We start from the raw sequence: 72,089 nt of genomic DNA, 5'->3' as shown, positions 1-72,089 counted from the left end.
GCAACATTATACACATTATTATACATACAGTAGTTTTGTGCATATTGTAGACATATGCACTCCAGGTTTCCTAAAGTAAAGAGGACATAAGCAGAATCATACAACCAGGACTGGTCCACCCATGAGGCAAGGTGAAGCAAGTGCCTGAGGTGGCAGGATTCAGTGGGGCAGGAAATCCCAATGTCAATCTTTCTCCCCCCCCCCCCCGTGTTCCTGATGTAAATCTCCCCTCACCTTGGCAAGGAGGGGGGCATCATTTGGGAGGTCTACTTCAGGTGCTAAACTGTCTTGGGATAGTCCTGCACACAACACATATAACTGCATTAGAAATATTTATGTTTAATACTTATGGAATAATGCTTCATTAATATACTACTAGGCAGGGCTTGACTTTTTTATATGTGCAAAACATATAATTTGACTACTTTTTGTCTCAGCCATTAAGGAGCACAGATATGAGAGAGGCCAGCAAATCCACCTGCACACCCCTCCCTACCAGCTTTAGTGAACTTAAGGCCTGTGAGTCTTGTCAGAATCGGGGAGAGGAAAAAGATACTACCTGTGGACTTGACCAAATGAAATCCCAACTAAACATCAGGAAAAGCTTTCTGAAAGTATGAGCTGTTCGACAGTGGAACAGTCTCCCTCAAGAAATTGTGGACTTTCCTTCCTTGGAGGTTATTAAGCAGAGGTTGGATGGCCATCTGTCATGCATGCTTTCCTGCATTGCAGGGGGTGGGACTAGATGACCCTTGGTGTCCCTTCTGACTCTACAGTTCTATGATTCCATGTGGCTTATTGACTTACTTACAGGCCGGGGATTACTAAGGAGTGCTGTCACATGCAAAGGGGTGTTTTTTTAAAAAAATGTTTAAAATTGTCTTAACTAATTTTATTCTTGCTTTTTCATATTGTTCTCACATGGCCCAGGACATTAAGATGAAGTGTATGTAAGTGGAGGAGGAGGGGGAGGGGGAGGAAGAGGAGGAGGCGGAGGAGCTTTTATTTTTATTTTATTTTTAAAAAAGCAAATAAGATTGTGAACGTGCATCTTAAACATGCAGATGCTTGATGCAAGATGCCCTACATGGGCAAAACTTGACCAGATGGGATGACCAAATTCTGTGTACTTATCAGTTTAAAACAGATTCCATCCATACTTATACATCTCCTTCAAATCTTGCTGCTCAGCACAGCAAGGTGGACAGGTCAGGGGTGGCATCCTTAGTATGTTTCTCCTACTACACCCTTGCAATGTTACAGCACCTGAAGAGGACAATGGTCAGTTCCAAACTTAGTGCAGCTGTTCTATGACATTCAAAAGACCAGAAAATCCCTCCTTTCTCCACTGCAAAACATGTGATTTCCCCCCCTCTCTCCCAGACTCCTGATTTGTTTGAGCTGACTGCCAGTGCCACTGATGCGTGTGCAATTGAGTGGCATATTTGTGATATGAACCATGCTAGGATGAGTCCAAATACATTTTTGCTTGTTCCCTGCTCCTCAATAAGATCTGATAATAGCTCTCCAGGGATGCAAAGTTAGTATACTACAGCATGATACTTGTCTAGGCTACAAAAGAAGAAGATATTATTAAGAGGCAGGTTGCATATGCCTTTCCTGCATTCCCACCCCCTTCTTCTCCCTCTCAGAAGCTGTCAGTTAGGTTGACAGGAAATAACCTGGAGCACTGCCCCCTGCTCGCCATCAAAACACACTGGCTTCAAATCAATGCGTATACAAGAACAGAGGGGAAGCTTGTCTACTTGGGTAAATGAGGCACTGCCCCACCAACCTCAGTGTGCCCCCTGCTAGTATGCCCCCACCTACAGCACCTGCCTCCTTACATACTAGTCCAAGGAGAGATACTTAATTGCTCTGGGAATTGTAGCTCTGTGTGGGGAATAGGCACTTGCTAACATCTCTCAGCATCCTTAACAAATTATACTTCCCGGGATTATTTAGGAAGAGCCGTGACTATTTAAAAAGTATCAGAATGCTTTAAATGTATGGTGTGAATGTGTCCATAGTGTCTGGACTTGTATAACTGCAGCTTGCATATGAGAGGCTCCTAGATTTAGGGTGGCCACTTGCAAGTTGCCCCAAAAGAAGGACAAAATAGAGTGCATGTTAGCATGTCATTTGCATATGGCATTTTATATTTATGGATTCAAAAGCTGCAAATCTGTACTTTAGATAGAAGTAAGATAGAATTATAATGCATAAATTTGCCTGAACACATTCCAAAGCTGGCAGCCAAGCACTGCAATCTGCAGTGGCTGAAAAATTCCATAAATGGTGAGATACACTGTGTGAAGAAACATTTCCTCTTTCAGTCCTATCTTCCCTCTCAGCTAATTAATCAGTTTAGCCATGTAGTCCAACAGAGAGACTTCACACATTTGGATGAAATGAATTAAGCTCTGAGTTGTGAAGAGCTAAATACATGCATGTGTGAAAAGTCATCAGAGGTGAACAGGATGGCTGTGTCCTATATCTCTACTATCAGAGGCAGTTTGCATCTGAATGCCAGATGCTGGGAAGCACAAGCTTGGAGAATACTATTGAACTCAGGTCCATGGTTTTGGGCTTCCCATAGACATCTGGTTGGCCACTGTGAGAACAAGATGCCAGTGGCCTGACTCAGCAGGTTATTTATGTTCTTAGCGTCCTGTGCTAAGCATGAGCAAAAACCAAATGAACACCTGAGGGGTGCCAAAGAAATCACAAGTCCACAGTCCACCCAACAGCCAATTTGACAAATTCAGTTGCTTGTCTAAACGTTTGCCAACTTCAGCAACCTATTTCTGAAGACATTATTTTATCTCTACCTCCAAGGTCTTGACTGAAAGCAAGGTGTGCGTCCTCTTCTTTTAGACACATCAATGCAGAAAATATCTTCATTTTGTTCTTCCAGAATTTTTTAACAGTAAAACAGTGGCCCACGGGGAGCTCAAGACTGGAACTTCTTCACCAAACCGATGGCAATTTTTTTTGTGTGTGTGTGTGCACGCACGCTTCATCTTACAGTCATGCTGAACTGCAGAGAAGTTTTGCTTCCAGGATTCAAGACCCTAGCCTGACCTCAGTTGAATTTAAATGGCAGTCTTAAGGAGATGAGAAGCTGGTGCATTCAGCAAATAGATCACTAGATGCCCGCAGTCTCCTTTTGAAACTTCCCTGTGAACTGCCTTAGTTTTAGCATCTTTCATGTGCCTTAATAAGCTGCATAGCTCAGCTCGGCCTTGAAATATCACCATCTGAAGGTTTGCACCTAACTCTCTGGGACAAAGGCAGATGTTATGCTCTCTTCACTCTGCAAGAACTCTGGCTTCCCCTTACCTGTTATACCGAAGTTCAGAGTTACAGCTGAACTCTACCCCAATATTAAAAATAGGCTTCCACAGCTGAAAGGAAAGCTCTCCAAGATTTTTTTTTTTTTAAGATTCCATTCAAAAGACAAAGCCCAACTGATGATCAAAAGGAGAATTTTTCAGAGTTATGTGGCAGCTTTTTAATTAAAAAGAGGTTTCACATACGCTGCTGCTACTGTGTGTGTTTTCCAACTAATCTGCAAAGTTTATGACAAAAAGTGGCTACATTTGAGGCTTTTTATTTTTTAGCTTAGAAAAATTGTGAATAAGAGGGGAGACATTGTATAGGTGTTTCATCCAGTGACACTGAGTAGAGGGATATTCAGGTCAGAATTCACACATCACATGGATGTAGTGAGGGACACCAACTGGATAACTTTTAAAGGGAATTAGACAAGTTCAGGAAGGATAAGGCTTATCACTGGCTACTAGCCACAATTCTGATAGAACAGTTATGCATCAGCTCTAGTTTTGGCTGGGAAATGAGACAAACTGAGGTGAATCGGGGTCTTGCCAACTCCCTCAAAGTCAGATGAGGGACCTTGCTATCTTCTGACAGGTCAGAGCAAATATTCATGTGGTCCAGCACCTTTTTCTAAGAAGGGCCCACCAGAAGCTTACGAAAACGGGGACTGGAAAATTATGGGTCAAGTAGTCCCATTTGACTCAATATATAATGTCATCCTCTGATGTATTAATCAGGGAAATCCCACTCATGTCACTCCCCCAACCCTACAAATGTCAACAACTTTCCCTGACAAGTAATTGATGCAGAAACCCTGGGGAAGTACAATGTTTGAAAATGTAGTATTAACCACTTCTAATTCAACTGCTTATGTAGTCTTTCCTTTGAAAGGAAAAGGGCATTTCAAACACACACAAGAGAGTGGGTAATGGCAGATGAAACATTTCCCCAAAGACTGAAGCCAGCTATGGTATGTAGATGAGGTAGCATTCAAGATGATGCCAATTGCCTGCAGAAACAAGTGTAGCCAATGTCTGGAAGGCAGGAAACCCAAGTTGGTCTTGTTCAACTAATGTTTTACTCCATTATCTGAGAGCTGACATCTTTTCAGTAATTGCTGCAGATGATCCCACCTCTGGTGTAATTAAAAAATGATTACTTAGAGAATGGAGTGAGCCAAGCTCATCCTTGTTCTCCATTTAGGCCAAAGCCAATGAAAAAAGTTGTCAAGGAAAATAAATGCCTTGCATTAGGAAGCAAAAAGCTGTGGTGAAGGGATGGGGGTTATATAAGAAGGCAGGTAATTTGACAGGCAAACACAGCCTTGGAATTAGTTCAATATGCTCAATATGGCCACGGCCATGTGAAGTAATATCAGACAGATGGGGATGACGGGCTCTGTACTTCCAATGCCTTTACATTAGTGAGCCAGTACTTAAAAAACAAACCTCAGATCACTGTTGGCTCCCTTCCCGGGGAGAGCAAGAGAGGAGAAGAGAAATAGCAGTTAATGCTCCAACAAAGCTATATAGTTTGCAAAAATGAAAACAAAGTCCCAGAGTATGGTATGAAGGCACGCAAAGACAATGTTGGGCTGCATTCAGGGAGTACTTTATTCAATTTTGCTAGCATGTTCTTACCCAATAATTTCCAAATTTCATTTATATATGTATATGTTTATAACGGGACGTGGGTGGCACTGTGGGTTAGACCACAGAGCCTAGGACTTGCCAATCATAAGGTCAGTGGTTCAAATCCCCACGACGAGGTGAGCTCCCATTGCTCGGTCCCCACTCCTGCCAACCTAGCATTTCAAAAGCATGTCAAAGTGCAAGTAGATAAATAGGTACCACTCCGGCAGGAAGGTAAGCAGCGTTTCCGTGCGCTGCTCTGGTTCACCAGAAGTGGCTTAGTCATGCTGGCCACATGAACTGGAAGCTGTACGCCGGCTCCCTCGGCCAGTAAAGCAAGATGAGCACCACAACGCCAGAGTCGGTCACGACTGGACCTAATGGTCAGGGGTCCCTTTACCTTTACTTTTTATGTTTATAACAACACAAATGTGGCCTAGTGGACATTTAGTGCCCATTTCCATATTAATTGTTTCCAGAAACAATCTGTTTGCAACACTGTTAACTCGGAAAATCATGGAAGTTTTGTGTTGTAATTTCATGTGATGAAATGTGTGGCCATATCTTGGCATGGAGTTATTTCCTGCCTTTTAAAATTTAGTGTGGCATAGTGGTATATTGATTTTTAAAAGCCACAGTTCTATAATGCAACAGGTACTGCAGTGTAAAAAATAATGTTAGAAATTGGGACAGATGCACTAGCATCCAGGCGAATAAAACTATTGCAATAAACCCCATGTTAGAATGCAGCCAAGGAAACATTTCTGAATACACCTATTTTAAAAATAATAATCAGTCTCTAGGGGTCCTAAGAAACTTTTAAATGGTATGATATTCTGGGATAAACACTGATGAATTTACTTCAAGCTCTTGTTCACATCAGGGGATCAGTCCATGGTTGGTGTGAGATGAGAACTGTCAGGAAGAGATGACAAAGGAGATAACTATACAGGAACCCAAGTCATACATCAGGGCCAGGAATCTAATGAGTTGTTTGCTTATTAATTAGGTTTCTATTCCATCCACCCTTCCAAAGGAGCCCTGGACAGCAAACAAGAAAACAGTAAAACAAGTTATTCACACACACACACACACACACACACACACACACACACCTGTTTAAAAACAATTTAAAGTGTTGAAAAGGCATTTCCATCGTTGTCCACACTGTACTGAGTCATTTAGAACGACAGGGAACCTACGCAAGGCTGTTGTTTGTGGACTACAGTTCTGCCTTCAATACAATTTTGCCAGACAGGTTATTTCTTAAAATGATCAATTTGGGTATACATCAGAAGATCTGTCTGTGGGTAAGGGATTTCCTGACTGACAGGCCGCAGACAGTGAGAATGGGACCTTACTATTCTTCTACCCTAGTATTAGGCACAGGAGCCCCTCAGGGATGTGTGCTAAGTCCCTTTCTCTATTCCCTGTACACATCTGATTGCACCCCACTGTATAAGTCCAACACAATCATCAAATTTGCGGATGATACAACAGTGGTGGGCTCATTAGTGAGAACGATGAGACTGCTTATAGAAAAGAAGTACAGGGGTTAATTCAATGGTGTAAAGAAAACAATCTTATGCTTAACACCAAAAAAACCAAAGAACTCATAGTTGATTTTAGGAGAAAGAAAAGTGTATTTTTACCATTGCACATAAATGGCGAGGAGGTGGAGAGGGACCTCTCATGGACTGCAAATATTAACATGGTTGTGAGGAAGGTGCAGGGGAGGTTGTATTTCCTGAGAATGCTCAGGGGACTGAATCTATCTCAGCACCTACTCCGGTCCTATTATCACAGTACCATCGAGAGTGTCTTAACTTACAGTATATTATCGTGGTATGGAAGTAGCTCTGAAATGGATAAAAAAGCTTTACTGAGAATAACTAAAATTGCCCAGAATGTTATTGGGCTCCAGCTACCAACTCTGGATGAGATCTTCACGTCTCGCACTTTGAAGAAGTCACACAATATCCTGAGAGATCCCACCCATCCTGCTCACAACTTCTTTGAACTGTTGCCTTCGGGCAGAAGATATAGGACAATGAAAACACAAACCACACGCCTTCTGAATAGTTTCTATCCAAGAGCTCTGATTGTACTAAATAATGATCTCAGGGCCAGTTGTAAGAAATAGCAAGCAGGGAGTAGGAAGGAATGAGATAGGGTTAGGTTATGTTATGCCTTTAATAGGTTATGTTATATTCTGGATTATGTATGATTTATAGATTATGTCTGAATGGGATGAGAGTGTTGGAGGTACGTGCAAATGTGTATGTGAATCCGGTCTTTGGGTGGGTGTTTGATTTTCGTTGTTGTGTATACTGTGTATATACGGACAATGACAAATAAATTTCTAATTCTAATTCTAATTCTAATTCTAAAACCCAGTTCCATACCCTCACAACTACAGTAATGATTTTAAGATGGCCCAGAATAGTATTATATTCCAGCTACCAAATATTCCAGCTGGGCTACAGGGATGCTTTCAACTTTCTCCTGAATATTAATAATGAGGGCAGGAGATATACCTTACCACAGGCTTCCTCAACCAGATGTTTTGAGACTACAATTCCCAGCATCCCTGACTACTGGACCTGCTAGCTAGGGATCATGGGAGTTGTATGCATTTGTATTGTAATGTTTCATGCATTACTGTATTTTAATATTTTGTTGAAAGCTGCCCAGAACATCTGGGGGGCCAAGGTTGAGGAAGCCTGCCTTACCACCTCAACTTATCAGTGGTGACTTCTTCCAGAGAAGAGCTATAGTTTGTTAAGAGCACCAAGAGGAGGTCTCAATCCTTCTCAAAGAGCTACAGTGACCCTGTGAGATTGCTAAATCACTCTGGAAATTTTAGCTCTGGGAGATGAATAGGAGGTACCTTAACAATTCATAGCACCCTTAACAAACTTAGGATCCCAGAATTCTCTGAGGGATACCATGACCGTTTACAGTATCATAGTGGTTTAAATGTATGAACAGAATGTGGCCCTTGTGTCCAACAGTTTGGAACCTCCATTGCTGGTCTGATCTAAAGAAGCTTCAGGAAGGAGTGATCGCATGATGCCTTACTTTGGGTTTTACTTGAAATTTGGGACAGTGTCAAGTACAGACTACTGGTGAGATGGTTTACAGAATGAAAGAAAGAACATTCACAAACAACCTTCAGCCACCACAAAAAGGAAAGTAAGCACAACAACAATAAAGGTGATAATGGGATACCTTGTTTTGTCCCACGGCTAAACCGACATATTTCTGAATCTGTATAATTTATCCTAATTGTACCATACATAATATCATAAACATTTTCCATTTTTTCCTGACAAATTTATGGCCAAATCATTTTTTTAATCACCCTGATTAAATACTTTTGGTTCCATGCAGTCAAATCCTTTAAATATATCTAATGATAAACGTGTTCTTGGTGACGTAGTCTCTTTACTATGGTATACTATGATTAATAATTTCCTAATTGAGTCTGTGATTTTATGCCCCAGGGCAAACCCAGCTTGATCCAGATGAATGTATTTCCCGATAAATGTTTTCAGTCTATTGACCATTACTGCTGTGAAAATTTTGTAATCTAATTGATCTTCTTTTTGTTAGCATCCGTCTGTCTCAGGAGACAATGGAGGAATGTGCCTTTGGGGGTGAAGTCAAACTGTTGGAAGGTTACAGCTCCCGCAGTGACTATAGAGACCGATACAGGAGTGACATGTGTTGTTGCAGTTGGGGCAGATGAAGGTATCTGGTTGTGCTGATGCAGAAGCACCAAGGAGTTTCTTCTCTCTGTGCTCCTACCAGTGGTCCTTCCTCTTCTGGTCAATGCTATGGATGCATGGCCTGGCTGTCTTCAGGCACTGCAGTCGTATGCAAGGGATACCCCACAGGGTGGGGGTTAATGTTACCAGTCTTCATGTCACATTTGCAAACATCTTTGAAGTACAGAAGTGCTCTGCCCACAGTTCCCGTGCCTGAAGCCAGCTCCCCACCCTCCCCAAACACACCATAGAACATGTCATTGGGGAGCCTGCCCCCTCCCATTCTGTGGATATAGTTATAGAAAATGACACAATTGTCATTCCTGGTTTCAGAATAGAGTAAAAACACATTGAAATGATACATTTGCAATTTAAAAACTATCACATAACCATTTAGATATGTGAGATTAGCAACCCCTCACCTTATTTTCCCCCAGTTCCAATATATTTCTGTGAAATACATGAAAATGGATATCTCCTGTTCAAACAGCCATCGATACATTTGGCTACAGGAATATGAATTTCAGAAAGCTAGTATCTTCTTCCTCTGACAAAATGTGCACATACCAACCTCAGGGTGGACAGCTGTTTGACATTCATATAGTTGGGATCTCTGCCAGTGAACAAACATGGACTCTTGTATGACAAGCCTGGTGACCATCTGCTCAAACGACTTCCTGCTGTTTCCTATTGGATCACACCTATTTGGCTATACCTTTGTCAGGAAACTGCATTGGTTGGTAATGTTCACAGATGACAGCTGGGTGTTTCATTTGTAAGTGATACAACAATCTACGGTGTAAGCCCAAACTATCGAGAATTTGAGGAAATATATGTGTCTCTATCTGTGTGTGTGTGCATACATTGCAACCTGATTAATATGGTTTAAACAAATACGCATTGCAGGGAGAGAATTAGCAATGGGCTGTATCTTAAAAATAGAATGCATGCTTTGCACACAAGAAGTCCCTGGTTAAACTCCTGGCATCACCACAAAAGTCTGGAAAACGTCCCTGTCTGAAATCCAGGAGATTCAATGGCAGTCAGACAGATCAATGATCTCACTTGGTATAAGGTAGCTCCCTAAGTTGTTATGATTAAATGACCAATTAATTGATTAAATTTAGATATGTGTAAAAACAATACATCTGAAGGAAGAGGTATTCTTTGCTTTTAGACAATTCACACATGTGTCATCCCTTCCTTTGTGTAAGAATAGAGAAAAATGCAGCTTTTACAATTCTGCCTGCCATCTGAAGCATTTATTTTGGAGATTTTTTTAATAGCACCATTAACTGGGGGAACCTTTTCACTGATTAATTTTAATCCATTAATCCAATGGATTAATCAATTTAACATTGCAGAAGATGATAGATAGATGATAGATAGTTGATAGATAGATACAGAATAGAATTTAGAGACAGCCCTACTGGGAAACTGAAGCATTAAAGATGTTAAGTATTTACTGAAACATACGCTGATGGTATTGCTCTATGTTTAATGCTCCTTACAATACATGCTGCTGAATTTATGGCTAGAGAAAACTTTGTAGTTATTTATAAGTCTAATCCATAGGTGAGGAACCTCCAGGCCAGGAGTGAAATGCAACCCTTCAGGTGTCCCTTATCTGACCCTCAGTATTCTATCCAGATTACATCCCTTCACATGCTGCACACCTCACTAGTCCTGCTCCACCCCTTCCTTGGATGTTTTTGCCTGACTGAAATGTGTCCTTGAGCTGTGATAATACCTCTTACATGCCTGGATGGAGAGATGTGTCTGTGCTTTTTTGGCTCTGGTCATGGCGCCCAGAAGGTTGCCCATGAGGGAATGTGACTTTCTGGCTGGAAAAAGCGATCCACATCCCTGGTCTACTCTAACTGCCCCCTTCCTTTGCTTTGTGACCATTTTTTTCCACAAGGGCTACTTCAATCTTGGGAGCATACCATTCTACTGTCTTGTTTCTGCAAAATAGAACCTCAATCTTGGCTGAAGAACTGTGGCAACTGCCTTGAAAATGGGATAGATACTTCTGTGTGCAAAGAAGTGTAAAAATAATAATAATGGGGGGCAGGGAGAGACTACAAGGAACTGCTCTGTTTGTTTCTTGTTAGTGGATCATCTCATTGGTTTCTTGATTGGACTCTGCCTTATCTATCTTCAATAAACTTCCTTACCTTCTTTCAATACAGTGGTACCTCAGGTTTAGAACTTAATTCGTTCTGGAGGTCTGTTCTTAACCTGAGGTACCACTTTACTTAATGGGGCCTCCCGCTGCTGCTGTGCCACCGCAAGATTTCTGTTCTCATCCTGAAGCAAAGTTCTTAACCCGAGATACTATTTCTGGGTTAGCAGAGTCTGTAACCTGAAGTGTCTGTAACCTGAAGCATCTGTAACCCAAGGTACCACTGTAAATCTATTTCATTGGCCTGGTATCATTGGCCAATCAGGCTCTCAGGCTTCATGGGATCCTGGAGGAAAGCAGGCCAAAAACATAAGAATGCAGGACGCTGTCGAACACTTAGAAATACTTGCTCAGCACTATGGACATTATGCTGGAGATGCCAGCAACTGACCTGGGACCTTCTTCATGTGAAGCAGATGTTTTACCACTAAGGAGATGAGTTGAGCTTGCCAGCCTAAAGAAGGCCCCCAAAGGCCTGAGCTCATTGCTGAGATGACCTAGGCAGGCTACTGGGAGCTGTGCAGGGTCCTGACTATCTAGAGATGACTAACCCGAACATTTGCTTGTACTTAACTTGATCTGTTTCTTGCTTTCACTTCCCCAGCAAGTTCAAAGCCCTGGCAAAACAGGATAAACCTTGCCATTCTAACCCAAATCCCTGCCCCAATGGCACTGCTGCAACTAGTTCTCATTGTTTCCTTATAGCCAGCATTGGAGTTATTCTGTTTCAGATAAGGACACCAGTTCTGTCCTGGGCATTAGTCACAGAGAAACAAATCCTCCATAAATATATTTTGTCCTTAAAAAAACAAAAAAAATCACTACTACCACTGGAGGCTGCTATTTTATGTTACTCCTTGGCATAACATTTCTGGCATAACACTCGTTTTTCAGCTGCAGTCGCTGGTGAGATTGTTAACAAATAAATAAATAAAATGAAGGCTTAAAAAAAATCAGAACAGGTCTCCTTGGTAGCACTACCATGTAGAATCGTTCCATAATCGCTCTGCAGTCACTGTTGAAAGTACATGTCTCACATTGTACGTAGCATAAACCTTACCCTGTAGGTATAACAAGACTTTGACAGCTGTTAGTTAGAGGGCAGCTGGAAAACATTTTTTCAAAGCAGGGAAAGTTGCCGTTGCATACCACAGCAAGCGACACTGTCAGGCTGAGTTGTTATGACAACGTTGCAGGTGTCATAAACTTTACCTGACCTAAGCAGTCAGAGGAAATCTTGGTGGACAGCAAGACAAAAGAGGTGTAATGTAGCCCTAAAGGACAGTGTGAGGGAATGGCGCACATGGACTCTAGAGTCAGGCAGCAGAAGGCTTGAACTGGACTCCAGCAGGTGAAGATACAAATTTGCCACTCTGAGGCCACTGATTGGAGAAATGAGCTGCAGTCAGTTTCAGCCAAATGCCGCAGGCTACTTTTGAAATGAGTGAGGCAAGTTAAGTGCAGTCAGAGCCAGCCCAAGGCATTTTGCTACTTGAGGAGAAGTACAAGATGGTGCCTTCTTCCCAATCCACATACAGAAGCTGGCTGGCTGGCTTAGTCTCACTTCAACACTGGTGATAGGAAAAACATCTTCTACCACACCTGAGGCATTATGCCAGATTAGGGGCCCCAGGAGAGGTGTCAGGTAACATTGGGAAATGGATGTCAACCCTAAGAGGAACAACTTGGGTATATTGCTGCTGCCTCCCATCATCTGCCACAAGAGGCAGTTGCCTCAATTTGCCTAATGTTAGGGCCAGCTTTGATTGCGAATATTTTTCAAATAACTTTTGAGCAGCTAATCACTTGAATGATTGCTCAGTATTGTTTTTATATGTTTTCTGCTCTAATGTTTTGCAAGAACACAGCATATAAACACATTTATAAATAAGGATAAACAAATTCATCTATCATAGAATCATAGAACTGTAGAGTTGGAAGGGCCCAAAGGGTCATATAGTTGATCACTTCTATCTTGGCAGTTATCTTTCCATAAGAGCTGACATCGATGCCAAAATCCAGCATTGTCTGAGCTCTGTGAGTGCAGCTTTGTCCCGACTGAAGTGCAGAGTGTTTGAGGACCAGGACAATTGCAGGGAAACAAAAATACTTGTTTACAAAGCTATCATACTACCAACCTTACTACAAAGCTATCATACTACCAACCTGTGAAACATGGACCATTTATAAACACCATCTCCAGCTCCTTTAAATATTCCATCAATAGTGTCTCCAAAATTTTTTACACATCACTTGGGAAGACAGGCGAAATAATGCCAGTGTACTGGAAGAAGCAAAAATCACCAGTGTCAAAATGATTCTTCAACATCAACTTTGTTGGACTGGTCATGTTGTGCGGATGCCTGATGATCGTCTTCCAAAGCAGCTACTCTATTCTGAACTTTAAAATGGAAATGCTGGTGGTCAACAAAAGAGGTTTAAAGACTGTCTCAAGGCAAATCTAAAAAAAGTAGTATAAACCCCGACATCTGGTAAACACTGATCTGCAAGCACTCCAATTGGAGAACAGCCTTTACCAAAGGTGTCATGAGCTTTGAAGATGCTCGAACTCAGGACAAAAGGGAGAAACATGCTAAGAGGAAGGTGCACTTGACAAACCCTCACTGTGATCAACTCCTGCCTGGAAACCTAGGTCCCCACCATGGAAGGACATATGGATCCAGAACTGGACTCCACAGTTACAGACTCACTGTTAAGACCGTGTTCATGAAGACAATCTTTCTCAGCTATGAGTGATTGCCACAGAAAAAGATAGTCCAACCACCTGCAATGCAGGAATCTCAGCTAAAGCATCTATGACAGATGACCATCCAACCTCTGCTTAAAAACCTCCAAGGAAGGAGACCCTACAACCTTATGAGGGTGTCTGTTCCACTGTACAACAGCTCTTAATGTCTGAAAGTTCTTCCTGATGTTTAGTTAGAATCTCCTTTCTTGTAACTTGTAGCTTGTTCCATCTTCCATGTGACAGCCCTTTAGATATTTAAAGATGGCGATCCTATCTCTTCACAATCTTCTCTTTTCCAGGCTAAACATACCCAGCTCCCTCAACTGTTCCTAATAAGGCTTGGTTTCCAGACTCTTGATAATCTTGGTTACCCTCCTCTGCACATGTTCAAGCTCATCAATATGTTTTGGAGACTTGTAGGGCTGATGAGAGCCATAGCCAACTAATTGTAGTTTTGCCCCATTCTTCTTCCAGGTGAGTTGCAGGAAGGAGGTGGAAGCTGACAGGCAGGGTCACCCATTTGATTGGTTTTAAGTAGGAATGCAGACTCAGGACTGGTTGAGGTTGACAGGGCAGTGCTTCATTCACCCCAATGAACTCCACTGGCTATAGGCAAGTCATTTTATCAGTCTCAGTCCACTTGCATCCCATCTACAGTGCACAGTTAATGATACAGATCTGTATCACAGAGTTATTGTAAGGATTATGTATGTGAAGCACATTGAACTCTTAAAAGTGCTCTATAAATGCTTGAAGTTGTTATGGTTAAGTTGGTATCAACTGTGTAAATCTATTTTAAAACATGCTACCACACATTATTTCTGGCTTGAAACCCATGTTTTGCCCCAAGGTGAATTATTTGCCTGACTTAAGGTAAAGCTTATAATGGAAACTCTGACAGACAAATACAGTGATGCCCGAGGCACTGGTACCATTCCCCTAATATCTTTTTGTCACTTCACGCTAACATGTTACAGTTGTTTGGAAGGAGCAGCTATTATGCACTTTGACAATAATTTTCTTTCGCTCATTACAAGCCCTTATAGGGACCTGTGATAAGGGCTGTTTTTGAAACTTACTTGTACCTACTCTTGCCAAATAAAAACTTACATTTAAAGCACTATGATTACCATTTTAAACAGTCATGACCTCCCCCAAAGCATCCTGGGTACTGTAGTTTGTTAAGGGTACTGAGAGTTTTTAGGAGACCCCCCTATTCCCTTAACAGATCTGCAGAGTTCCTAGAGTGGTTTAACAGTCAATCTTTCTTTGCAGGGAATTCTGGAAATTAAAACTCTGTGGAGAAATAGGGGTCTCCTAATAACTCTCAAGGGGACGCAGGTGGCGCTGTGGGTTAAAGCCTCAGCGCCTAGGGCTTGCCGATCGTAAGGTCGGCGGTTCGAATCCCCGCGGCGGGGTGCGCTCCCGCTGTTCGGTCCCAGCGCCTGCCAACCTAGCAGTTCGAAAGCACTCTCGGGTGCAAGTAGATAAATAGGGACCGCTTACTAGCGGGAAGGTAAACGGCGTTTCCGTGTGTGGCTCTGGCTCGCCAGATGCGGCTTTGTCACGCTGGCCACGTGACCCGGAAGTGTCTTCGGACAGCGCTGGCCCCTGGCCTCTTTGAGTGAGATGGGCGCACAACCCTAGAGTCTGTCAAGACTGGCCCGTACGGGCAGGGGTACCTTTACCTTTAACAACTCTCAACATCAGATCAAACAGCAACTATACAGCTATAATTGGCCAGTGTAGAAGGGCCTTAAGAGGCAACAAAAGGACCATGTTTACCCCCATTTTATCCTCATCACAACTCCATGAGGCAAGTCTTCTTACTATATTCCACCTTCCTTCCAAGGAGCTCAAGAGAGAATGAATGCCCTATTTTATCCTCAAAACCAACCCTGTGATGTCACTTTAATAATAATAATAATAATAATAATAATAATAATAATAATAATAATTTTATGATTTATACCCTGCCCATCTGGCTGAGTTTCTCCAGCCACTCTGGGCAGCTTCCAATCGAGTGTTAAAAACAATACAGCATTAAATAATAAAAACTTTCCTAAACAGGGCTGCCTTCAGGTGTCTTTTAAAAATAGGATAGCTGTTTATTTCCTTCACATCTGAAGGGAGGGTGTTCCACAGGGCGGGCGCCACTACCAAGAAGGCCCTCTGTCTGGTTCCCTCTAACCTCACTTCCTGCAATGAGGGAACTGCCTGAAGGCCCTTGGCACTGGATCTCAGGGTCTGGGCTGAACGATGGGGGTGGAGACACTCCTTCAAGTATACTGGGTCCCAATGTAGATCTTTCAGGACCGGTGTTATGTGGCCTCAGCAGCTGCTCCCAGTCAACAGTCTAGCTGCCACATTCAGGATTAGTTGTAGTTTTTGGGTCACCTGCAAAGGAAGCCCCACGTAGAGCACATTGCAGTAGTCCAAGCTGGAGATAACTAGAGCATGCACCACTCTGGCAAGACAGTCCGCAGGCAGGTAGGGTCTCAGCCTGCGTACCAGATGGAGCTGGTAGATAGCCGCCCTGGACACAGAATTAACCTGTGCCTCCATGGACAGCTGTGAGTCCAAAATGACTTCCAGGCTGCGCACCTGGTCCTTCAGGGGCACAGTTACTCCATTCAGGACCAAGGAGTCCCCCACACCCGTCCGCCCCTGTCCCCCCAAAACAGTACAGTGGTACCTCGGGTTACATACACTTCAGTTACATACGCTTCAGGTTACAGACTCCACTAACCCAGAAATAGTGCTTCAGGTTAAGAACTTTGCTTCAGGATGAGAACAGAAATCGTGCTCCAGTGGCATGGCAGCAGCAGGAGGCCCCATTAACTAAAGTGGTGCTTCAGGTTAAGAACAGTTTTAGGTTAAGTACGGACCTCCGGAATGAATTAAGTACTTAACCTGAGGTACCACTGTACTTCTGTCTTGTAAGGATTCAACCTCAATCTGTTAGCCACCTTCCATCCTCCAACCGCCTCCAGGCACTCTCACAGGACCACACTTAGGTTGACAGACCTTGCCTTTCCCATGAGCAAACTTCAGACTAAGTGGGGATGTGAAGGTATCCTGTTGTTGTTTTGTTTCTATTTTTCTAGCTTTGAATGTTGAGTCTTGCCATTTTTCTAGCATTCTGGGGTGAGCTGAAGGAGCACTCTGTGCATTTTCCACATAACCATCACAGCTGGGCTCTGTTAATATGAATGACAACAAATAACCTAGAAGAGAAATTATTATCCTGGCTGTGCAACATAGTTTCCTCTTGTGGCTGCTCACTCCCCCCTCGCCTCCCCATCTTCGAACCAGAGATTGCAATGCATCTCTTCCCCTTACATCCCCCTTGTTTTCTGTATTGAAAGTGCATTTTTCTTTGCTCATATGGTGGACTCTCAATCTTGTTCGCTTCTGTTTTCCTTTCCATTTCTTGATATCCTTCACGCTGTGATGCTTGTGCTTTCTGGCAGAGCGTGTATGGGCAGCTCTGCAAAAAATGGGAAAACTTCACAGTAAGGAATTGCAACATACTGCCTGGGAAAATATCATTCCCACTGCAGACCACAAGGACAACGCCTTTCAGCCCAATGGGCATATTTCAAGCCTTAATATCAAACATTGCCCCAATCTCAAGCAGGTGGCCCATATCCCCGCAGAGCCATCAAGGAATTATCACCATCTGTTGGGGGATTTCTGTTGCCACTCAGTGGTCAGTTAAATGGTTATGAGAAGGAAATTACAAGAGGCTGCTTAATAGGAATAAATGAGATAATTTCATTCAACTATTATTCTTTCCTCTCTCTCTCTCTCTGTGCACAGCAAATAAAATCAATGTATCCGAAGTAATGCTATGCTGAAGTATACTTCTGCTGGTGAAATGTTCTGCACCAGTGGACTGTTGTTGCACAAGCAATGCATAAGCAGGTTTCTGGTAACTTTGCCTGCATGCATACAGTATATTTAAAGCACACATTAATCACACAATGCCCCTCAAAGAATCCTGGGAACTGTAGTTTGTTAAGGGTGCTGGGAATTGCAGTGCCAGGAAGGATAATTACGGTTCCCAAGATTCTGTGGGAAAGTTGTGTTCTTTTAATGTGTTTTAGATGTATGATGCGCCACAGATTGCATAATGAGTTTCTGCTAGTGCAGATTCTTCTGTTGCTCAACATTAAAGATCACCCATCTGCTAATGCACAAGCCTTGGGTACAGCACACAATCTTCTGTGAATAAACAGGCAGGGGGCTTGATTGGCTAGGCTTCATTTAACATTCAGATGAATAGAATAGATTAGGACCCTTTCGGATTTACCGGTAGTGAGGGTATGCAATAAGGTGGTCATGCATCCTTCTTTACAGTTGTCTCTTTGAAGGGCTGTCAGAGGACAGTTCTGTCTTTGAAGTGGTTAAATAGAGGGCTGTCCGGTTCATGTCCAGTTTAAAGGTAAATGGCTGTAGGGAGAGTAGAGGTCCTTGAACTTGCCCATCAACTGCTGGCAGCTGACAACATACTGAGCAGGCACACAGGTCAACAGGTCACAGTCCTTCCTTCTATGGTGATGTGCACTGCATTTCTGTTTAAATAATTTCAAAATATGCATATATGCCTATAGATCTTAACATGCAAATTCAGTGGAAATCTGATGCCACCTCTCATTAAGCACCAGCTCGGAACTCATCAACACATGCAGTGGGTGATGGTAGTATAAGGTGGTATCAGCTTAGATGACAGGAAGGAAAACACCATTTTTAATGCTCCCCTGTGTAATCATTCCATGTAAACTTAAAAAAAGGGTGGGGAGTTAAAACTTAGCATAACAGAGAAAGGCTGCTTCTGGTCTAGCTTCCTGTCTGCTCTACTACCCTGAGATCTGTGGGTGAAGGGCAGTATACTAACTAACTAAGTAACTAACTAGTTTTCACATTTGAGTTTCCTTCCTTCCTTCCTTCCTTCCTTCCTTCCTTCCTTCCTTCCTTCCTTCCTTTGCAACTGAGATTTTTGTTTGCTTGCTTGCTTGTTGTCTGAAATGGTTGTTGCAAGGGGATTTCACTTTGAATTCTGCCTGCAACAAAGTTATAGGGGCCATGAATTCCAAACCCATGCTTTTTCTTATGAAGAAATCAAAATCCAAAAGGTTACCTAAGATGAACTTGGGAGTAACAATGTGCTAATGGTGTCGCAACAGGGACATTATTAGAAATGGACAAATCTGTGAAAATCGGGTTCTCATTTTTCCAATCTTACATTCAGCTCACCCCATTGCCATATCAGCGTGTGATATTATTCTTTTTGAGAGGTGTGCGTGAAAATTCATGCATGTGAGTGCATTTCACCCAATATGCACTTTTTAATTATTGCATGCAGTTTCGTCTGATATATAGATTCTTGTACATTATCTTCGTTAATATAAGCATCTTTGTGTACACATCCCCCTAACATTTAGCTTTTATATGTTTTTGTGAGAGTGGAGAAGGTAATTGTCAAATTGGGAGAAGTATAAATTTGGAAGGAATGATTTATTTCAGTTCAAGTGTTGATTCAGGAAGTATGAATTAGGTAGGCTCACATTAAAATCCAAGGAAAAAAAATAATTTCCCCCACCACTAGTCATTATTACACATAGCTAGCATCGCCAGAAAGAATCCACAGGTATCTGAAGCCTGAAAGTCCCTGTTGCTGGCAACATTGACATTTTTCTAAGTTGGGAGATTACCGGTATGTATTTTTACATATTTTTAGATATGTTATTTAATTTTGATTGTATTGTTTTAAAGCTGATGGCCTTGCTGCCCTGGATTCCTTTGGGATGGGGTATTTAATAACTAAGTAAGCAAGTAAGTAAAAGGTGATTTGAGTAAGTGAATACTTTTTCAGGCAAGTCTGGGAAATCTGGAGCCTTCCAAATGACTTGTGCAGCTATTTTGTGAGACTAGCCTAGCATCACTTCTTGCTATCAGTTTTACCCCCTTTCAGCAAATGGATAGCAGTGTTTGAATTTACAGATAGAATTTAAAGGTTCCAAAGAGAGAAGGGAGGGAGGGGGAGAAGAAATGTCATGAGCCAGTAGTTAAGGAAAATCTCTTACTCCACAGAGCTATCAGAGTTCACAGACAGAGCTACACCTTTAAAAGGGATGGATTCTAATTCCCCCCCTCCAATGTCTGAAATGTCACAACACAAAGAGTTGGGGATGATTTGTATTCCTTCCAATATGCCATCTGGTTCTGAATATAAATGTCCACAGCCCCAGGAGACCAGTATTTTTCCCAGCGTGAAGAGTCTTGTGGTGTATCCAGCAAGAAAACACTTTAAAAGAGAAGCCATTTGCTGGAAAGTGGCATTTTTGGAGGCTACTTGAAGCAATGGGATGCAAAGATGGACAAATTGCCAGGCAGGCCCACGGGGTCATGTTTCAATAACATTATCCTCCCTCCCTTTCTCTACATAAGGACTTATGTAAGGGGGCGGGAGGGAGAGGAATGCTACATTTCTTGTTTGAAAATACATAAATGGTGGAGACAGCTACAGAAGGTGACCTGCTAAAGGCTTAGCATATGGTCAGGGGCATATGGAAACAGGTGCTTTTTCAAGTAGGGCAGTGTTTTAAAAATCAAAATCAGCACCAGCAAATATGATAGATATTAATAAATATCACAATCATGGTATTGCCTGGATTCTCTCTTTGATCTTAGTTTCAGGCAGGCAGCTTCTAGCTGCCTAAACTATTAATCTTCATGCTTTCAATCAAGCCTTTCTCTAGGATTCCCCAAACGCTAGAAGTCCTTCTCTTCTACATAAAATGCCCCTATAACTTGCATCTAGGCTCAGAAAAAAGGATCCCTGAGCTCTAGTACTGATATAATGAAACATGACAATGTATTTTCACTTTGTAAACAGCACAATGTAGGAGAGGGGAGGGATAAACAGTTTTGCTTTGTGCCATGCCCTAGTTAAGTGCTAAAATAGATTTTTATTGATTGTGCTTACGCGTATCTCTGTGGGAGTAGGACCACACTTTCTGCTGGCTATTCTACCCCCGACGCCATAGAAGAAGGAATCATCCCACATTATGTCAAGAGCTGGTTCAAAAGTAGATACATAAAAAAAAAAAATGTTTTAATAGAATACAGAGCTGGAGATCAGTTCAGCAAACCACCTATGACACCATTGCTCCTTTAATTTCATGACATGTCTGGTGCAACACACAGCTTATGGTAGAGAAGCACAGGATTGTAGTTCAGGAGCATTTATTTGTGATATGCTTAGTCAGTTTTCAAGCTCTTCCAGGGAGACTTGAGGTTCTTTGTGAGCTGATCTGGCATCTCTCATTAAGAAGATTGGCAATGGCAGGCTATCTTCCCTGAAAGGCATCTTATCCCCAACTACCAATATTCCCCTTCAATGAGCAATGGCAAAGGAGCATTTGATGTGCTATAGGTGCATTCTCAGACCAAACAGAGGAATGACAAAGTCCTATATGAATAATACCATCTGTCAAATGCTTATGCCACTCCCCCTACAGTTTGATTGATGATGGCACATGACATCTGATCCCAGAAGTCCTGCCTCCAAGGGCCACCATGACATGACCCCTCCATGATAATGGCATACCACTGGGAACAAATAGAATGAGATTTTGAAACCCCAAACCAACTAGTGGAGGGGGAACCTGGACATGTCGTAGAATGGTTGATTGGTTTGTTTGTTTGTTTGTTTGTTTTGGATGCCTAGACACATTCTGAGGAGTCAAGATGGCAGCATCAAAACTACTCATGATTCCTGTGAGTTTTACCTACCCCTTAGCCACAAGAGTTCCTGGGGATAGCTGTGGGCCGGATTCCTGCATTGCAGAGAGTTGGACTCGCTGACCCTCAGAGTCCCTTCTCACTCTAAAATTCTATGAGAGTAGAAAGAGGGCAGATAATACAAGAGAGTTTATCATATCCCCTGGCACCCATGAAAGTTAAAGGATCAAAAGGCTAGGTTTGCTCCTGCCAGTGCTGCTAGATGCCATCCAAGTTCTATGCTGTCCAGCATCCAGTTTCTCAAACCCTAAGTTCTAGGAAAGACTAATCTTCTGAGACCTGAGACTCTACGGCAAATCAGAGTGGAGCACAACACCTTAAATAGCCTGGTGTGTGGCCACCTATGCATCACTAAAAAAGGAAGAAATGTGCCTGCATACTGGTGTGTCTGTGCGTACAAATGAAGAAACCATTTAAATATGAGTGGGATACATCTCACCATGGTGGGGAAGACTATGAGCAGATAGTGATTGTGCTCACTGACTCAGTTGTCCAGTTCCCAACTTCTGAAATATATCTTGAAAGCCCCCGCTCTCCCTTCTTAAGGTTACTGATCTTTAAACTTGTATTGAACCCTTCAAATAGAGGAGATTCCTTAGCAAAGTAGGACATGTGGCTTTTCAATATAACTTGGATCCTTATTTTCTTAAGACAACTGTGTTACATTCACCCTGAAGGAAAATATAAAATTGCTTTGTTGTCCGTAGAAATGGCCATCTATTTGAAGGAATGACAGTGTTCAATACAAAGAAGGTGGTCCTTTAGATACCTTTGGCTTCTTAGAACTTGAGAATTAAGCACTTGCATTTTGAATTGTGCTCTGAACCAGTAGCCAATCCAGTGTAAGTGTATCCTTCAGCTGGTCCCACCCTGTGACTGCACTTTGAACATACTAAAAATTCTGAGTAGTTCAAAGAGGCAGCCCCATATACAGTGCATTACAGCAGTATATTAGAACCCAATGATTGAATCCCCCTTCTTCAGTGGATGACAGCAAGGATTCTGAGTCCTAAATGAAATTTCAATCAGTTTCAGCCCTGGAAGCATGTGCATAAGATGAGTTTCAGTCCTCTGACCCAAGGATGCTGCATTTTTGTCCTCTGACTCCCAAGACTCTATCAGGGAAGCCCAGGTACAACCAGGGTTTCTTCTTTTCTATCTGAGTAAACAATTGCTGGGGCTCTTTAGTTTCTGGAGTGGGCTATGCCCCTTAAATGGAAGAGGTGCCTTTCACAAAAGTCAGAGGTTATAACTGGTCCTAAGAAAGCAACAGCACTGGAGTTTGGTTTTTCTTTAGTCTGAGTCAAATGAGGTTGGGGTTTGCAACATAACAGAGTCTATTCTAGAAGTTACCAGAATTACATTTGTTTTAGTTTCTTTAACAACTCGTTGCCTTTTAATGGTCATTTACTTCCGTCTTACATTTTATCAGAAATATGGATAGGCAAAGCTTTAGATTTCAAGAGCTCTCTCCAATGACTTACCATGTAGAGAGAACATTCAAAGGAAAGTCTTGCCATGCAAAACGGGCAAGGCAAATGCATCTTATGGGGACTCCAGAATGGTAAGACTTCCCAATAAGAATCTATCTTTATTTTCTGGAAATAAGACAGCAGCCCTTCTCCAGACAAACAGAATTTCCCAGACCTTTTCTTCTTCTTGCCAAATCACATTTGAATGTGAGACACGTAAGCCAGCCACTGAAAAATGTTCAAAGCTTGAATATATAAAATAAAATGAGATGTTCATTATAGACCTACTTTGCTCCTGGGCATCACAGATGCATTATGGGAATCATTGAGAGTCTAAATAAAATGATTAGAAGTTAAGAGAAAAAAAGAGAACAAGCTCAAGTTAGGTGCAGAAGGAGCTATGGCCACAATGCAAATTCCTGCTAGTTTCTATTCACCAGTGTTTCTTTGGAAAGAAAACACTATGCATTTTTTAAACAAACAACAAACAAACAAACAAACAAACAAAAACTCTAGCATGCATTTGTCCATTTGGTTCATTGGTCTTCTTAGATCTATTAAGAATGCTTCCAAATTGTTGCTATATTTGGGTGGGATTCAGTTAGGCTGCATTCAGGCTTTGGGCATATTGCACTAGTTTTACTGATTACAATGTTAGCATTCCAGTTTAGTCTGTCCCAATTTCTAACATTTATTTTACACTACAGTACCTTTTTGTCTTATGGAACTGTGCCTTTTTGATATACAGCGATGCCATTCTAAGTTTTAAATGGCGGGAAAGAACTGTATACCAGGATGCTGCTCCAAATTTGGCACACACACGAAAGTACAGTGCAACACTTTGGGGTTGCAAATGGATTCCTCTCCCACACCCACCACCACCCCTAGAAACAATTAACATGAAGTGAGTGCAAACTTTTGCTAGATTCCACTGGATTTCCAGAAGTGGCTTACACAACATGGTACAGTCATACCTCGGGTGGAATACACTTCGAGTTGAGCACATTCGAGTTGTGCTCCTCGGCAACCCAGAAGTAATGGAGCGCGTTACTTATGGGTTTCGCCGCTTGTGCATGCGCAGGCGCTCAAAATGGTGCAGAAAAGCGATGCACGCGTGCGCAGACATGCCGTCGCTAGTTACGTTTACTTCTAGATGCGAACGGGGCTCCGGAACGGATCCCGTTCGTATCTAGAGGTACCACTGTATTGCACAACATGAAAATACAAAATGAGAACACAAAATACACAATAAAACAAAAACATACCAATAAAGTGTAGCACAACGGTAAATTAATCACACAGTCTTCTTCATAAACAGAATAAAACTTTACTGAAGAAAATAAAATTGTTCAGAAACAGCATAGTTAAAGAGCATACACAGAGTGCTCATAGCAGCTATCTGACTCTTCACAGAGAGGAACAGTCTTAGTTTACTGATTTACTAGAGTCCTGGAGCCACTCTGTCTGCCTTAGCTTTACATAGTAGCAACAACAGCAGCACTATTCCACAGACTACTCCATTCACAATCCATACAGCTCTCTGACTTGAGGCCCAGAGAGTCTGGCTACTTTTATAGGGAGAACGAGTCATCACCCAAGATGAGTCACAAGTCACAGTGACTTAGCAGTTTGCTGTTAGCAGGCTTAGGCTTGAATGATTGTGTAGGCCTTGTAGGCCTTACTGTTAATTGGCCAAAGACTTCAAGATAAATGTTTTGCCTGGTGCCTCAAGATATGAAATGAAGGTGCCAGGCAAGCCTCCCTGGGGAGAGCATTCCAGAAATGGGGAGCCACCAAAGAAAATTGCCCATTCTTTTGTTGCCACTCTCTGGAAGCCTTTTGGAGGAGTCAAACTAAGAAGGGTCTTGGATGATGATTGCAGGGTCATGGTATTTAAATGTGGAAATTAAAAGGTAAGTAAATGTCTGGAAGATGGAATAAAGTGCTATCTTACTGCAGCCTTATGTACCAGCAAATTCAGTTTCTACTGTTAAAGATGTATTTAATTTTGCAGTATTGCACAACTGCTTTCATGCACACCCCCTCCCACCCTTATCTGACTTTTTGCTACAAGGAAAGTGATGGGGAAATGTACTGATAAATGTGGGAAAACATTTGATTGATGCAACCTCCTCAATTTCCCTGCAGACAAATCAGAATAAAAAAGAAATAACCAACATAATCTAACATCCCTGTAAACTTTGTGCAAAATAGTCCTAATCCAACGTGAATCATATCTGACTATACAATCTAAATGCTAAGACTGGTGCAGCATTTATTGACTATACCTAGCACTCTGTGTAGTTGTAAGTTCTAGACCTGTTCTGGATATACGAAGGGCGTTCATTAAAGATTTTCCCTGACGTACTTCCCATGGACTGAGACAAATGAAACTTGGCACAGTTATTAGACCATCTCTACATAGCTACCAGCAAGAGTCACACACTTCTCCCATCGCTTTATGCAGTTGTGGAGCCCTCATCTGTAGAAGTCAGCAGGTTGTGTCAGAAGCCATGACTTGACTTTCATCAGCATTTCATCATCTGGAAATCAGCATTTCATCATCTGGAAAAAGCTTGCCTTTCAAAAATAACTTAATGGTTGGAAAGAGATGGAAGTCTGATGGTGCGAGGTTGGGAGAATAAGGGGAGTGAGGAAGGATTTCATAGCCACAGGACCATGCTTCCGTCTGAGCAACATGCAAGTTGTGAACCTGGGTGTTATCCTGCAGGAGACAGACACCTTTGGTCAGCATACCACGCCTCTCGATTTTGATGGCCTTCTGCAATTTCTACAGCAGTGAAGTGTAGTAAAGGTAAAGGTAAAGGTACCCCTGCCCGTACGGGCCAGTCTTGACAGACTCTAGGGTTGTGCGCCCATCTCACTCAAAGAGGCCGGGGGCCAGCACTGTCCGAAGACACTTCCGGGTCACGTGGCCAGCGTGACAACGCTGCTCTGGCGAGCCAGAGCCGCACACGGAAACACCGTTTACCTTCCCGCTAGTAAGCGGTCCCTGTTTATCTACTTGCACCCGGAGGTGCTTTCGAACTGCTAGGTTGGCAGATGCTGGGACTGAACAACGGGAGCGCACCCCGCCACGGGGATTCGAACCGCCGACCTTTCAATCGGCAAGCCCTAGGTGCTGAGGCTTTAACCCACAGCGCCACCCGCGTCCCAAGTGTAGTATGTGAAGTGTAGTATGTCCTGGTAATTGTGGTACCCTTTGCCAGGAAATCCATCTTCACTATTCCATGCTGGTCCCAAAAGACCGTAAGCATGAACTTGCCTGCTGATGGTTGGACACGTGCCTTCTTTGGAGGTGGTGAGGCAGAATGCTTCCATTGTTTAGACTGGGATTTAGTCTCTGGGTCATAATGATGGACCCATGTTTCCTCCTGAGTAATTAGTCTGGCGAAGAAGTCATCATGGTTTTTGTGACACATGGCCAAAAGAGCCTGTGAACATGCAACTCATTCCTGCTTGTGGAAAGGTGTCAGCAGCCGGGAAACCCACCGTGCGGATACCTTTCCCATGTGCAAATGGTCATGGATGATTTTTTTCTACAGAGCTCACACTGATCTTTACATCTGCAGCTAGTCGGTGAACAGTTATGTGGCAATCCTCCAAAACAGGAGCTGTTCCACTGAAGTCTGACCACACCTGAACTGATGATGCCAGTGCTTGACTACATCATACGATGGGGCATCTTCCCCATAAGTCCCTTTCATCTCATTGAACGTCTCCCATGGTGTGCACCCTTTCAAGTACAGGAACCTGATGACCTCTCTGCTTCAACTGGTTCCATTATCAGACGTTACTCCACATTAGAACTAGTAACAGAGAAACTGTTAGGAGTTCAGAGCTACAAATTACCACGTTACCTATGAAGAGATGTATCATAATATATGTGCCATTTCATCTTCCTACGATAACTGGAAGTGGGACAGGGGGAATCTTTAATGAGCGACCCTTGTATTTGTTCTCTCTCTCTCTCGGTATTGATATTCTGCAGTGTACAATCAATTTTTAAAAAATCAATAAAATAGTATAAAAAACAATAATAGAAATGAAATGTGACTAGTGGCCCAAAGAGCACCCTTAATTAATTTCACACATGCCCCAAATATCATCTTCATTGGTGTTTGTCAGAGCTCCAAGGGAAAGCAATTCCATAAGAAGCAGGCCAACAAAGAAAGGCTCTAATCCTGCCTCAGATAGTGGAACTACCATGATGGCCTCTGCAGAACGCTCAGGTCAGAAGGGAGAGATGTGATCCCTGCAAGTATCCTGGTCCCCAACAAGAATGAAGTTTTAGTTTAGCATAAAATAGTCTAGTTGGCTACAGTCTTTCTTTCTGCATGCATATGGACTTAACAGTACCTTTTTTGTTTTAGTTACTGTTATTTAATGTTGTTAAAATGGCTTTATAGATTTTAAATGCCATATTAATTTGTTACCTGTATAATATGACTTTTGCTGCAATAATGATGTTTATCTTATTTTCAGTTGCTTTTTTCAAGTGTTTTATAGATTGCAATTGTTTTGTTGATGATTTGTTAATCATTTGATATTGTTTATGCTGTGTTTATGATGTTCTATTGTGTTCTGTTATGCTATTGTTATTTACTTTGGCCTGCACTTGGACCTGAAGTTCCCCATCCCTGGTATAGACAGAATCTGTACTCTAACCAAACTTCCCACTGTAACAGTGCAAGAATATAAGAACAGCAAAGGGTTACCTAGGCCAGATCTACACTCATGGTTTTTAACCCCAGTGGCCAACCAAAGGCCTTTAGGGAACCCTCAAGAACTGGACTGCACAGTGCACCAACACCATCCATTTAAAGCACATCTGTCTTAAAGAATCTTTGGAACTGAGCTTCCGGAGCTACAATTCCCATCATTTTTAATGAACTACAGCTCACATTATTCCTTGGGGGAGGGAATATACTTAAATGGTGTGTATGTAGCCCTATTTCCTGAGAGCTGGGACAATTGCTGCTCCTCTAAGGTAGTTAAATTGGATGACTTGGCATAAGCTATCTCCTTAGATCATGACCTCTGTGCTTAATCTTAGTTCACGTCTGCCTGAAGCCTAATTAGGTAAAGTTAAAGGAACTACAATATTAATTGTTGTGTTGCCATCCGTTACAGTGGAAATAGCCAGCTCCTCTGAAACAGTGGTCAGGCCTTTTGATTAAGGAGACTCTATCTCTCTTTCTGGCCAATCTGATTGCTGGTCTTGTAGCTTTCTTTGTCATTTAGCAATAACCTATGGCATGAGGAATAGCCAGTGTAAGAGTCTTTTAAATCTCTCTTAGTAGTTAAAAGCACATCATGTTTCGCTAGGCTTGATGCAGCCTGACAAAGAAACAATGACATTTATGTACACGGAAATGACTGTATTATTCAGACAATGGTACTTATGCCATTCTTCATGTTTTAAAATTCTGCAACATCAACTAAAGTGCCCCAGCCATTAACTATTCTTTACAAGAAATGTCCAAGTAGGTCCAAGCATTAAATATATATTTCAAGTTGCTGTGTATGTGTGTGTGTGTGTGCATGCGTGCACCCTGCCCTTATTATTAAATATTAAAACAGTGCTTTGCAACTATGGTGCCAGCCAGGTCATTCTAAAGCAATAAGAGAGCTGCAGGGAAGCAGAGATTTTTTATTTTCCCTTTTAGTTGCAAGAAGCAAGGGAGGAAATGCAGGATAATATTTATTTACATCAAGCTGTTTCTTCAAGCCAGTGCAAATTGCTGTACAGTGGGTACGAAGTGATCTATCTGTTTTTTGTCATTCCATCTCAAATGGCAGTCTTATATTCCTGAAAGTAAATTCCATTGAAGTCATGGTACATACTTCTTAAAATATAGTGTAGTGTCTTTCCTCAGAAATTCCCTCTCTATTAATATCGGGCAGGCAGCAACAGTGCAAAGTTTACAGTGCTTGTATAACACTTGTTTTCTTTCTTTTTCTTTTCAGTCTAAACAGGAAAAGGGCCATAGCTCAATGGAATCAAATCTGTTTTGCATACAAAAGATCCCAGGTTTACTTCCTGGCATCTCCAGGTAGGGCTTAGGGACAGCCCTTCTTGAAAGGCAGAATTGTTCTTTACCTGCCCTCTGTTCATAAGAACAACACTGATAGAGCAGACAAATGACCCATTTAGTCCAGAATTATGTTCCTACAGTAGCAAACCAGATACCTATGGGAAGCTTACAATCAGAACAGGAGGCAATAACTTTCTCCAACTCATGACTCCTAGCAACCAGGGCACTTGCATATAGACAAGAAGGCATTTGGTTTCAGTCTTAGCTGGACCTGACACAACCTGAGTACAATATTTCCATGGAGGGTTTTGGGATCTACTATTTTCCCCTTTTCTGCTTCTTTTGGATGGACAAAGAAAGGCTAAGCTCATCCTTGTTCTCTCCCAGCAGGGTTAGAATTTGTCCTCTCCAGCTCTTGTGCTATACCACATGGGCAGCCATCTGGTGGAGGGGACTAAGCTATCAGCACTGCAGTGCCTTCAAAAAATATCTGCATCTTATCTGTATATCTGTATAACCTCTGGAAGACCTTCATCAGTCTTGCATAGGTCTGATAAACCCAAGTGGATTGAGCAGATTGCAGTCTCCTTTCCCCCCAGCTTTTTAGAATTTCCATCTAACTCAACATTGCTCAGTAGCAAAAGCAGATGGTCAAGCCATCTTTACCCATCTTCCGCTGAAATGTATCTTTGCAGAGCTGGAAGTTAAAGCGATGAGCAGGCTTCTTGTGAAATAAGTTGTACATCTGGAGACTTAACGAGAAAATACATTCAATGGCAACAAACAGAAGTTAAGCTGAGCCTTCAAAGCCTTTAGTTAATATGCGACATTTCTTAAAGACAATTCGAGTCCCATTCCTCCGCCTGCTGCATGTGCTACCAGCCGCCTGCTGTGAATGTTCAAGAAATAACAGATAACGCTGTAAGTGGTGCAATTGAGTGCTTAAGGTGTAATTCAGCTTGGTGGTTGTGTTATTATTATTACAGTATCTGGCTTCTTTGTGAGAAAATGGCCAGCTGCAGACCCCTGTGACCTAACTTCAGGCCTTGCATTCAGTTGACTAATAAGTATTATTCTTGCATGTGCAAATTGCTCCATTATTCATGTTTTTCAATGTCTTGGAATCTGGGTTACTGCTGTGTATGCAAGGAGATCTTACAGCTTTTCTGTCCCCTGTGACTTTCAATACTTATTCCTCAAAAATACCAGTCCTCTCTCTGTATGAATGTCTGTGTCTTCTAAGAACCATTCTAGTTCTTTCCACTGGTGGTTTGTGGGTGTTTGCTACAACCTGATTAAATACCATTTGATTGTTTAATCAGATGTGTTTTAATCCATGTTTCAATTCATCTATCCAATTTATTTGCCTCATTTTTATATGGGTAAAAGCAATATCGGGATGCAGGTGGCGCTGTGGTCTAAACCACAGAGCCTAGGGCTTGCTGATCGGAAGGTCGGCAGTTTGAATCCCCACGACGGGATGAGCTCCCGTTGTTTAGTCCCGGCTCCTGCCCACCTAGCAGTTTGAAAGCACGTCAAGTACAAGTAGATAAATAGGTACCGCTCCGGCGGGAAGGTAAACGGCGTTTCCGTGAACTGCTCTGGTTCACCAGAAGCGGCTTAGTCATGCTGGCCACATGACCCGGAAGCTGTCTGTGGACAAACACCAGCTCCCTCAGCCTATAGAGTGAGACGAGCGCACAACCCCAGAGTCTTCCTCTACTGGACCTAACGGTCAGGGGGTACCTTTACCTTTTTAAAAGCAATATCATCAAAGCTTGTTTGAGAGACAGGATCGAAGCTACATAGTACATTAACTGTATGATTAGTAATAATATGGGCCTTAAAGAATTAAATACCTGCTTCAGGAGCTTATTGTTACCAGTACCAAAGCCTGTGGGAAGTGGTGGTTTAAGCAACTTAAACCTATGGATGATCCATAACTTAATTGTAGAGCAGCTGCTCTGCATCCAGAAGGCCACAGGTTCAATTCCCAATATCTCCAAAGCATCCTCTTCCTGAAACCCAGGAGAACCATCGCCAATCAGTGTTGAAATACAGAGTTACATGGGCCAATGTACTTTTATTGTTGATTTTATTGATTTTCCATTTTCAAAACAAATATCCAATATCAATACTAAACATTGGTTTTTCATCTCTCCCCCCCCCCCTTGACTTCTCTCAGCTTCCATTTCTGGTTTATTACATCAAATGATATGTTCTGCTGTTTATATACAATACTATGCTATATATATATATATGTTATATTCCTTGTTTTATGTAAATAAAATTGTAAATGTTTACTTAAATCCTGCCAGCAAGTCCATGTTTTTTTTTGGTGTTTCTGCAAATATATCGTAAAAGGTTCCCTAGATGGGCCAATGTTCTGACTCTGTGAACTAACCTGAGACCTGCAGTTATAGGGCGGTAGACAAATTTAATAAAGAATAAGAATAATAAAATTTCCTGTGTTCCCACACCAGCTGCAATCTCTGTGATACACTGACCTTCGCACACTTTGGGCGAAAAGACATTCTAAGTGACCAACATTTTGTTCCCCCAGGAAAGTCCTGTTTTGAGGTCTAACGGATACCTAAAATATCCTCTCATCTCATTTTTATCTAACTGATAACTTCTTTCCACAGGAGAGGGCTTCCTGCAGATACTGGCCATATGTACACTATACATTTAAAGCCCATATAAATAACATATCTCCCAAAAGAATCTTGGGAACTGTAGTTTCTTAATGGTATTGGGACTTCTAGCCCTGTAAGGGATAGACTTCTCAACCTCTGTATGTTGTGAGCTGGCCTGAAGCAGACAGTCTGATATACTTTGTTTTTAAGTTCATAGGGAGTGCAGTAGTTTCCCCTCTTAAGAGCTTATTCTCCAACACATGACTTTTAGGGGAAACATAGGATCATCAAAATAATTCTGCAGGATCAGGCCAAAGACCCATCTAATCTAGCATTTTGTAACCACAGGAGCCAACTGGGTGCTTATGGAAAGCCTCCAGTGCAACAGCACTCCCCCCCACTTGTGATTCCTGAGAACTGGTATTCCAAGCAGCGGCAGAGCTGAGGGTGGGCGCGCTCCCGAGGTGAGCATGGTGCGGAGGGTGCCCTCCCAAGCATGGGATAGCCACTTGGGTGCCTGGAGCGGTGCATGCGCCCTGCAGCTGGGGGTGGAGCGAGCCGCCCGTGGTGGAAATTTGGCGCGCCGCCCACCCACAACTCCCAAGCCTCCCCCAAGCTCTCAAAATAAAGGGGGAAGGGGGGAATGTTGCTGGCAAAGTGGCACAGCTTCCCCCCTACTCCAATGGCTCAGGGCAGACTTGGGAGTTCCACGTGGGTGGCATGCCGAATGTCATCCCCTTCAGTGAGGGCACACAGGGCGGCCCGCCCCTACCGCCCCCTTCCTATGCCCCTGATTCCAAGACATAGTGCCTCTCTGACAGCAGAAGCAAAACATATCCACCACCTGTACAAAATGTGAATATAACTTGTGGACCATAGAAAATACAGTAGTGGTACAATATAGCCACCAGCTTGGTAAAGCCAGATCAGACAAATTCATGAAGACTTAGGCTAGCAGTAGCTACTAATCACAATGGCTATCTTCTGTTAATAGCAGTATGCCCCTGAACAGCAATTGCTGAACATCTTAAGTGGGAAGAACACAGTTATACACAGGCCTGCAGGCTTCCCATATATATCTGGCTGGCTGTGCATGGGATTGGGATGTAGAATGAGATGGGTCCTTGAACTGATCCAACGAGGTTCTCCTTATTCATGGAGGAGGGCTATTAGTCTTGGTTTGGTTTTATGTCCTGGATCTTGTAAGGTTTTATTTGTCAGTTTTCAACTATATTTCTATGCTGTGCAAATTTTATTCACATTTTGTACACCAACCTGTAGTACCCCAGTGAATGGTTAAGAACTATATCAGATAAAGTGAATAAAAATACATTTAAGTAATAATGTACAGGAACTATTCTTGGTCGTATTTATTCCATATTCACTTTTAATTTCTCCTGCAACATTTAACACACAAATAGCTGCTTTTGGCCTACATAGTCTCAGGAAGCATATTGTCTTTTTTAGGTTGCAATGATTGGAGAGCCATCTGCTCTTCGAGATTTTAAAGCCACGTGATTCAATTTAAGCATCTTGAAGATTCATGTACAGATTCATGTATAGCCCCACACAGTAGACTTTCGTCGTCCGATAAACAACTAAACCAATCAAAATGACAGAAGGCACATATTAGACAATGTTTCTACCACTGAGGGAAAGCTATTGAAATAACAAGATCCAGATGTTGGAACAAATTGAAGCTTATCCTCTTCTTAAAAAAAACCCAAATATGTGATGTTTCATATAAATGATTGTTTAATTTGCAAAATGTTTGCTTTTCTCACAATATGACAGAACAAATATGGGCACCTGTGAAGAAAACCTGCTTTTCAAAGGCATTGGAATGACATCTGTGTTGTGTAAGTGTCAGAGAAATATAACAACTCATTATAGTCACTGACAAATACTTTGCTTTGGACAACTCTCTTTTTGTCCTTTCTTTCCGGAAAGCACTAGAGGGAGGTCTAATTAGATCTTTTTCTATTCACATTATTGAGTGAATGAACACGCTAAAATGATTGCCTACACCATAAGTCCACAGATTCAAAGAAATTGCATCTTCAAATAGGGCTGGGAGTGTTCTCTGAAAATCTGGAGAGCCACTGTCAGTGTAAGCCAGTGTAGACAAAACTGAGCTAGATGGACCAATGTTCTGATTCAATATAAGGCAGTTTCCTTATATTCTTAGGAAGAAGAAGAAGAAAAGCTAATTCAGGCTGCTGGCATTGAAACTGTGAAAGCCTGACCTTCTTGCAGAAGTATACTAGAGAAGAAACCTGTATGCATGATTGCAACTTGCACAGGCATCAAACGACACCACTGAATAATACAATGTCTGCTGCTAAGCATTCAGACCTATGGCCACATCTATTGCATTGCAATGGCATCCATTCATCTTACATAAAAACAGGAATTTTATAAAATACAAATGCTTTATGACATGCTCTAATGTCTTACATTGCATCAAGTCCCCAAAATGCTTGTGGAATTAATTATTCAACGCTCTTAGTTTTTGTTGCAGGTTAACAGGATAATGGAAAGCTGCTTCTGCTCATTTAGTTGTAGACAGTCAGTTAGATACACCAACAACAATTACTTTAAATAATGCATTCTGCCTGCCCCCATTTACCTTTAGTTAAAGCCACAATAGCTTTAGCTGGTTGGGTGACCTGCCAGTGATACTTGGTGTGCAATTTTTACATCACTTGGAAGAAGAAATGTTTTCCTTTCTTCTTGGCACCTTCATCCTTTGTGACAAATGCCTCTCCATTAAAGAAACAGCAGCATGACTCTTCACAAAAACAAAGAATGATTTGTAAATAAACGAAAACCGACACACTCCTTGTTATTATATAAAAAGCTATCAGACGAGAGTGGCGGAGGAGAAGAGGGAATCCTCTTTCCAAAAAAAAGATGCAGTTGAATCTTTACCAAGATTTTGGTCTCATCAAAAAAACCATAAACAAACAAATTGAGGAAACACTGGATTTAAAATGAACTAGAAAACAAACTATTGGCAGTGTTTTCTGCTTGAAACAGTGACAATCTCTCCAAGATTGGTGCCCTCCAGATGTTTTGGCTACAACTCCCCATCATTCTTGACCATCGACCATGCTTGCTGCAGCCATTTGGAGTTCTACTTCATAAAATCTTGGGGGCAGCAGGTTGGCAAAGACTGGTTAAATGTGTATTTCAATAATTATTACAATAGTTTCAGTTTTACAGATTTGGAACTGAGGCAGAGAGAAAGGGTCTTCCCTAAGGCTCCTCAATGAATCCATTGCTTCTCTTAGTAAATGAGCCCTTGGCCAGATCCCAAATACCGAGTTGGATCCAGTGTTAGTTAGTAGCACTACGTTCCCACCGAAACGTTGTACAGAACATTGGTCATATCTAAGTTAAGAGCCACTGATCCCAATGGTACCTAAATTCAAATAGCTTACTCTAGATTCAGCCTTCTGTTTCTTACAAAATGGCTGTTCCAACTCTAAGGGCCTTCTGGTGGTTCCCTCATTGTGATAAATGAGATTACAGGGAACCAGGCAGAGGGCCTTCTTGGTAGTGGTGCCCACCCTGTGGAACACCCTCCCATCAGATGCCAAGGAAACATATATCGGTCTTTTAGAAGATGTCTGAAGACAGGCCTATATAGGGAAGTTTTTAATGTATGATTTTTTTACTGCTGTTTATAATTTGTTGGAAGCTACCCAGAATGGCTGGGGAAATTTAGTCAAATAGGCAATGTATAAATGTTGTTGTTTCTTATTGGTTTGTACTGGGAGACATAGGTCTGATATAACAGATGTTCCAACTTATTTTATTTGGCTTTATTGGGTGCTATTTAGTCTCTGCTCATGATGCTTGATAGTTTTATAGCTGCCTTATTTAATTTTATCGGTTGTTCTCTGCCTGGATGGTTTTATATTGAAAGAAGGTGGGTTATACATTATCTAAGGAAGAAGACTGGTGGCTACACTTGATGACTACAGCATCCAGTGGGTGACTTACAAACATGCATGAGCCACCACTGATCAAAACCACAAGCAGAACCTCTGTACCACATCACCTCAATGCCTTTTTTATGTCTCTCTGTACATTACTCATACCCCAAAAGGACTGGAAGAGACTCCCCATCTGTCTCAGAAATAGGACATCCTATTTTCTCATGCGAGAGCACGGCAGCCATTTTGGGTACCATGATCTCGCACGATTTCATACCAAGACTTCACCCCCCAAAAAAGTGCTCCCCCACAAAGCACTTCTTCAAGCCCATTACAATTTCAAATGCAGTTCCTTGTTAATGGATGGGATTTTTAAAAGGTTTTTTTTAAAAGTTTTCAACACAACACTAATACAGAGCAGCTTTTTTGATACACTTGAGACAGTAAGAGGAAGTTGTGTGTGTGTGCTTGCATGGCAAGTTCCCGCCTCCCCCCAATGGAAATAAAGACACGTGACAACATTGTATTAGGTTAATGGGCTAAAACTGGCCACAACTCTTTTGGTTACAGGTAAGAGGCTTAGGCGTTGGTCCTATCCGACTATCCGGCTTCAGCCTGTTTGCATGAAGACTGGGAAGGGTTAACAGCAGCAGGGGGAGCCCTGATGATGCACATCAACTAGGTACTCCCCTGGGGTCACCGCTCGGGGGCGTGCTTTAGGCCCTGACCTCTATAGGCTTTGAACGAGGCAACGCGCCCCGGGAATCCTTTACCGGACTACCCTTCAGTATATGGGGGAGGTGATGATGCTCCTCCCCCCACCACATCTGCATAACATTATCCCTACCAATGCCTAACCACCAAAACCAAGGGAGTTGTGACGATTTGCTACGAGGTAGGCGAAAAACCAAATGGCTGGTGCCAATTTGCCAAGTGGAAAAAATTCCTACCACGCCCCTTAACGGCGACCAACCGAGGTCCATAGCATGGTCAAAAGAGAAACCTTAAAGGGCAGGAGGGTGGGAAACAACAGCAGCTGCGCATGCAAAAGAGGGAAATCCTGGGGCCACGCTTGCCTTAAGTGAGGCAAGCCACACATCCCGAGCCAGCCAATTGGCTGGCTTAGGGGATGAGGCGGCCCGAGGATTCCCCTGATTGCGGGGGGGCTGAAAACAGCCTCCGTGCGCATGTTGGGGGCATGAAGCCCGCGACCCCACTTCCTCCTTATGTCGGAAGTGGCTTTGTGTGTTTGTGTGTCAGAGAGTGGGAGAGGGAGCTGTACCACCAGAATGAGGTAACCAAATAGTTAGTAACAGAATTGGGATTTCACCCATATCTCTTCTGACTTAATACTATCTCCTGGAATACATTTCTGTTAGCAATCTGTCTACCCATTGGTACACTCAGCCAATAAAGTAGATATGGTTTCCTATGAACCTTTGTGGCAAGGGTGAAGAAAGATTCTTAGCCTAAAAGCTGCTGTTCTGGGATCCACGTTGGCCCAGAAACAAAACTAGGCAGTTTCAGCCATGCAGAAGAGATTTATACATACCGTATTTTTTGCCCTATAGGATGCACTGGCCCATAGGACGCACCTAGTTTTTTGGGGGGGAAATAAAGGGAAAACATTTTATCCCCCCCCCCCCAGCCACGGATGTCTGCCTGAAACGCGGGGTGCTCTGCTTCAGCGCACCCTGCGCTCCGTGCAGCAGGCTGCTATCCGCAGCCTAGACAGCCCTGCGGGAACTCCCGCAGGCTCCCCAGGCCTGCTGATAGCTTCCTGAGCGAGAGGGGTCGGTGCGCACTGACCCCTCTCGCTCTCCACGCTTCAGCGAAAGCCTGCATTCACCCCATAGGACGCACACAGATTTCCCCTTCATTTTTGGAGGCTAAAAAGTGTGTCCTATAGGGCGAAAAATACGGTACCTACCTCCATTCAAGAAAGGAAGAGACCTTGTCATAACTGAAGAACACTTTCCAGCCAAGCACAGAAAAAAGTCAGCGGGGCATGTGTCCTGGGTAGAGTTGTGACTCAGAGGGAAGGGGGGGCACATATAAAGGCCTACAAAGCAGTAGTCAACAATTCCCACAACTGTATTATGACATGCATCATCTGCATATAAATCATTCAGTTGGAGATGGATTTTTCATTATTTCATTTTTCTTATCTTTCGCAATTATGTCTATCTAAAAATAACAACCAAAAACTGTTGTTTAGCTCTTTGATCTTCAAATGTAGAACAAACATGTTTCACCACAAGGAGCTTATTGTTAAGAATAATTACACCTCTTGTGAAATCAGGTGAAATGACATCCTTTTAAAAATGTTGCAGTAAACAAATCCTGCATATCAGGGGACTGAAAGCTATCTAGACAAGTGACAATAATGCAAAAATAATGGATAAGTAAACTAATGAGATAATCTCTGAGAAAGGGGAAAAAGAAGGAAAGATCTGTTTTGCATAGGTAAATGTTGTGAGCAATAGGATACACACATTTAAAACATCAAACTATTTAAAGAATAAAGATCACTGCAGAATTGTTCTGTGGAATTGGATCACGTATCTAAAGACAGATTCTATTGTGTTCTTTAATTTCTGCTCCAGAAAGGAAAAGAAAAAGATGAAGGGAGAGAGATTGAGAGGTGTGTGTGTGTGTGTGTGTGTGTGAATACAATTTTCCAGTGATGTTCCTAGTGCTGCAAACCAAATGGAAAGGGGAAAAAACATTTTAAACAAAAGAATTTTACTAGTGTGGCATCAGGGTAACTTCTCCCATGCTATTGGAACATAAAAAGCCACCTTATACTGCATCAGACCATGGACCCATCAATCTCAGTGTCATCTAACCTGATTGGCAGCAGCTCTCTGGGATTTCAAATGGCGGTGGGAGAGGTGTCTCTTGCAGTCCTACCTGGACATCTCAGGGATTGAACATGTGACCTTCTACATGCATGGCAGATGCTATACCATTGAACTGCAGCCCTTCCCCAGTTGTCCTCCTGATGTTTTGGACTGCAGTCTGAGCCAGCAAATGGTCAGAGATGATGGGAGATGTAGCCCAAAACATTTAGCAGGTATGGGGAAGATGTCTAGGGGAAGAGCCCTATCACAGTGTCAGAGCAGTTGCCCTGTATGCCGAAGGCCCAAGGTCCAATTCCTGGAATCTCCTGGAGAAAGGCTCCTGTTTAAAGCACTAGAAATCTCAAAAATTATTTAACAACAGCAACAACAAAAGCGCACTAGAAATCTGTTGCCAACTAATGTAGGCAATACTGAGCCCAACTGTCCAATGCTTTCACTCACTGTAAGGCAAGCTTCTACAATAATATATAACACCCACACACAAAAGAGCATGCAAGTCATCATATTTCCTATATATTTCTTTCTATTTACTACACATTTTGTCAATAACCAGATTTAAGATGCGTGGTGTTGTTGTTGTTGCTGACAAACCCTCGTTTGACAAACATTCTTCACTTGATTCAAGGGGTTGGTAACATGACATAAATAACAGTGAAGGGTCATCTCAAAATCTTCCAACAGCTGCTGCACCTCCCAGACTCCCCTGAATTCACTCAGTTGTCTGCACTGCTGTACTGACAAGTCCATTAAAATGTGAATCAATTGCCCAAGTCTCTAATTCCTCCCGAAACCATCTCTTCAAAACACCACCACACTTCAACATAAAAGCAGACGACTGCCCGTGCTTTCTTTCATTATATCAAGTTAGCCCACAAAGAGCCATGCACCCCTCCCCCAGGCTGGTCAAATAATTTTCTCATTGGCAAACACTCAGTGTACCTGGAGAATCTGGGCAGAATATTCCATAGGTAATTGATGATATTTCTGCCTCTTTAGAACGTTTGTCAACAAGCAAGATTGTTGAGCAATACAGGCTCTCTTGACAGAATGATTCCAGCATTTTAGACAATGCCTCTGTCAAGCAGACAGAGAAAAGAGTTGTCAAAATAATATGTTTCTGCAGGAGAAGGGTTCGAGCTATCTCCACCGGCATGAAAATGTGATGCCACACGTTGAAAGACAAAGAAACTCCTAAACTTTGTATGAATAATTTTCCTTCAGTCAAATGCAAAATAAAGAGAGATTATTTAGGCTCTGTAAGTCACGGAGCTATGGATTTAACCATTTAATTGTGTAGTCTTAAGCACACTTTCTTCAGTAGGGTTTATTTCCTAGCAAGTGTGCTTAGCATTGCAGCCAAAAGCATTTACCCTGCTACTATTGCTTAACATTTTAAAGACCGAACCTGGTCACAATATTGAATGTTTATAATGAACTGTGGCAGGGATAGAATTGGGACTAAGGGGGAACAAGAGAGGAAGGGAATACTGCTAATGGTGGTCCGCCCAGTCAAAGTGAAAAAGAGGTTTTGTGGATGCAGAACAAGAACAACCACAAGGGCTTAGCCACACCTACCTTTCCTCTGCTCTTTCCAGACACATTCCACACTTTAAAGCTCTGAGTCTGAGTGCCCTTCCTCCACCAGACCTCACCCTTTAAAGCTGAATTGGAGCAAACAGTGATCCGCAAAAAACCCAAGTTGGTGTTTGCTCCAATGAGCACTAAAGAGTGGGTTTTCGTAAGAAAGCTCCTGGGCAAAAATCAACAATTATGCTTGGAAATGGAACTGTTCAGCACCTGTACCTGGAAAGGGTGGGACAAAAGGTAAGCCCTAGCAACAACAATAACAAAAAGCACAACCAATAACATTTGAAAAATAACCCCATAAATAGCGCCAGTATAAATCTGAAGGCCACAATAAATTAAAAAATGTAACAATCCTATTCATATCTACTGAAATAAGTTGGATGGGACTTACTCTCAGGCAATTGAGTATAGCTCTAAAGTCAGTAATGTATATGCCTGTTGAATGAAATTAGGGAGGGCATTCCATAATCTAAATGTAACTGCAGAGATGTTAGTGTCCCTTGTTAGTGACCACCAAGGTAGTCCAAGCAGGGCTTCTGGAAATACTATAAATACACTGGCAGGTTCATAAGAGTACATACTGTCTGATATACTCAAGGGGTGATAAAATATAACTTTAAAATTCTCCTGCCCCCCGTCAACAATTCTTCTTCAACTATGGGAATTGCTTTTGAAATGGAAGAAAATGTTGCAGAAAATCTCATGCAATTCAGGCAGTAGAGGAGTGTCTATGAGCTTCCTTTCATTCTACAAATTATGTAACCATTCTTCATCCCTACGGGGAGCTCATTTTTAGTAAAAGCCCAGGGGACATAGGAAGAATCAGACCATTGATCCATCTAGTTCACTATGGTGAACAATGACTGACAGTAGCACCACAGGGTTTCAGGCAGAGCTGTCTTCCAGATCTACAAGAGATGCCAGGGATTGAAGCTGGAAGATCTAACAAGTAACTCCTCCAAAGGGACTTTTTTCATATGAGGAAGTACACACAGCCAGGGGAGGTTTCAGAGTGCTGGAGAAATGTTTCATTGAGGACAGGGGACACATATGCTGCCCTCAGTCACCTTGAAATGATAAGGTAAGATCAAATGTTTAGAGGAAAAAATGGCATGACTGGTGTCAGTACCGCTGGGCAACTACTGGTGTCTCAGCAGGGTCACCCAGTCCTGTATCCTGCCCTGAGGTCTAGATAATCTGTGGCCATGACCCACAATTTTAAATTTCCCACAATGCCCTGAGGCATCAATGTATGGTTGCCCCATGTTATTGTGGGGCATTCAAGCTTGTAGTCCCAATGTCAGAAGGCCCCCCCAGTGATCTGAATTCCCCTTTTTCAGATGGTAAGTTTGGAGACCCTGAATCAGAAGGGTATTTCTGCATGGAGGGCCAACCCCAGAAACAATTCAATGAGATGAGAAAGGCCAGCAAAAGGCATTTTGGTGCCTGAGGCAAATCTCAAAATGGCAACCTGTCCTCCTACCCCCTGCTGGGGAAGAAGAGGGGAGTAAAGATCTACATCAGGAACAAGGGGTGAGGGAAAATAAATATCAACATTGGGAACAGGAGCTGGGAGAAAACCAGCAGTGTATCTTATTCACCAAGAGGAATTCAGAGTGGAAGCAGCATTGGACTGGGGCCTGCCAAGGAGGCAGCAGATGCAGGTGTTCTTGGCATTGTGGTGGGTGTTCCATTATTTGGAGACCAGATGCTGCCCCTCTGGATTCTTCCACCTGATATGGCTGTCTCACCTTACCTCATGGGCCTTGGGGATTAGGCTAAGGTACCATTGGCTCTGCCACTGGACTCCACATGGCCATCTCATACCCTCCAACATTTCCCCAATGAAAATAGGGATGTCCTATTATTATTACAGTGGTACCTCGGGTTAAGTACTTAATTCGTTCCGGAGGTCTGTACTTAACCTGAAACTGTTCTTAACCTGAAGCACCACTTTAGCTAATGGGGCCTCCTGCTGCTGCTGTGCCGCTGGAGCACGATTTCTGTTCTCATCCTGAAGCAAAGTTCTTAACCTGAAGTACTATTTCTGGGTTAGCAGAGCATGTAACCTGAAGCATATGTAACCTGAAGCGTATGTAACCCGAGGTACCACTGTATTATTATTATTATTATTATTATTATTATTATTATTATTATACCCCACCCATCTGACTGGGTTGCCCCAGCCACTTCAGGTGGCTTCCAATGTATATAAAAACATAATAAAACAATAAAACATTAAACATTAACACTTCGTTGGGAGCCGCCCACAGTGGCCGGGGAAACTCAGCCGGATGGACGGGGTATAAATTATTATTATTATTATTATTATTATTATTATTATTATTATTATTATTAAAAATTGAAGAACTTCCCTATCTCCTTGGCTCGGTGCCACGCAATTCCATTCCCTCCAACATTTCTTTGATGAAAATAGGGACACCATAAGGAAAAATGGGATCTTCCAGGATCAAATCAGAACCTGGGATGGATTCTGTAAATCTGTCCCCGAAAAATAGAGTGCCTTGGAGTGTGTGCATCTTCAGCCTCAGAGGAGTCCATTGCAGAAGCCCTAATGAGACAAGAGTTCTTCCATCCTGAGCCTTCTCCCAATCTGGATGGTATAAACAAAACTCCACAAAGCTCTCAAACATGCATTTTATTGAAGGTCATAAGGCACATGTAGAGATATTTACTCACATTCCAGTAGGCTGTACTTTGGCTTTGAATGAATGTGGTTAGGAAGCTGTTTATGAAGTTCTCTACAGAGTAGAGTTCTGTAAGAACGAGTGAGTTTGCCTCTGTTCCTGGGCTTGCAAGAACTAAAGAGAACTAGGAGAGAAAGAGAGGTTTTTACTGCTCCGAACAGAGCCAATAGAAACTAGAATATTACTGTGCCTTCATTCCCCAGCCTACCTTGAGATCTGGAAAGGGGAAAGGCACTACCTTTTCCTAAAGGAGCATTATTATTATTATTATTATTATTATTATTATTATTATTATTATCACCTAATACTAATGCACAGATTAAAGGTAAAGGTACCCCTGCCCGTACGGGCCAGTCTTGACAGACTCTAGGGTTGTGCACCCATCTCACTCAAGAGGCCGGGGGCCAGCGCTGTCCGAAGACACTTCCGGGTCACGTGGCCAGCGTGACATCACTGCTCTGGCGAGCCAGAGCTGCACACGGAAACGCCGTTTACCTTCCCACTAGTAAGCGGTCCCTATTTATCTACTTGCACCCGAGAGTGCTTTCGAACTGCTAGGTTGGCAGGCGCTGGGACCGAACAACTGGAGCGCACCCCGCCACAGGGATTCAAACCTCCAACCTCTTGATCGGCAAGCCCTAGGCGCTGAGGCTTTAACCCACAGCGCCACCCGCGTCCCTTTTAATGCACAGATTAGCTGTTACTAAATAACTGAACCTTGTGGGGCAGAACAAGAAGACTGCCAGAAACGGGCAGGTTGGACCCCAGTAACTCCACTGAAAGCAGAGCTGGTAGCTGGGCTCATTGTAAGTATGATGATTCCTGAAGCAACATCAAGCCGTTGATATCTGCTTGCATTCAGACTGAGCCCCACCCTCTACACCAGACACTATCAAGTGACACCTCAAAACCTAGTGTTGGACCCACCCATAGTTCTCTATGGGCAAGGAATCATTTCATTTGGAAGGTTGGGTTTCAGTCACCTGCAGCCTAAATTGGTACAGGCAAGACGTACACAGCCTCCTGCTTCTGCTTGCAAGAACTTCACAGCTTTTTCTTGCCTCTAGAATTCATCACTTAGGTAGGAAGAACAGAATCCCACTGCTACCCCTCCTCACGAAAGAATCAGGTTGTAACACTGTTATTGAAATCTTTCAGAGACATCTTAAAATATTAAAGAAATAAATGTTGTGGCAGAGAGCTAGGCCTGCGTGTCAGTTTTCTGTATTCCCACTGGTCCCCTGAGGAATCTTAAGTGGCATTTGAGCTGCTTTTGTTTTTAAAAGCCCTAAGGATGCTAGAGTTTCAAATCAAAAGATATTTTACAGAATAGCAGGAGCTCGGCTCTCTTAATGTATAAAAATGTTCCAAAACATAAAAAGAAACATTTTTACCAGCTGTTCCAACCACTTCTTCAATATACATCTCTGTCTCTCATGAATCCCGTGAGAAAGTTCGTCTTTGACACAGCCTACAGCTACTCTGACTGTAGGAAGCTAAGTAAAGAATGGTGTTCAACCTGCTGCGTAGTATTCGAGGAAGTAGAATGGGTTGAGGAGCAGCAGACTACATGCCACATAAATATGTGTCTATTAAAAATAAATAAGTGTGTGGTTTGTTTCCCCCTTGGAGAAAACAACAAACATGGAAGAAAGAAAGGGGAAAGAGCCGCAAAAGTGAATATGCTAACTTTGATTTCACTTTGTGGCCTGTTTGTGCATCGGGATGGTACAATAAAGAAACGATCCAATTAATGCACCAAGGTTTGCCAACATTTTTGAGACCTGAGAGCACATCTGCATTTCTGAGTGGGTGTTGTGGTCAACACCCCTTCTGGCCATTTCTCTCCCCTAAATCAGCACCCCCACCCTGTGAGAAAGAAGGGGAGAAAGTGTGTGTGTGTGCATGCATGCACACATAATTTCCCCATGGATTGTGGGCAGAATTAATTTAAGCTTTAGAAAGTACACAGGGCTGAAAGTGGAAGTGGGAAAAAGCATCGCTCTTCCAGTGTTAGCTGAACGCGTTTTCCAAAGGAGAAAAAAGTGACCACTTTCACTCCCTCATGATCAATAGGGCAATGAGTTGGTGGAGGATCAGAGGCTTTGCAGGGGAAGACCTCAGGAGCACAGCTGGAGACCCCTGAAATACACAATAAAGCCCATCTCAGAAATTCAAGAAATTCAGGAAAAGGAAACACATAAGGGAGAGGCACAGGAGCAAGACCACTAGCACCACTCCCTATCTGTGAGCTGATGGGTGGTTTTCTGAAGGAAAGAGCATGTATCTAATTGTGCAAGCTGCCAATATGATAATAGAACTTAGAAAATGCATTGCCAGGAGCTACCAGACTCAACTCCCTCACAGGGTTGTGGTGAGGATAAAGCAGAGGTGGGGGAAGAACCAGGTTTTATCTAGTGCCCAAAATGTAACAAGGAACGTGCTTAGTAGAACTCTCTAGAAAAACTATTCCATAAATGTAGAACCAGGGCCTGCCCTCCCACCAGGCCAGGTGAGGTAACTGACTCAGGGAGCAGGATCCACAAAGATAGCAGCAGATCCAGCCTCCTAGGAATGCATCACCTGCAACAATAGCTGTGTAACACACCCCTTGGAGGCCAGATATGCCCCCCTCCTGCTGTAGTGGCACTGCTGGACTCCTCCTTGTTCCCACTGTAGATATTTATCCCTCCCTTGTTCCTGATGTAGATATTCACTCACCCCTTCTTCTCTTGCAGGGTCCCCACCATTTTGTGGTTTGCTTCAGCTGCCAAAACGTATTGGGCTGGCCCTATGTGGAACCACTACTCAGGAAACTTTCTCCTTGGTTGCCACACAGCTAAATTCTGAAAGCACTCTTCCAGCTGCTTCCACCGTTATCACCTACTGCAAAGAAAGCGTGAGGAAGAGAGGAGGTGAGGAAGAGGTGGGGCATATTTGGGGGAGCTTTTGGTAAGCACTGACAGAGATGAAGGAGACCAGTGAGGAAATGCCGCCTTCACTCTTTTGATACGAGCTCACAACAGAAGCAGTTTCCTACAGTCGACAGACGGCAGTGACAGGTTGTTTCTTCCAGCCTGTCTTTCTCTGACAGTCTTTCAGAGCTGGACACCTGCATTAGTTCTGCATGTCTGGCAACTGACAAGTCCTATTTGTTGTGCAGATAATTGTAACTGTTTTATTCCTCCCCCCCGCCCTCCCACTAGCGCAGTAGTCTATCATAAAAATGCAATGGTTGTTCAGCTTATTTTTTGAAGACGTGCTCTTCAAACTAGAAAGGGCAGTGCGGAAAAAGAGTGATAGCTGTTCTGCCCAACAACCAAAGCACAAATGTGTCATGTCAGATGCATTTGCTTGCATTTGGACGGCTTGCTGTTTACCCAGAATAGTTTTACCAGCAGAACCACACAGAGAAGATGTCGTGGAGATTGTTTTTGAGCAACTTTTGAGCAATGTATTTAGAAATGCATCTATTTATCTGTATTGGGGTAGGATGGGGTTCTGACCTCTTGCTCATGCCTCTAATCAACCCCCACTCCCCTTATGCAATAATATTGTAAGCCTTCTTTCAACCCTACGTAACTAAGCCCCTCTTTCACTTTCCCAACCCTGTTTCTTAAGCTACTTCTCTCTCCTATTCTGCAGCCCCATGAGCACCAGCCAATATGGCTAATGATAAGGAATTACTGGTGCAGTACTACTGCAATACCTGGAATGTCACAGGTTTACCGCCTCTGTTTTGAAGTTTCATTGGTTTCAGTAGAACTACCTTTCCCACTGAAACCTTGGGTTTTTAAAGTGCTTAACATTATTGTTGTTATAATACACACACACACAAAATTGCAACACACACACTAGCATATGCAGCAGATGAGTTGGTACAATCATGAGATGGTAGGTTTGAGTGTTCCACTTCAAACATCAGATTTGGGGTGGAAGGGTCATTTTTTAAAATAATAATAATAATAATAATGATGATGATGATGATGATGATGTCCCAAGTGAATTATACCCAGAATAGCACATTAGGTGTAAGGTTGTAACCCAGCACTCTAAACACCTCGCATGAACTTGCTTTACGTCAGAGATTAAGGACTTCAGGCCTAGAACATGGATGCAACCATCCAGGCCTCTTTATCCCACCATTGATCATCTCTCTCCCTCCGCCCACTATCTAAGCCACACAGCCTCCCTCAGCACCCTCCTGGAGTGGTTTTGCCTTATTGGAATGTGTCCTTGAAATGTGAGGGCATATCTTGCTTGCTTGGATGACAGAAGGATTTGTGTGCAGTTGTGCACAAATGCATTTTCTTTTTCTTGGCATGGATGGAATATGGTTAACTGTTGAAGGTAACAGTTTCACATCCATTGCTCTGCTCACATTTACCCCTGGCTCTGCCCAACAGCAGCATGTGTCCTGTAATAGGCTGTCCATGATGGAATGTGGTCCTCAGTTTGGAAATTTTCCCACCCCTGCTTTACAAGTTACTTTGGATAGCCACCACCGACAATGGGCAAGGCCACTCACCACAACAGGTGATGATCATCCCTATTCATTGAAAGGTATCGTGCAAATAGTTTAACTAGATGACTTCCAAGTTCCCTTCCAACTTTTGTTATTTTAAGTTATTAGCCTATGGGGATACTTCAGTGTGATACATTATACACACTGTCCTAGCCACCCAGCTGTATGTATGTATGTATGTATGTATGTATGTATTAATTACCTGGATTGAGGTAGGAGCAATTACAAAGGTAGTGGCCGTCTAGTAACATGTAAATCTCTTCTCATTGACCCTCCCTTGCCCACCAACCCACTGTGATTTCTCCCTAGCCACAGTTATCTTTCACTTCTCTCACAGAAACTGCACTGTTGGTCAACATTCTACTACTGCCAGCTTCACCCTCAGCATTTTAAAACTTTGCAAATATTTCATGATACTGCAGCAGCTCTGCTGCAAAGTGAGTGAAGGATTGCAATGACAGCTGACAGCCCTGGGTTGTCTTTTTTTGCGGGGGGAGGGTGTTATATAATAAACAGAAGTGCCATGATGCTACCCAGAAAGTCTTGGGTCTGAAATTAATTTACTTGTAACTGCTAAAAGACTCCCCCCAAAGCAAAATTGGCTTGATTGAGTGAATGGATAGCATGGTTTAGAAATCCTGATGCATCAGCAGTTTGCACAAATGTTCTTTGCTGCCACTAGTAAATATACACTGCAGGTGTAAACAAGGTCAGCAGGGGTGTCTGTAATCTGCCTCATATTTCAGTGGGAAGCTGTCAGGCATTCTTCTCCAGACTAGTCTCCCCTCTGGAAAGCGAGGCAAGATATAATATTTTAAAGCTGCCTGCTACTGCTTGACGCTGGGCCCGTGCATTTTTTATGACAGCCATCCTGACTGCTAGCAACAGACAGACCACCTGTAAATGGGTAAAGGAGTCAGTGATACATTGCATGTCAAAGAACATGAGGGTTCCCCAGCATGCCATTTTCAGAACTGGATTAACATCTGCTCAAGGCAGTACTACGGTTTTTATTGTTTTTCGGTATCTGTTATTTCCAGTCCCAAAGACACAACCCGAATGGCAGCACCCTGCAAATAAAAATCGTTGCACAATTAAAATGCATGGGAAGCATGCACGATCCAAAATGGATTGCAGTCACTAAAATCTGTTTAACCCCTTAGACCAGAGACAGTTAATATGTTGCCCTTCATGTGCTCTTGGGACTACAACTCCCATCATCCCCCAAACATTGACCATGTTGATTGAGGTTGTTGCCAGCTGTTGTCCAACACAATGCTGGCCTGACCTAGAGCCCTTGCAGACAAAAAAAGGTAAGTTGGTGCTGCAACTATATATACCCTTCACAGGAGCAAGTGACCTTTTGTCATATTTCAGTGGGTCTCTCTCTCTTTTAGCTCATGAAGATTGAATGTACAAATTTCCTTGTTTGTGGAAAGCACATACCACTAGATGAATACTTCTGGTTTTAGAGAGATATTTTAATGCACTGGGGGATGTTGCGATGCAAAAAGTGTTCTGTAGTCAGATTGGAAGTCATCTTTTATCTGTGCCATGTTTATTTTTGGCTGCAGTGAGGGGAGACACATTGCTTTCTCTAGTGCATTACCTTGTCTTTTATCATCAAGGCTTTATTTTAATTTGTTATTTTGTCAAGCCGGCTAATTAATACTAAATATACAAAACTGATGTGTATGAAGGGAAAAAAAGTTTTTGCCAGGCTGGTTGCAAACTCCTGTGATGAATTAATTGTTATCCTGCTTGGTAGGAGTGGAGTCAGCAATTATGTGCAAATTGCTGTTTTGAAGATCAGGAGATTCACTAAAACAGATGTAATTAAATGCACTTGATAATTACCATTATGCTAGTACTTAATATTAATTGGACCGTGGGGTCCTGGTTTTCTCTATGAGGAATGAGAATGGCTGAAGGAGAAAAAAGGAAAGCGAGATGCAATGAAGAAATGGAGTGAGGGCTTACCAGTGCTGCTGCCATATGTATGGTTTAACTGATGAGTGGAGCCATGAAAGGGAATATTTCAAAGAATTCCTTACAGCTGGATGTCAGCTGGTGGAATTTCTTTCACAAGCCAGCAGGGGTGATCCTGGGCTCAGGTCTTTCTATCTGGACCTTGGAACTCTTCACTCACGGGCCCTATCCCTCACTGACCCTGTGTGTCAAAGGGTGGAATGTGTCCTTGAACACAGATCATGCCTTTTTCCAGATTTGCAGTAATGAAAGACTTGGAGGCAGGACAGGTTTCAGGCTGGATGCAAAGCAAGGAGACATACAGGCAAGGGCAGGGCTTCAGCTTACAAGGTAAGGGGGTGCTTGGGTTGGGGAAATGGTTAGGTTCAGGTTGGAAGAAGGGTACAGCCAAATAGAGCTTAGCCTGTGCTTTAGGAAAGCAGAGCTCCAATGTTGCTTTAGCAAGAAACAAACTGAGAATGATGAGCAGTGTAAGTTTTATTAAATACAGCGGTACCTCAGGTTAAGTACTTAATTTGTTCCGGAGGTCCGTACTTAACCTGAAACTGTTCTTAACCTGAAGCACCACTTTAGCTAATAGGGCCTCCTGCTACTGCTGCACCGCCAGAGCACAATTTCTGTTCTCATCCTGAAACAAAGTTCTTAACCTGAAGCACTATTTCTGGGTTAGCAGAGTCTGTAACCTGAATCGTATGTAACCTGAAGCATATGTAACCCGAGGTGCCACTGTAAATAAATGTACTCCCTCTGTTTTAACAGGAAAGCTGGGAATCTGGGGATTATGACTGATTGGGAGGTCCGTTTGCCCTCATAGGCAGACGGTTTGTGTGGATCATCTGCCTGCCGCATATTGGCCAATGGTGGCAGGAGGTCTTGGGCATTTCCCTGGGCGTGGGACTAACTGACCAATGGGGCACTTGGCCCCACATGCAGGGACAGGATGAATTGCAGCCTGCCAGGCTGATTGGCCTCTACCTTTTGCCAGATCTCCTACCCTTCCTCCCTCAGTTTAGAGTGTTGGGTTGATGCTATGGCCTTACTATGGATTTTGTCGGCTGCCATAATTTCGGGGCCGGGCAGGAATTTTCCCTCTTGTCAAACTGGCACTGACCATTTGGTTTTTGCCAACCTCATAGCAACCATCACAACTTAGAAAGGTGGATAGGCAACGGGTAAGGTTTAGCTCTCGTATGGAGGGGAGCTTGTATCCTCTGACTGCCCCTCCATGATAAAGTGTATCCTGATAAAAGTATCTGGGAGGAGTGGATTCTGTCTTATGCCCAGAAGGGGATAGGGCCATACCACTCCTTGGACAGGGACCCTTTGGGTGGAACCCCTATCCAATGTAAGTCATAGAGCACCCCACCCTCTGGTTGGATTTACCTTCAGACCCACCTCCAGCAAACAGGTTGGAGTGGATTAGCAGTGGCTTCACCCAATGCCTATTGCCAAACCTTCACACCTGTAACCAATAAAGTTGTGGCCTTAATTTATCCCATAAATCAGTGTTTCTCAACCTGTGGGTCCCCAGATATTGTTGGACTACAACTCCCATCATTCCTAGCCAGCATGACCAGTGGTCAGGGATGATGGGAGTTGTAGTTCAACAACATCTGGGGACCCATAGGTTGAGAACTGCTGCCATAAATCAATATACCTTGTTTTATCTTGTTATTTCACCTAGGGAATGGAGTGTTCTCAGGGCCTTGGCACATAAGGGAAATGTCGTACTCGAGGCCCCCCACCCACCATGGACTCCTTTGGCTGGCACCACAAGCTGCATCAAACTATACTCAGAGTAGACCCATTGAAATTAATGGACCTAAGTTAAACAAGTCTATTCATTTCAATGGGTCTTCTCTGAGTAGGATTAGCATTGAGTACAAACTTATATCTCATGTCCAGAAAAGAGACTTGAACTGCAGACTTTCAGCAATGGCCCAGTTCATTCTTCACTTGACCTCAGCAATGCACAAAAAGTTAGTGTTTCCTTTCTACATCTCCTAGACTAATACAGAGATGTCTTGGAAATCTCCTGTCTTGTCTTCTCTCAATGGAGAGCCTGCCAACTGTGTATATTAACTCCCCTGGTAGTACATATGTTCAGCGTTCTGCAAAGCTTCTTGCTTCCCTGTGCAAACTCTCTAGACTCTTCCAATTGTGTCACAATTGTCAAGGGGGGACAAACACCTATACCTCCCAGGTACATTTTATTCAATGAAGCAATAAACTGGTGCCCATGGGACAAGAAATCAACTCCTACGGAGCCAGAAGAGAAACAGAGAAACTCACCTCAAGGCAAACTCATTGTGTAATGTATTTGTTAAAGTTGAAAATGATTTTGAAAGGGCCTATTTTGGAAGCAGAGGTCCCTTGGAAGTTATGCTTCATAGGAAATTCAGGGAGAATTGCAATATTCCTTATGGGAATATCTACAGAAGGCAAAAGGAGTTTTGCTAAGAAGAGTGAAATTTCTTTGTGCAACATTCAACAGATCTGCAACTCACTGGATTTCAGCTAAACTGAAAGCTAAAGTCAATTATTCTGTAGGTTAATCACCAGAGTTCTTTCTTACAAGTTTTCAGTGGCTGTGTTGTACCTCTGCTGTCACAGACAGCATGCCTATGAATGTCACCAGTTTCTGGGGATCACAAGTGGATAGAGTGTAGTTGAGTGCATGTCTTGCTTGTGGGCTTCCTGTAGGTATCTGGTTGGCAAATGTGAGAAAGAAATTCTGGCTTAGATGGGCCTTTAGCCTGATCCAACAGGGCCCTTATGCTCTTACAGGCACTGGCGGAGGAAGAGGGGGGCAGGGAGAGCGCACCGCCCCCGGCAGTGCAATCCCAGAGGGGGTTCCATCATGGCTGCCCCCCCCCGCACTGGGTGCCCTACCCCCACAGGCAGCATGCCCCACCCCTTTGGGTGGTGCCCCCCCGGGACGAGCACTAGCCCTGCCTGCTCTCCGCGCCTGGTGCCAGAGCATGAAGCTCTGCCACTGCGTACAGGGAAATCAATGTCAAAAAAAGATCTTACACTTTTAAGGAAATTTTAGGATGATCTTTCCCTACCCCGTTCCTCAATAAAAGCTCATGGAACAATTTCAGGAACCATCTCATTCTCACAAATATTCAAGCATGCCTGCTTGTATAATTGAGCATCCTGCTATTCTCAAATCATTCTAAGGGATCATCCAGACTTCCAATTGTTTCACCACTTTTATCCCAGGTAATCCACCTACCATTCACTGCTACCAGATGGAGTGTAACAGCCTAGAGGCAGTGGTGTACCCAAGGTGCACCTTGCATTGGGTGGTGGTTGAGTGCTTGTCTGCATTCTGCCTTTCTCCCTTCTCCTTCCACTTTGGGGGGGGGGGCAGCACTGTGACTATGGGTTTCCCCCTGCATTCTCCACTAAGGCTATGGGTTCTCCTCTTCCCAGCACAGCAGCAAGGACTTCCAGGGGTGTAGAAACATGGCCCGTGGGTCACTTGGTGTGCTGGTTCATGGCTCTGGCTATCAGGCCCTTGTGCTCTCTTCTGGGCATGGTGGCCATGGCTGCAGATATACCTCTTTTCCAGGGTGCTGGGCCATATGAGATGACACCACAGTGATACATGCATCAGAGGGCAAGCATTCTGAATCCGCTCCCCCCCCCAACTCCCCGCTACCAGTAACTGGTTGGTTTGGCAGGTGCTGTGCCCAAAAAGAGGATTGCAACCCCCAATGTGCAGTGAGCTAAGGTTAAGACAATAAGGGGTGGTGGGTAGAGCATCTGCTTGCATGTGCATGGGATCTGGTTCAATTCCATGTGGCACCCCAGGTGATGCTGAGACAAGAGTCCCCAGACAGTCCAGACTGTACTGAGCTAGATGGACCAATGATTTGACCCAGGAGAATTGTATGCCTCACTTATCATTTCCCATTAGTTTTTCTTTCGCCTGCAGCAACTTGCAATGTTTTGGCTTTATTGCACCACACTTGGAGAGCAAAATTGCATAAATAGGTACTCTTGGGGACAACAGCACCTCCCCACCAATATGTATAGCCACATGAATGGAGGAAGTAAAAATAAAAAGAAGCACAATTAAGGATAAACCAGTTGATGTGCTTAGCAATAGGTTTCTTCTTTTCAATGAAATCTTTGGAATTCAAACAAAGACACCTGCCAAGAACATGCATCTTGCTATAACAGTAGAGAATGAGATCTTACTCTCCCTTGTTATTTCAAAGAGCTCCTGTCACTTAATTACCTTGTTACTTTCAGATAATTGTCATTCCGGAGTCCAGATACCAACTGATCACTATTCATTTATTTCTCCCCTTGTCAATAGTCTGAAATGGATGTTGCAATGTGTCTGAACTTTCTGCCAACAGTGAAAAACAGCAGGGCAGATGTTTGGTAGACATTCTGAGAGTTCCAACAGCTCTCCAGGAAAAAAAGGTAGCAATCAATGTCTTACAAATGAAAGGGGGGGGGGGGAGAGATACAGTAGATTATTAAAATGTTTCGGGAATAAGGAATAGAGAAAATGAGTATTCTCCACATTCGTGTTAACACATTATCTGTACAGGTGGTTTTTCTGTATTTTATTAAGGAACAAATTTGCCCAGTTTGAGAGCCACAGCTCTGATTATAGCAGCTTAAAGTGTGTAACGAACACATTAGAACTTCCAGTTAATTGGATTATATATTGCAGACTTTGGGACACTTGCATTATATAACACTAGAATCATCTTTCAGCAGGGCCAGTCCAAGACATTATTCTGTCTGAGATGAAGGACAAATTGGTGTTTCCTATTATTATTATTAGTAGTAGTAGTAGTAATAATAATAATAATAATAATAATAATAATTTTTATTTATACCCCACCCTCCCCAGAGCAGCTTACAAGCAATATAATAAAAACAAGTTGAATGATTACAACTTAAAAACAAAATTAACATACAACATTAAAATATTAAAACATTAAAATATTAAAATGTAGCCTCATTGCAGGAGGAGAAGGTAAAGAAAAAAGAGAGAGGGAGGGAATCAAATTGGCTCCAAGCCAAAGGCCAGGTGGAACAACTCTGTCTTACAGGCCCTGCAGAAAGAAATCAGATCCTGCAGGGCCCTGGTCTCATGAAGCAGAGCGTTCCACCAGGCCGGAGCCAGAGTTGAAAAGGCCCTGGCTCTGGTTGAAGCTAATCTAACTTCCTTGGGGCCCGGGACCACTAGGGTGTTGCTATTTATGGACCTTGAGGCTCTCCGTGGGGCATACCGTAGGTATGAGGGTCCTAGGCCATGAGGGGCTTTAAAGGTCAAAAGCAGCACCTTAATTCTGACCCTGTACTCCACCGGGAGCCAGTGCAGCTGGAAAAGCACTGGGTGAATATGCTCCCATGGCAGAGACCCCGTGAGGAGATTCGCTGCAGCATTCTGCACCCGCTGGAGTTTCTGGGTCAGCTTCAAGGGCAGCCCCACGTAGAGCAAATTACAGTAGTCAAGCCTGGAGGTGACCGTTGCATGGATCACTGTGGCCAGGTCGGGGCGGGAAAGGTAAGGTAGTAGTAGTACTAGCAGTATTTATATACATTTCTATATTTCAACAATAGTTGTAACATTTCAAACCTTGACTTCCTTCCTCCTCATCTGTGGCTTCTTAAATTTATTTTAATCATTTCCTGCATATTCTAAATTAACTTATTCTTTTATACTCAGTACCTGAAGGAGCATCTCCACCCCCATCGTTCATCCTGGACAATGAGATCCAGCTCTGAAGGCCTACTGGCAGTTCCCTCACTGAGAGAAATGAAGCTACAGGGAACCAGGCAGAGGGTCTTCTCAGTGCTGGTGCCCGCCTTGTGGATCACCCTCCCTTCAGATGTCAAGGAAATAAACAACTACCTGACTTTTAGAGGTCAGCCTTGACTTCTAAATGCAGACCTTTTAGGGAAGTTTTTAATGTCTGATGTTTGATTGTATTTTTAATATTTTGTTGGAAGCCGCCCAGAGTGGCTGGTAGAACCCAGCCAAATGGGCGGGGTATAAATAAGTTGTTGTTGTTGTTTCATCTATTTTAATTATATGTTGTATTGAAACTCGGGTTATTACACTAAACCTGCCAATGTCTTTATCTGTTTAAAATGTGTTTGAAAATATTCATTAAACTATTTCCATTCTTTTATTAAAAGTTTGTTATCTTGTTTTCTAATTCTTCTGGAAAGTTTTTCCATTTCTGCATAGTCCATAAGTTTTTGTATCCATTCTTCTCTTGTCAGGATGACTACTTCTTTCTATTTTTGGGCAAGTAACATTCTTGCAGCTGTAGTTGCATACATAAATAATTTTTTATACTGTTTAGGTAGTTCTATAGCTATAATTCCCAAGAGAAAAGCTTCTGGGTCCCACCCCCCCCAATATTATCTTAAACATCTTTTTCAGTTCATTATACAGTATATCATTTCCCGCTAAGCTTTAACCTTGCTACAAGACCACCACATATGATAAAAAATACCTTCTTTCTCTTTACAATTCCAACACTTATTCGACTTTGATTAATATATATTTTTGCCAATCTACTAGGTCTTAGATACATCTATATAACATTTTCATGTAATTGTCTCTAAATCCATAAAATGCTGTAATTTTTTATATCCATATTCCACAGTTGTTCGCATGCTTCCAAATCTATATTATAAACAATATCTATTGCCCAATGTGTCACTGAAGATTTTACTTTCTCATCCTTTGTCTCCCATTTCAATAATATCTTACACATTTTAGACAGCACTTTAACATTACATATATCCAGTTGTGATATTTGTTCACCAACTTGGTGAACAAGTTGGCGTCTCCTTTGGCTGTACAGAAGCTGGCTGCTCTGACAGTTGAAGCTTATTAGCAACATACGTGAGGGCAGCAGGGGTGAAGGGCAGGCCACACAGAACACACAGATCCACCCTGCCCCTGCTTTGTGAGATTATTTCCTTACATTGCCTAATCATAGAACTGACCTTGCCTAGAGATATGTGTGCATGTGGGAATATCAACTGCATTGTGAAAAAAGGAAGACGTATTTTAAAGCACACCATCCAACATTTTGGGATGGGAAAGCAGGACACACATACACAATCCACACACTCATTTTGTCTCCCCCACCCAATAATAATAATAATAATAATAATAATAATAAATTTTATTTGTATCCCGCCCTCCCCAGCCAAAGCCAGGCTCAGAGCGGCTAACATCATATAAATAAGACAATATGCATAAGACAATATACAATATTCAAATAAAATAACATTCAACATTCATTAAAATAATATAGAATAATATTAGATATCAGCATTTCAAAATTAAACAGAAATCCACTCTTACAATAAGCAATTTCTAAATTCCAATCAGTAAAATAACATCAAGCCACAGTGTGCAACATAAAACAATACAAAATGAGAAGCAGAGACTGGAGGGTGGGGCAAGGCAGGAGGAAGGAGGCCTTGCCTGATGGAATCTCTCCCCTCACAGTTCTTCTTCGAGGACCAGTTTCCTTATGAGGAGTCCCAGGACCAAGGCTGGGGGAGGCAGGTGGAATAAGGCCTTGCCTGATGGAGTCTCTCCCCTCACCCTTTCTCCCACCCATATCACCTGATCTGTGACTCTTCCACCATCTTTGTGCTGCAGCCAGCCCACTTGTTTACATAGAAATTTGACAGTCCACTCAACCGTCCTGCTTTGAGCGGGACATTGCAGATTCACAGAAGTTGCCCAGGCTTCTGTTTAAAGTCTGCGAAGTCTCGCTTCCGCTGCCTCCTGCTCCTTCTCCTCCAGGGTTGCCCAGGGTGGCTTCCACCATAAGCTCCTCCACTGCCATGACTGACCACTGCCATATTTCAGGAAGCAATGCATCTGGAAGCAAGCTTCCAGAAGCAGGCACACCTGAACCTGATGAGTTCATTTAATTCAGCACAATTCATTGTGTTTATATACCTATCGTCCACATTCTTGTCTAATTATTTTCTGTGGTCATTTAAAGCTGGTAGCTGTCAACAGTATCACCACATACTGTAGTAATGAATTCCATTCTTAATTAAGCATTTCATGCAATATTTCTTTTTGTCAAACCTAAATCTACTGCCAATAAACTTCATCAGGCAAATTATTGAATATAAGAAGAGCTATGTTGGATTAAACCAACATCTGTCTAACCCAGTGCCATTTTCCAATGCAACTTACACCGGCTAGAAATGGAGGTGGGAGGCCTCCTAATCTTTATCAATTTCCCAGCAGTTGATATTTAGTGGTATACTGTCTTTGAACCGGAAGACTCCCTATAAGCCAGCATGGGTAACGGCTACTGCCAAGCCACTGCTAGTTTGTTTGGCTTCTAATATTATGAGAGAGGGTGAAAAGCTCATCCCCATTTACTCTTGCCCCAAGGGTTGGGATACTTTTTTACTGAATTCCCTTGGAAAAAGGCAGGGAGGAGGTCACATACCAGCAGTGATGCTCAAATTCAATTTATATGGGCTCACACGCACAATGGGCTCACACACACAAATTTCACACATGCTCTCACCCACAATATACCTGATATAATATTGACAATGTGCAAATTCTGTCCCTGTAGTCTATTTGTGTTTGATCTTATTTAAACCATCTTACCAGCAGTAATAAAGGATGGACAGATCAGCCAATTTCTGTTCAAGATTAGTATCTCATAAACTTAGTCAGATCTCTCTTGTTCTTTGTGGATTCTCCACCCAAGAAATGCAAACATTTATATTGTATGCATGTTCATGCATTATTTTCTTTTTAAAAAACCACACACACACACACACATTTTACATGCTTTTTAGTGCTTCCCGCCTGAAATTCCCTTTCTGCACACATTTATTCCATAAAAATACACATTTTGTACATATTATTTTAAACCAATTATGCATGTCAAAATGAGGAAAAGTGCACCATCTAATTGATAGCTATGCTCCAATCCACACATATGCCCAGGATCAGCAGACTGGGCTAGTTCACTTTAAACTGCGGATTAATCATATTTTTCCTCCCTTCTCCTGAAATCTGCCCTCTTCCCTGAATCAACAGAAATAACCCCACATGATGGTTCTTGCAAACAGGGCAGCAAAATGGCAAGCGGGGGGGATTTCAAACCAATGCTCCGCTTTACCACTGACTGTGTGTGGCTTGTAGAGATTTATTCTCAACTTGAAGATTGGTACAAGAGAAAGGAAAATGCTCCGCCTAATTTGTGCCTCTGGGGGAAAAAAAATAAAAGCAACAAAAGGTTGGATGCTTGCTCGATTTTGCATGCCAGGTTATGAATGCATAAATTGCCCAACATCTGTGTAAATTCTGAAAGGGCACGGCAGGCTTAACAGATCTGAAATTTATATCACCAAGAAAATACATGGGTTTGCATTTTGAACACTGAAAGGAGTACATAGTTTATGGCTCTAATCCTGCTGGGTTTGGGCTAAAATTAATTGCGTTGCTAGTTTTTACTCTTGTTTGTCCATTAATCCTTCCAGCCCCATGTAGTGACTGTTACAAGGAACAGGGTAGAGGGAGAGAAATCCTTCCATTCCCCTCCCTCTCTCCCTCCCTCTCCTGGAATTCAAACTCACCTAGGATTATTTTGTAGTGACTTTTTGTGTATCTGTATCCGCCCTAGTGTTACCCTGATTATTTCTCCTCCCCACCCCCCCAATTACTCTCCATCAGTTAATGAAAACAGAAACCACATTCAGAAATTATCAAAGAGGAGACCAGATTCAAGTGAGATTATCATGAATAGGGTGTGGCGCTTTGTTGTGCTTACCTAACTTTTGAGGTGGTTTAGTTATGTGCATGTTTTTGCGTTCTTTAGTTCATTCTGTAAATGAACTCAGCTCACCAATAGTCTGCATTCTGCAGCCTTCCCAAATGTCCATTCTTCCTGAAAACCATGCAATATCTGTGGTTGAATTTTCTTGTGGTCCTGTGTAACTGGGGAGGCTGTCTGCAATACCTCTGACAGCTGTTTGTTCAGTCATTTGATTGCTTGTTTTAAAGTGAAGTCCTTTTAAAGAAATCAATGAGATGTTTGTTTGCTTTTTTAGGTAACAGAAATTCCTTCCTGTCAGATGGCAAAGGTGGTTGCTCACGAGTAACCAGGCAGGACTCTGACCTGTCTTTTACAGGTTTTATTTTGGTGCAAACTATTTACAGTGCAGAACCCCAAAGTTCACGTCTGCCTCAATCGCTAGCAGAATCCGGGAGTGCTTGTTTCCTGGACCTCCCCCAGCATAAAAGTCTCGTTACGCCCAGCCTTTTCCTTCCCTCTTTGTGCTTTAGACTTCTGCGCAGGGTGAGCAATGGAAGGGGCGTGCTTCCCTCCTGGCCGGCTTGGCCAGGAGCGATGCTGAGGCTTCCACCTGCATCCTCTGGTCCTTTCACCTCTTCCCCACTAGAGGTGGGGCTTTCCTCATCACTGGAAGAGGAACTGCTTCGCAAGCTTTTTGGAGGCTCGCTGTAACACAACTGCCCCTCTGTTTCCTGCCCCTGTTCTGATGGCAGTTCCCTGACACTTTCCTTATAAACAAAATATGTAAGCACACTGATCTTGGCAAATGGGGGGGGGGGAGGGTTTCAATACAGGAGTGCACCAGCTCTTTTAAGCCCCCGTTCCAGCTGGTCCTCTGGGCTGGTGTTGCAGTTCACTGTCCTGCAAATCATTCTGCCTTCTTCTTCTTTTTAAAAACGTTTTATTTATTAAAGATTTCTTGGCTTACAAAAGCATGTGCAATGTCTCTTTTTTCAAGTTACATTTTCTACAGATGAATTTCATTTCTTGAGACATTAGGGTTACATTAGAAGAAAAGGGGGAAAGAGGTGGAGTGGGCCATGGTGGGTCTAACTGATTCTCATGTCATAGATCTTACTCAGGACTCCATCTGACTCTGGTGGGAAAACTCAGCTCAACTCAGACTTGGCTCAACAAAAATCTGAGCATGTTTGGTGAACTGGGGTGGGCAATGTGAATTTTCCTTTAAAGATCTAAGCTGACCCACCATAAAGTCTTCCACAATAAATTCTCAGGGTGGGTTGCATCAATGAAGACTATTATTTACTATGATTTATAACCAAATAAAATTACCACTGAACAACAATAACAGCAATCCCCTACACCTTTGTAAAATCTCAGTTCACTATTAAACATAGAAGTGAAAATTGCAGGAACAAATCAAATTAACATTTGAGAACAAACGGATAACACCCACAGAGCTTAAGCAATGTCAAATATTTTACAACTCTGGGAAAAAGAGAAAGCACATTGTCTGATGTCATAAAGCTATTTTGATAGGCACCAAGTAGACCCTGCTAAGGAGGGGCATTCTACACAGCCAAGGGTTACTGAAAGGTTCCTCTCTCCGTACTCACTGTACTTCACATATTGCCATATTATACTTCACATACTATTTTCTACTGCTCCTCAAAACTTTATGGACACTAAGTGTTCTTTCTCTCTCTCTTCCACCTCCACACCCCCATGAATTTCCCTCAATCAGAGGTGGTTTTAGGGTAGCATGACCGGTGCAGTTGCACTGTGTGCTGTGCTGCAGGGGGTTCTACAACAATGCTGTAGAATGGAGCATGAGAAGCAGAGGGTGTCAAATGTTAGCCCAAAGTCCACCACTTTCCCATGAAGACCCCTAAACTGTTATGGTGCAATGTGCGGATGATTACAACTTCATTATTCATGGAATTCTTCCCTCATCCCAAAGTGTCCCATGATCACTTTTCATGTTGACTGAGCACTCCCTCCTTCATGAGTCAATTTCTGTAGGTGCTACAGTGCTGCTCAGTGGTTAGGTGTGATGCTTCAGCAGCTGAAGAGATCCTCTCCAAGGAGCAGCCAGATCTCCCTGATCTCGGTGCTAAGCACCACAGCGCTGAGATTGGAGATAAAAGTCATCGGCCTAATCTTTAAAAGGCAGCATTTTCCTGAACCCAACACTAAAGTTGAAGTGGATGAAAAGAACTATAAATACCCTTCCATGCAGAGTAAAAAGCAGTGTTTACACACACACACACACACACACACACACTGGATTTGCGGTACTGTCAGCAGCTTTATAGGAATTCAGGCACAGAGCCTTTCCCAGCCCTACCTGGAGACATGTGGATTGAATCTGGTACCTTCTGCATGCAAAACAGATGCTCTGCCACTGAAGCACAGGCCTTCCCTAATGTGCATGTGTGGTGTGTATGTATGAGTGTTCTAGATGTTGCAAGTGTGTGTGGGTACCCATGCCTGTGCCCATACAGTAGGGTTGTCATGGGGTTGCAAAGTTGTTGAGTATTGCCGTTTTGGAGCTATTTTAAGGGGGGACATGGGCTACCATACGTCCAGCATGTGACCCTCAGAGGGATGGGTGTCAATATGGTCACTGAGCAAAAATTAAAAAAGGCCTAATGGTGGCAAGACCTGTGATTCAAGCTGAGTTAGAACAAGCCACCCTAAACTGGATGCATGCTTTTACAACTGGGTGGGTTTCCACCCCATCACAATTCCTCTCAATGAATAACCTGCAATATTTGTGCTTGTTTGCTTTAAAATTATGGCTTTTTCAGGGTTGCTTCTTTTCTTCCAAAGAGACTATTACAGTGATTATGCGGAGATCAATTACTTCCTTCACTCTGTTAACAGGAATATAGACATCAAGAAAACTTAGTTCGGTGTGGGCTTTTCCTCCCACCAACCCATTTGCTGCTATCTAATTGCACTTGTGCTAAGGCTGCAGGCACACAATACATGTACAGCTCAATCACAAATCTGACAATAGGAACTGGAGGTTGGAAGTAGGAACTGAAGAGAATCACTCTGGTATGATTTTTCCTGCAATCTCTGTGCACCATATGAAATATAATTCATTTTTTAAAAAAGGCTTAGGGACATGGGAAGCTGCCTTAGAATGGGTCAAACCAATACCCATCTAGCTCTGTTTTGCCTATGCTGACTGACATTGGCTCTCTGGAATTTCAGAAGGGCTGACTCTCAGGCCAAACTTTCATGGACTGTTTGGATTCAGAGGGATGGTGGAAGGAACCAGCTGCACAACTCCCAAGGGAAGAAGGCTCAGAGCCCAGGGAGTGGTGGTAGCACAACAGTGAGTCATTTGAGAGAGAAGAGGGAGAAGACTAGGAGGGGGAGGTGTCAGAAGCTGAAGGGGAAACAGGGCTTAGTGAGCTGGGGGAGTCTGTGGCACAGAGAAGTCCAAAATCAGAGGCAGAAGCTGAATGAGAGTGGAATGAGGGATGCCAAGAAACTGAGATGAGTTGGACTGGTGAAGAGCCACTGGTGTCTCCTACTCCTGTTGTGACAAGCTCCCCTCCCCACAGTCTTGCAGAACCAGAAGAGAGCTAAAATAGGCAGAGCAGCAGCAGGCTGCAGGTAGACATAGTCTCTGATTACTTGGGGAAAGCCCTGGAGGGGATGGGACTTAGAGGGCTCTGGGGAAACAGAGATTTTCAGTCTTGGCAACTGATTTATGGCGTAAGACTTACCAGGGATGAGCTGCTGTACTCAATAGGCTTGACAGTCTGCCAAGTCTATGAAGATTGTGTTTTTGCTAATAAAGAGTTAACTCCAACTTTGAATGGTCTGATTTACTGCTGGCTCTTTGATCCTGCCACACTGTGCAAGTATGTAGCAGTGATAGCTGCATCAGGAGGGTGGCTCAGCCCCACCATATGCATCACTACAGTGGTACCTTAGTTTACAAACTTAATCTGTTCCAGAAGTCCGTTCTTAAACCAAAGCCATTCTTAAACAGAGGTGCGCTTTCCCTAATAAGGTCTCCTGCCGCTGGTGTCCCTCCTTTGTTCGGATTCCGTTCTTAGACCGAGGTAAAGTTCACAAACTGGGACACTACTTCTGGTTTTGCAGAGTTCACAAGCAGGACTGTTCTTAAACCGAGGTACCACCGTACTGAGTTTAAGCAAAGCTGAACTTTGCTAGATACGGAAACACTGAACCACAAGAACAAAAGACTGAACGGAATCAGAAGATAATACTGCCCAGGTCCAAAGTGTTTGGGAAGAGATGTGTGTAGGGGACAGTGGGGCTGAGGAATATCTGCTCTCTTCCAGATGCAGTGGTACCTCGGGTTACATACGCTTCAGGTTACATACGCTTCAGGTTACAGATTCCGCTAACCCAGAAATAGTGCTTCAGGTTAAGAGCTTTGCTTCAGGTTGAGAACAGAAATCAGGCTCTGGCGGTGCGGCAGCAGCAGGAGGTCTCATTAGCTAAAGTGGTGCTTCAGGTTAAGAACAGTTTCAGGTTAAGTACAGACCTCTGGAACAAATTAAGTACTTAACCCGAGGTACCACTGTATTTGAATCCTCTGAACTGAGGTAAGCTTCAGCCACACAAACAATATCAATTCAAAGCTGCAAAACTGTTTTGAGCGATAGTGGTCTTTTTCAACCATTCAAGACAATTCTCTGCTGTGTGCATTTCTGCCTTCCTAGGCAGCAATTCATTTGTCTTCTCTTAATTTGCAGGGAAGAGAAATGCTGTCACACTGTCAGCTGTTGCAGATGCTCCTTAAGTGATGCAGGGTAATAGAGTGGCAGTAGTGTTAAATCCTATAGTGCGTTAAACAAAAGAAGGGAAATTCAAATCCAGAAGTCCCAAGGAATTAGCATTTACATAGCCAGTAACAGCGCAGAAGAGACAGACCATGCAGTGCAGCAGCAAACATTCATTAGAAGTGCAACTCCACCGGAGTTTATCAGTGGGCCATGTCCTCTTCTGTAACATTCCTCCCCTAGTTTTTAGGCCAAATGAAACTGTCCCTTTTTTTGTAGGCAAGTTGGAAACTGGTCTGGCACGTTTTGCAAGTTGTACCACAGGGGCAGGAAACCTGTGGCCCTCCAGATGTTGTTGGATTTGATTTCCCATCTGCCCCAGCCAGTGCAGCCAACAGCCAGGGATGATGTAGTCCAAAAGCATCCGAAAGGCCAGAGATCCCTCGTGTCTGTTGTATTGAAACTCAAGTTCCAATAAAGTTCCCAAGTTGACGAAGTTCCCTGGGGAGAGGGATTGATTGTTAAACCGCCCCTGAGAAGTGTAGCTTTGTGAGAGGAATAGGGAGCATAGCTGTCAATGTTTCACTTTTCTTGCAAGGAATCCTATTCGGAATAAGGGAACCATCAGCAACCTGAAAGAACTGCAGTTCCCAGGATTCTTTAGGAAAAGAGATACCGTATTTTTCGCCCTATAGGGCGCACCGGTCCATAGGGCGCACTTATTTTTTGGGGGGGGGATAAAGAAAAAATAGTATCCCCCCCCCGCCGAGCTTGCCGGGCTGGGGGAAGGGGAAGCCCGAGCTTCCCCCGACCCCAGCACCCAGAACAGGTCTGGGAGCTTGCTGCTATCCAAAGCCCGGGGAGCGCGGCGTTGTAGCCCGCTGCGCATCCCGTGCTTAGGGCAGCTATCCACAAGCCTGTGGCGCCCGGCGGGAACTCCCGCAGGGTTCTGCAGGCTTGCAGATAGCTGCCCTAAGCCCGGGGTGCGTAGCAGGCTACAGTGCCGCGCTCCCTGGCCTTCGGGCTGCAGGCAGCTATCCACAAGACTTCGGAGCCCGCGGGAGTTACCGCCGGGCTCTGCAGGCTTGCGGATAGCTTCCTGAAGCCTGCATTTGCCCCATAGGATGCACACACATTTCCCCTTCATTTTTGGAGGGGAAAAAGTGTGCCCTATAGGGCAAAAAAATACGGTGTTTATGATGCTGCCACGATACTGTACTGCATTTTTAAACATCTACACAATCTGTAATGCACATTTTCATGCAAGTTTTCCTAACATGCATTTTTGTAGAATATACACATTTCTGTAGATTATGCATATTTTTACAAACCGTTGTCCTTAATATATTGCATTTTTCATGTTACTTTCAGTAATAGATATGCTTGCTGTCTTCAGGCATGACTTGAATCACCAAATTTGAAGAAGTATGAATTTTGAAGAATTGCTGCATTTTGGTTTATAATTGGTGTGGGAAATGCAAATTATGTGGGTTGGAGTTAAAATATGAACCAAAATAATTTTTTCCCACCAGACTATACAGTAGGCTGACCTACTTCCCTGTCTAACAGGGAAGGCAAATTTTTGGTCTCCAGGTATTTTTGACTACAACTCAGCTATGTTGGCTAGGCATGATGGGTATTGGATTCCAAAACTCCAGAAAGCCATGGGTTAGCCACCCTCATGCATAGTTTCTAATGCTCTGTGAGAGCCTCTTGATGCTTTAAAGTCACTTTCATAACATCACATTATAAAACTTTTTGGCGTATGCTTCATCAAGACAATTTCTTCCCAAGCGGTATCACTCACTTTCATTTTTTGTGAAGCCGATGAAAACCAACCAACCAACAAACAAGCCTTGTCTCTCTAAGACAAAGCCTGTTGTTTTCTCCCCAAAATGTGTTTACAGTTCAAGTCTCAACAGGGAAGCATGTTTTGCATGCAAATAGCAGGTGGTTAGGGAGTGCTGGTTTTGACAGCTGATGTCATGAGCTGCTTCGACATCTGTGGTCTAATAGAGTGACTCTGTAGTCGAGTGAAGTTTCTGATGAAAGGCAACCAAATTAAGTGGAGGTGGGCTTTCTTCCCCCCTTCTGTCTCTTTCTCAAGCCAGCTAAGGCTGGGACTGTTCAAGGGGGAATGAAGAAATGATTAAAAAGAAATTGCACTCTGGCTCCTGTGGCAAGTGACATAAATGAACCTGAAAAGGCAAATAAGACGACACTAATTTTAAAGACACAGCAGTATTCTCAGTCAGCCTGCTTGGAAATTGTGTGGTTGAAAGCCGGAGGAGAACTCTCCCTCACTGCTCTCTCTCTCTTCGCAAACAGGGAACAGCCAGCTGCTAGCAGGGGGTGGAAGTTAAGTGCACCCCAATGAGTGTTAATTAAATCCACTTCCCAGTCTTTTTCCAAGTGGGCAATGCAATAGTATCAGGTGCCATCTCCTAGTGCCTACAATGCTAGCTTATTTCCCCATAGTTCTAAGGCTTCCTTCTGCTTCCTATTGCATGATGCTTTTGGATACACAAGTATCCTCAGCACTAAATGAGTTGCTACATGCTGCATGTACTTGTGTGTAATACTTGGTTGGATTTTTACTGTTAGGATAAACGATTGTGAGAGGGAAGCAGGGGAGGGAGAACTCAACCCTTCCACAACCACCAGTTCAAATCACACACACAAACACCCCAGCTGCTTTTCTCTCCTGTAGGATGTTGAATGTGTGTCTGCTATCAAAGCTTGTTTTGCTTCATTCACTGAATTTATTCAAAGGAGCTACGTCAGATCAGTGGAGATGCTGGATGGTGGTGCAAAGATTGCAGCAGTGGGCAGTGGCAAATTTTGGACTCTCAAATTTCAGCAGCGCACTGTGTGATGCTTAAATTTTGTGCCCCTTGCCTCTTGCGCTTCATTCTACAACCTTGTACAGCGCAGCACGCAGTGCAACTGCACTGGTCATGCCACTCTGATTCAAAACCTCTGTTGCCTTCTGGGATATCTTCAGGTGAATAAAAAAAACTAAAGAATAAACCCCACACAAATTCAGACCGTAGTCCCTAAGATTTTTGGATGGCACCTTGTACGCCTGCTTCTGGCAACTCCTGCACCCAAGCTGGTGCCAAATGTATTGCTCTGCTTTCCTTTGGACCACATCCATGAGGCCAAGAAGAGGGTATTTTTGTCTGGGCAGGCCAGGACCTCCAGACACACTGCCAGGCTTGCACCCAGGGGAGGTGTATTTAGTGCTGCTAACACAATGGTTTGACTTCACCCCTGGAGGCACATTCCATTGTCTTTTGAGACAGACACCACCAACAACAATCCCTTGTCAATTGATGAGTCTGGAATGTGATATTGTGAAAGTTTGTAAAGTTATCTTTGCTGTCTCTCATGCAGGACTTATATTTCAAAAATGCCATTTCCTCAAATCTGAAGAACCAGGCAAGGGATCTTCTGCTCCCACACTGAGTTCAATTAGTATTTGCTTCCCTTCCCATCATTCCTGATCTAAATTGGAGAGATGAAAGTGTGGAATTGCCCAGTGTGAGTCAGAAGTCAAACTGCAAGCCTAAGGTCTGTAGGGAACTGGAGAGAAACTTTGAAGTCTATTACAAAGCCCTTGCTTCGTCGGACGAAAATTGGTAAAGCTCCTCAAAGCATCCATAGCCAAAAACCCTGAAAATCAAATATTGACAAGAAGAAAGTCCATAACAATCACTTAAGTATTTCTGCTCTGCCAATTATATGCTAAAATGCCTGGAGCTTACATTTCACTATAAGCAAAATTGCCACACAAATGACATTTTCTTTATTCCATCTCATGATAATAGCTACACTTAGAAGTCATAAACAATCATGACACTTTGTCAACTTCATAGAATATATTTTCTACACTAAAACTCAGCATATACATATTAAAACAAATATAAATTTTTAAAATGATCCTCAAATTTCTTTACCTCCAAATATTGCAACAGAAAGAAAGATCTTGTGGAAATATGAAGCGAGCCCCAGATGTCAATGGCAGGCAGAAATGTGCAATGCCATTGTTCCATGGTCATATTTGTGCCCAAGGTTTCCTGTGCCATCCATAATACATGCACAGAGTTTAAGGCAACTTATTGGGCAGCAGTTCACAAACTGTGGTCTATGAGACACCAGTGTGGTGTAGTGGTTAAGAGCGGTGGACTCGTAATCTGGTGAACCGGGTTCTCTTCCCCGCTCCTCCACATGCAGCTGCTGGGTGACCTTGGGCCAGTCACACTTCTTTGAAGTCTCTCAGCCCCACTCACCTCACAGAGTGTTTCTTGTGGGGGAGGAAGGGAAAGGAGAATGTTAGCCGCTTTGAGGCTCCTGAAGGGAAGTGAAAGGCGGGATATCAAATCCAAACTCTTTTTCTTTTTCAGTGTTCCGTTAACTTCATTCAGGTGGTTGGCCACGTGTCTATTAAGAAAATTTGCAATTTGAAATATATGGAATACAAATTGCAATACAATAAAATACAATGTAAGAAATCAAATAGGCAGTAAAAATACAATTAAAACCCAGTCAGCATTTAGCACAGTACATTACAATTGCTGCAAGACACATAAAAATTATTAAGTGTTCCAACAACACTCAGCAATGTTCAAGTGGTCCATAGGGGGAAAGGTTTGGGAACAATTTTTACAGTGTATAACCCTCCTTTTGGTTCACAGACTTGTTAAATAGAATATCCCTTTGAACAGCTTAATAAATACTTAAATAGTGACAGGGACTGTAATTCAGTGGTAGATTACATGGCTTTGTGGTCCAGGGTCCCAGGATAGCTGTACAGCAGGTAGAGCTGAGAAGGTCTCGTATCTGAAGCCCTAGAAAACCAGCACTTGTCATTCTAGGCTATCATCCTCAACTGTGCATCCCCAGATGTTGGACTTCCAGCTTCCATCATTGTTTACCATTGGCTAAGATAGCTGGAGGAGATGAGGATTGTAGTTCAACAGTGTCTGGGAACCAAAGGTTGAAGAACACTGATTCAGGAAGTTAAAACATTAGATGGCTCAAAGGCAGTTTCATTTGTTCATTAGGAGCATCCATTATTATGCTTTGGAACGAGTGAGATGAAAGAGGTAACAAAGGAAGAGGGATGAAGTGAAAGGGGATGAGATGAAGTACAGTCATGCCTCGGGATAAATGTGCTTCAAGTTAAGTATTTTCAGGTTACGCTCCGCAGCGACCTGGAAGTAACGGAGCATGTTACTTCCGGGTTTCGCCGCATGCGCATGCACAGATGGTCAAAATGATGTCACACGCATGCGCGGAAGCAGCGAAACACAATCCGTGGGCGCGCAGATGCATGGGTTGTGTTCGCTTCAGGATGTTAATGAGGCTCTGGAACAGATCCTGTTTGCATCCTGAGGTACCACTGTAGATTAGAATATTTTATCCCAGGAAGATTCTGGGAGAATGAAACAGGGAAGACATGCAAGGATGGATTTAGATCAGGCATCCCCAACCTTCGGCCCTCCAGATGTTTTGGACTACAGTTCCCATCATCCCTGACCACAGGTCCTGTTAGCTAGGGATCATGGGAGTTGTAGGCCAAAACATCTGGAGGGCTGCAGGTGGGGATGCTTGAGTTAGATCAATTTGCTTTATTTATTTATTTTGGTAGAATCTGTTTTGCACGTGAGGCTCACATTGTCTTAAATTCCCACTGAGTGTTTGGCTGAGGTTCTTCCTCAAGTTAAACATTGGAAGCCAATAAATAATGCTAGCAACAGTACCATTTCAAGATTGTCACCAGATTTTGCCTAAATAACAAATGGAAGTGAATTCAGAGGTTTCTTCTTCAATAAAAATGCCTGAGGAATGTCACGGTAAGCCAACAAAGTATTGATTATGCTAGCACAGTTTCTGAAAAAAGGGGTTGTAAGACTCTAATCTACCACCAAGGCAACTACTCCAGAAGACTGTGTAAGAGCACAGGCCTAATGGCCTGATGATGATACAGTAGTTTGGGGTGATTAGGAGAACAGTAGGCTCATCTCTACCAACTCTCCACCGAGCTGCTCTTGTGGTGGTGGAGAGATGTGCTACATAGCCAGCAGGAAGCTACCATCAGAAAGTGATGGATGTTTGGGATCCAAAGTCCCACAGATTACCTATTGGGTCCAAATTTTGATCCTTCAGCTACACCAGCCTGGTACTGCAAACAATATGTGAAAAAATTGCCCCTACCTTTGGATCCACTGCTACTGTTTTGGAGTTTAAATCACCCTACCTATCTCTCTGTGTGCTGTGCATTACTCTCCTGGTCTTCCTACTGAGCAGGACACAGCCTTTGCTCTCATGTGTTGAAGCTGCTGGTGTGTGTGTTGAGAATTATGGTTTAATAATAGAACTACTAGCACATTTGCAAAGCTAAATAGGTTCTGGTATGCTTTCAAATTATATGGGGAAACCACATATTGAGATTCGGGCATTGCAGGGGGTTGTATTAGATGACCCTCAGTATCCCTTTCAACTCCACAATTCTATGATTCTAACTTTCAACAGAGATCTACACATAGACCTAACTAAGAACTCTACACTCAAAGTCACCCCTGGACAATCTCATAATAGTAGGTGCCATCCCTACTCTATAGCTTCCTTTACATAACAGCCAACCCTGCCCTAAATGCTCCAAATGGGATGAGAAACAGTGTCCTGCTGCAAGAACAGCATGCACTTTACACTAATTCCATTTATCACTCAGCTTTGGTGCCTAATTGTAAATAATAGCAATACAACAGAGGCTGGTTGCTTTTAATTGCAAGAGGGCTTAATCACCTCCTAGAGGGAGCTGCATTCCTTCTGTATTTCACAGTCTAATTTAACTCCTTTTGGAATGGGAGAGGAAAGGAGGCATGCCAAGAACCATAATAGCAAAGATGAAATGCCATCCTAAATCAATCTGCACCCTTGTTCCAAATATATTAAACAGCTTTTCATTTAGCTAACATGGAATTTGCATTGTGTCCAATAATGGCTGGAGTGACTAACAGTGTGTAAGAGAGATGGGGGGGGGGAACCATCAATTGTGGAAGCAATTTATATGGCACCCTAATAAAATTGTCCATTGTTTTCACACTATGTGTGTGTGTGTGTAAACACGAATAAAGAAAATCCCATTGCTACAACTCTGCCCACAACCAGCTTATTAACATAATGATTCCAATGAAAATGTACCACTGAATTATTTGTACATGTTTATACTGCATATTTCATTTTTATGACGTTGGCATCCTATTCTCCCCCCCCCCAATTGATTTCAGTTTCTGTTACCCATAGAAACAGTTATATGATCTATATCTATCTCTGTCACTATCTCTATTTCTCTTATTTAATTTCATTTATGGATCACTTCCCATGAGCCCCCCCCCCCCCCAAGAATGTACAATATAATAAAAGCAAACATAAAAACGGTTAAACTAGTTGCACACACGCGTGCGTGCACACACACGTTTGAAATAACAATGGCACATGCATGAAGTCAATTCAAATACAATACAGAAGCCAAATGGGATAAACAATATCCATTAAGAAGGCTTGTGTTCTCTGTCTCTCTCTCATCATGACTTCTCCAAACAAAACTACTAACATGGTTGAGAAGCAGGGAGAGGAGGCAAAGATAAGGGATCTATCTAAATAGAACAACATGCCTTTCTCCTGCAAGCATACAAGGAGTCAGAGCACACAAGAGTAATGTGGTTTGAAGAAGAGTGATGTGTGTCTGGAGGTGCTCATAGATCCATCTCTGTCATTGGAGTCCCAAGTGTTTTATCTAGCTGGGACTGCCTTTTGCCATTTCAGGCTGATGCAACTTCTGCAGACACTCCTGGAATAGGGTAGCAAAACTAAAGTGGTTCAGGCATTGGTAGCCCCAAGATTGCATTACCACAATCTGCTGTCAGCTAGCACAAGCTGCAGCTAGCACAGAATGAATTTTTACCTTATTTTATGTAAACTTTATGCCATTTGCAAATAGTTAATTTATTTACATTCCTAGTAAAACAATTTGGCAATATTCAGGAGAGCACATGTATGTGGTGGATTCTTTGCTTTTTAAAATGACTACAGTGGCGGCACTTGCAAAACAAAAACCAAAAAAACCCCAAAACCATTGCTAGATATTCTGGAACCTGGGATTCCTGCCAGAATTAAAATGAAGCAGAACCCAAGGGGTATGGAAATGTCAGGACAATAACAGAGCTGAACTGAAGGAAAGCTTTC

This window comes from Podarcis tiliguerta (assembly GCF_965153285.1).
Source record: "Podarcis tiliguerta genome assembly, chromosome: Z".
Classification (NCBI taxonomy): domain Eukaryota; kingdom Metazoa; phylum Chordata; class Lepidosauria; order Squamata; family Lacertidae; genus Podarcis; species Podarcis tiliguerta.
This window is presented reverse-complemented; position numbering follows the sequence as displayed.